Source organism: Odontesthes bonariensis, chromosome 2 (genome assembly GCF_027942865.1).
Source record: "Odontesthes bonariensis isolate fOdoBon6 chromosome 2, fOdoBon6.hap1, whole genome shotgun sequence".
NCBI classification, from domain to species: Eukaryota; Metazoa; Chordata; class Actinopteri; order Atheriniformes; family Atherinopsidae; genus Odontesthes; species Odontesthes bonariensis.
Genome location: NC_134507.1, coordinates 25,388,084 through 25,460,172, shown reverse-complemented (window position 1 = coordinate 25,460,172; position 72,089 = coordinate 25,388,084). Strand labels below are relative to the sequence as shown.

The 72,089-nt window shown below is 39.4% G+C and overlaps 1 protein-coding gene across 1 annotated transcript; it reads left to right on the top strand.

Moving 5' to 3' along the window:
- Nucleotides 1-41,287: 41,287 nt before the first annotated feature.
- cdh5 (cadherin 5) lies at nucleotides 41,288-71,839 on the top strand. The gene is made up of 15 exons (XM_075480550.1): nucleotides 41,288-42,132; nucleotides 49,582-49,809; nucleotides 50,111-50,390; nucleotides 50,858-50,974; nucleotides 51,090-51,257; nucleotides 51,583-51,764; nucleotides 54,651-54,755; nucleotides 54,991-55,133; nucleotides 55,237-55,370; nucleotides 56,331-56,440; nucleotides 56,777-56,879; nucleotides 60,759-60,889; nucleotides 61,039-61,153; nucleotides 65,489-65,621; nucleotides 66,676-71,839. Exons 2-15 carry the CDS (start codon nucleotides 49,582-49,584, stop codon nucleotides 67,058-67,060), a joined length of 2,334 nt encoding a protein of 777 aa, XP_075336665.1. The 5' UTR covers nucleotides 41,288-42,132; the 3' UTR covers nucleotides 67,061-71,839.
- The last annotated feature ends 250 nt before the right edge of the window (nucleotides 71,840-72,089 follow it).

The following is a 72,089-nucleotide window of genomic DNA, read 5'->3' as shown; positions in this document are numbered from 1 at the left end:
ACCCCCCCCTCCCCATTCCGTCAGTGCTTCATCCAAAACCGGTAGAACCGCATGCGCACACGGAGCAGGGAGCCGACAGAGGGGGGCGTAGGCAGAAAGCAGAGGCATCTGATTGGTTTTTGTAGGCGCTCCAATCCGAGATCAGCGTCCCGCTGATCTCGGATTGGTCAGCTTTTTCTCAGTCCTGCAGCTGCCACAGAGGTCTGATTATTTTCTTCCCTTTTTCTAAATACATCTTGTATAGATTTCTCTCAGGACAGACGGACCATTTCACCCAGTATTACAAAATGTGTTTCTGAACAGGATTACCAACCATGCCTTTAAAGCAGACTGCAAGAAAGTTAGAAAGAAAATGCCGTTCCTCTAATTAGACCGATATCCAACCTCCCTTTTTTGTCTAAAGTTCTTGATAAAATAGTTGCAGCTCAACTTTGCGATCATTTACACAGAAATAATCCGTTTCAACAGGTTCAGTCAGGATTCAGAGTGCGTCAGAGCACAGAAACAGCACTGGTGAAAGTTACAAACGATCGCCTCTCAGCCTCTGATAGCAGACTTGTGTCTGTGCTTGTCCTGTTGGATTTCAGTGCTGCATTTGATACAATTGATCACAGCATTGTATTACAGAGAATTCAACATGTTTTGTGTCTTATCAGCTGGTTGGACTACAAACATGTCTCAGACATAAAGACCATAAAGACTGGTTGACTCAGAATTTTCTTCTCCTAAATTCAGACAAAATTGAAGTTGTTGCCTTTGGACCTGAACGCTCCAGGAAGAAACTGTCTAGTTATATAGTTACTCTAGACGGCATTTACTTAGATTCTAGTACCACAGGGAGTTATTTCTGACTAGAATCTATCCTTTGAAACACATAAAAAAGGTTTCTAGGACTGCCTTCTTTCACCTTCATAATATTGACAAAACATCCTGTCTCAGAGTGATGCAGAAAACTGCTCCATGCATTTGTTGCCTCAGTATTGGACAACTGTAATTTTTTATAATTGGGCTATCTAAGATATTCTCTGGAAAGGCTTCAGCTGATCCAAAATGCTGCAGCCAGAGTTCTGATGAGAACTAACAGCAGAGATCTTATTTCTCCAGTTTTAGCTTCTCTTCATTGGCTCCCTGTTAAATTCAGAATAGAATTTAAGATTCTTCTCCTCACATATAAAGCTCTTAATGACCGAGCTCCATCAGATCTTAAATATCTCATCGTGCAATATTTTCCCAACAGAGCACAGCTCTCAGACTGCTGGTTTACTTGTGGTTCTCAGAGTTTCTAAAAGTAGAATGGGAGGCAGAGCCTTCAGTGATCAGGCCCCTCTCTGTGGAACCAGCTGCCAGTTTAGGTTCAGGAGGCAGACACCCTCTCCACCTTTAAGATCAGGCTTAAAACTTTCCCTATTTGACTAAGCTTATAGCTAGGGATGGCTCAGTTAGGGATGATCCTGAAACATCCCACAGTTATGTATTATACAGGCCTAGACTGCTGTGGGACCTCCCATGATGCACCTCTCCTCCCTCGGCTCTCTTTACTCTCCGTGTACATATGACATCATTGTTGTCATTAACTTGTGTTTCTCTTTCTCAGCAGGTATCCCTGGCCTGGTGTTACGGTGCTTGTTGTCCCCTCTTTCCTGCCCTCTGAACCCCAGCTGGTGGAGGCAGATCACCACTCTTCCTGGTCTGGTTCTGATGGAGGTTTCTTCCGATTAAAAGGGAGTTTTTTATTTCCACAGTCGCCTCGTGCACACTCAGGACAGGAGTTTGGTTTGAAGAGAAGTTTCGGTGCAATCTGTTGGTTTCCTTAGCTATAGGTTACTCTCTTTGTATTGGCTCTGTATGTCTTAATTGGACTAATTTGAAATGTAATGAATTGGATTTGATTGAATTAAGATTGTATTACAATCTAAAAACAATTTGTGAAATTTTGCCAGATGAAACTAACATTTCCATGGAACTGAAGGTCAGAGAATACAGTTCATGTCTGATGTACTGAGACATAAAGACGCTCCCCACACTGTCTCTTCATCCTTCATAGTACATGCTAATAAACATGCCTTTATTAGTTGTCAGACACTTACATTCAGGACATGTCTTACAGTTATTCTCAGTTTGGCACAAAGATTCACCACATTTTTTATTCTCACCCTGGTGGAGAAGGTGACATCTATGAAGAAGGAAGATTAAATGCTCTTTTCCTTCCCAAAAGGGTTTTCTCTCATGCAAAGGGCTCTCAGGTACATTCAGCATAGGTTCATGTTTATTTCTGAGATTTGGAATATGATGTACAAAGAGTTCATTTTAATTTTCTGTGTAAATATAAAGATTGTTGCAGATGCCAGCAATCAGTTCTCTGAATATAAATATGCATGTAGAAATTAGGGATAAAAAAAGACAAACATGTTGGATCTGAGCCCAGATTCTATGTTGGAGATCTTCCATCACAGCTAAAAAAAGGTTTTCATGCCAAAACACTCAGTTATTTGATGCTTTTCTGCCAATGTTTGGAAAAAAAAAAAAATCTGTTTTGTCAGTGACTTTAGTGATGATTTATGATAAACTTTGCGGTCAAGATGGCAATTGTTTTACTTGTTTCCGAGGGAAATCCTGGTACCGTTTACCGTCACTAAGACCCATTTCCATCTGTCTCTGTCTGGTTTACAGAACAATCAGTAACTAAGCTGCGGGGTTGTGTGTGTGTAAACTGAGACGAATTAAGTCTGTTTAGTCAAATCTTGGCAGAAAATATGTGTCTTTTGAGCATAATGAGTATACAGTTGACTGGAGGGGGAGAGGATTGTGCTGTAAGAGTGGATTTAAAACCGTCTTCATCATGATCGTATGTCACTGTTGGAAACCTGTCTAACCACTGTGAACAGATCCCCGTCTCCAGTTTCACTGACCAAGCAAACTACAAACCATTTGCTTCATCCTCTAAATAAATACTATTATATTCAAAGTATGCTGAACCCTTTTTATTTCTATTTTTCCAGTTGATTGTTAGCTCTGATCGCACACCACAATTTATTTGTGACTTTTGAGGATGATTGTGTTTCAGCCTGATATATTAGTCTGTTCTTTTCTAGTTAAAAAAAAAAAAAAACAGTTTAAACACGAGGAACAGTGTTGGAGTCAGAGATTTATTCCCTCTTTGAAAAAGGAGTTGATGTACCAACCTGATCTAATGAAAGAATGGGAAATACTAACATTGGTCTACGGTGCAAAATATTGTAGTTTTATAAATTAGATTCACTAATTGTACATTTACAAAGTTTTCACTGTTTTAATCGTTATACAGATACAACTTGAGTTTTGATTTGTGGACATTCTTCAGCAGCACTTCGACGTATTAATCTCCAGACCAGTTTCAATCGAATGATGTCCAGTTACCACATGTTCCTAATTGTTGCTTGGCCTCAAATGCTTACCTGGAGGAAGAAGGGCTGAGAGGAGCTAACCCACAGACCTTAATGACACTTCTGTCAGAACCACTCTCGTCAAAACCAAGGGAGTAACTTTGATTTTGACATTGGTGGGGACACAAAAGTGCTCCACGACAGTTTTTTTTTTTTTTTTGCATTACCAATCATAAGTTAATGGCATGCAGGTGCAATATGTTAACAAGCCATCCTAATGTTTAGGGAGTTGGTCTTTAAATCACAGGGTTGCAGGCTCAAATCCCACGATTAGGCTACCTTTGTTTACACCCCCATCCATGACTGGAGTGACCTTGAGCAAAACAACTAACCCAACATTGCTCCAGAGACTGTACCAATAATGTGTTCTTATAAGTCGCTTTGGATAAAAAAAAGTCAGCTAAGTGTTATGTAATGTAACTCATATAATGCAGGGTATCTTCACATTTTTTAATCAACAAATTTAATGACTTTTAAGACCTTTTTAAGACCTCTAAGAATAAAAACAGACACATAATGGCTCGGCGGCCAGCAATCGGATAAACCAATGAAGTGAATCAATCCTGTGAAAGAATGAAAACAAGTGAATGAAACCTGCACTCACCCATTATGAACTTAACTATGCCAGCCCCTCCATAATCTTGCCTCTGCTCAGCCAACTCCTTGACGTCGGGTATGGTTGGTAACGTTACTGCGGCTAGCATTAGCAACGAGGCTGCTAGGCTTGCTAAATCGGTAAGCATTAGGCTACTGAAGAAAGCTAGTCTTTTTAGCTACGTTATATTATCATCTTTCTTCTCGGCTATAAGTTAACCTTTGTTTACGGCCACTAGCCCTAACCTGATGCGCTAGCTGTCAAATCACCGGAAGTTTTCACCGGAAGTACTGGCGCACACACAAAAGTTCGAACGTCAACGGTCGCCATTTTGTGCACAGAGCGATAGACTCTCCAGACATATCTTTCTTTCATTTCGCCCAGATGAAATTTATTGCCACTCTTCGAAAATCGGCGAAATTTAAGACATTTTAAGACCTTAAAAAAAGTTTTTTTTATTTGAGACTTTTTAATACCTTTTAAGGATCCGCGGAGACCCTGAGTAGGGGGCTGAATATTGGTAGGGACGTGACCCTAGCGTCCCTACCCAAAATTACGCCCTTGGTCAAAACGAGACGAGAAACAGAGATGAATTTCAGAAGCTTCTTCTGAATGCATACAATTATGTTTGGCGGTAGGCTCTGTTCGGAGGAAGTTCCCGACTTTTCCATGAGCTCCATGGAAGCCAAGACAGGGAACAGCAGCATCCTCAGGTGGAGTGCCTTCCATTTGCTGTAAAGGCAACAAACCCCCTAGAACAGAGCAAGCAACAATGAACAACAGTATGACATTGTTTGGCAATGAGAAGTCGGTGGAGCAGGGGAGGTGGTGGGTGCAAGCTGAGAGCAAAAAAAGCAGTGACAGCAACCAAGTTTAAATGAAGTGCCCCAAATGCCAGCATCCAATTGCGAGCAGCAGCTGATTACCCATTGAGCGCAGCTGGTTGCGGAGCCATAAGGGTTGGGTTTGCGTCAGCCAATAGGCAAAGGGCGCGTTGACTACGTGGTCTGCCAGAACTAACGCGGTGCTACATTTAGTGACACTCTGAACACTGTCATGCGCTTGAAACCTGTACTGCACAATGTTTCCAACAGTCTTCATTCTTTTCTACTTTCCTTCCACTCACAATACTTTTCTACTCCTCTCTCACCCTCCAATGGTTGGGGTCAGGTACACTTTGAAAATACATGGATAGAGTTAGAATATACATACATGCTTAGACTGTAGGGAAAATCTAGAGTAAATGGTTACACTTTTTTTATGATCATGCATTGAGGTTCACGTTGTGTCGTGTGAACACTACCCAACAAGTTGGGGACAGTTGTAACACTACTAAGTTTTGAACATAGGCCCATCATATAAACCAATCTCATAAACCAATACTAGAGGGTTCCAGGTTCAACTCCCGGCCGAGGCCTTTCTGTGTGGAGTTTGCATGTTCTCCCCATGTATGCGTGGGTTCTCTCTGGGTACTCCGGCTTCCTCCCACCGTCCAAAAACATGCATGTTAGGTTCATTGGTGACTCTTAATTGTCCCTGGGAGTGAGTGTGAGCGTGGTTGTTTGTCTCGTTTGTCTCTGTGTGGCCCTGTGATGGACTGGCGACGTGTCCAGGCTGTACCCCGCCTCTCGCCCGATGACCGCTGGGATAGGCTCCAGCCCCCCTGCGACCCAACCGACGGATTCAGCGGGTGTAGAAAATGGATGGATGGATAATCCAATACTGTATTCACAATAAAACATAGAAAATATATAAAATGCTGTAAGTGAGACATTCTACTACTTCATGACAAATACGAGATAATCTTAAATTTGATGGCAGCAACATGTCTGAAACATTGGGACAGGTCCACGTTTACTACTGTGTAGCCAACCCTGTTTTTTTTACCACCAGTCTATAAACATCTGGGAATTGATGAGACCAGTTTAGCATTATCTTATTTAAATATGCAAGGCCCTCCTTGGAAAAGATGTCACCTGGATAGGAGCAGATGTTGGTCTAAACCCTGTATATACCTTTTAGCATCTATGGTGCCTTTCCAGATGTGAAAGTTGCCAGTTCCATAGGCATTAATTCACCTCCATACCATCAGATATGCAGGCTCTTGAACTGAGAGCTGATAATGAGCCAGATGGCTGCTGTAGCTCAACTCATGGGCCAATTGCAAAGTCGGTGGCTCGATTCCTGGCTCCCCCGAACACATTACATCGTCTCCTTGGGCAAGACACTGAACCCCACATTGACTCCCATGTATCCACTGGAGTGTGAATGTGTGTGACAGAGAAGATAGCACTGTGTAGCCTGCAACAATGTATAGATTAATGAGTGAGTATGTGTGAGAATGGGTAGATGGGAATTGTTGTATAATAGCTCTTTGACGGGTCAGCAACACCAGCAAAAGCGTTACAGTACAGCCCATTTACCATTTCTACACTCAGTCATGTTAATGACATGTTGCCTATTTATCTAATTAGCTGCAACATGTTTCTCTAGCTGGTTTGTTTTAGTACCAATTACTTCTCCAGCCTTTTTTTTGCCCCTGTTGCAACTTTTTTGAGTTGTGATAATGAGTTAAATGTCCCACTTTCAACATTTGATATGTTTTCTATGTTCTGTTGTGTTTAAAATATCCATTTATGAGATTTGTAAATCATTGCATCTTATTTTTATTGAAATTTTATAAAGCATCACAACTTTTTTTAAACTGGGGTTGTACGTCTGGTAACACCATGAAGCCGAATTGATTTGCTCCCCTTGAGTTAAAGAAAACGTGCCTGATTTTTCTTCTAAGCAACTTTGTGCAACTTCATGCAACTTTGAAAATGTAGTTTTTATTTCCTTGACAGTTACATGAAAACACAGCTATTGTAACAAAATGAGAACACCATGAAAAAGCGTTGTAGCTGCCGTGAGGTGTTATGAAACTGGAAGTATGAAAAAGAATCTATAGCTGGCAGCACTGTGCATCTGCTCACAACCAACTAACAAATTAAAACATGAGACCCCCGACAAGAATGGGCTGAAAACACCACATGGAGATAAGAGTGGTTTGAATAATAAGATATATATGTGCGATAGAGTTTATGATTTGTATGCCTTTTATCTTTCAGCCCAAACACTGCATATATGCAGCACTCCAGTCTGTGAGGTACAATAGGATTTTTTTAAGATTATTTCCAGATGAAGAATGTTGTGATGTCAAGAGACTGCCAGCAAGCAAAGAGTAACTTAATGCATTGGCTGATGTGAAAACACTAAACAGAAACTTAGATGTTCACTATAATGATTAACCTAACCCTGGAACTGGATTTTAATATTAAACAGCAGCAGATGGCGTCTTTTTAAGGGAAGAAAACAAGCCCTGATGTATCCTGCGAGGCTGACTGTATGCAGACTCCAACAATGTGAAGGCAAAAAGGGGAAACCACTTTTCTGGCAAAAATAGCATGAATAAAAACAATTCAGTATTCAACCTGGAGAGTAAGTACTGGGTGTTCTCAGCATGACATCTTCACACTCTGCTGTTTGTGTTTTTTGTAGTCGAGAGAAGAAGGAAAGGTTTCAATCAAGAAACACACGGCTCTGATGAAGGGGGCGAGTCATTCGAAGCCACATGTTTTACATGTTAGTTAATGTTGTTTAGCTGTAATTTGAGGTGTGTTTCATTTCCTGAAGCTGTCACTGTTTCTCCAGTGACCTCACTCTGAGTATGTGCATGCATGTGAGGCCCTCTGTGACCGAGGGGCTTAAGTGGCCTCAGAGACCCCAACACCGTGTAATCACACACATACACATATGTGTGCCGTGAAATTTAATGATCATGTGAAACACAAAAAAAATGTGCATGTGTTGCCCTATGTGCATGTGTGCGTAGACTAAACACTGACCTACATTGCTATTTTTACTGATTAGAGGTTGTTCATAATGAGCCCTATTACCATCAGACCTTAAACAACATGCAGACGCACACTTCAGCCTCTGACCACAGTACATGTTCTGGCCGAAGTGTGATTCTGTCTTTGCAGCTCAGTTAAAAAAAGTAAGAGGGTTTCTCTTTCCTACCTGCCAGCTTTCGTTCCGCCGCTCCCATTTTTATATAAACGACAGGAAAAGTGAAACATCTTGCAGTGCATCTGAGAGGTTCTTAGGAAATAATTCAGGGACAAACAATTCAAAAGGTCCTGTGCTTGTTGTGTTTGTTTCTGCTTGGAATCGAGCTTACATATTTGGCACATTCAAACAACTCCATGTGTGCATGAGTGGTATTTACTGGAAACATGAGAGCAGAAAGTGAAAGCATGTGATTGGGAGTAGAAGAATGTGTTTCTCCTGTACTTGTCATGTTCATGTTCTGGACATTGAGAGTCATGTGGGCCGCCGGCATCTGTTTTCTTTCTTATTTTCCTCTCTTTCATGTTCCATCTCCACTTTTTCTATACACGCTTTATTCAGGGACGTGCTTTGTATTTCTACGGGGTTTTTTTTGCCATTCGTGTGATCCTATTACAGTCAATGACAAGCAGAAAACTTTTTTCTGTGAAATATCCAGTGCAGCTCCACTAATTGTGTCACCTAAAAGAATAAATGTCACTTATTATCAAAGTAATACTAACAATTTCTCACTGATGTAATCAGATCCTTTCGTAATCAATCAAAAGAAGAAGAAACTAAAACTTTAAGTACAGGAGACATAGGATATAATGTGTTGTAAGCCCCGGGGGTGACTCTGACTTTCTCTGCATTCCGTGATTCCCCTCCCTCTCCACCTGAACAAATAAGCTGTTGCTGTCAGATAAAAAAACTTATGTATCCCCAAATGTAAACTGCGGAAGAGGTCAACCACATCTGGTGACAATGCATCAGAGTTCAAATAGGGACTTAAAATCATTAGCTTGTAAGCAACTTCTAAGTAATGTCTGAGCTCCAAACCAGAACATAAAGGACAAGCAGTTAAAGGCAGTTAAAAGAACCACAGCCAAGTGAGGGTGCTTGTTTCTGCCACTGAGATGCTCAATTTGTTATGTGACTGAAAGTAATACAGAGATGAACTTTTATGCGCTCAATTCACAACCTGCTTTAGGAATCTACATTTAGGATAATTGCTGGCAGGTCAAACAAGTGAAATATTATGCCAGTTACACTTATAAAGTGTACTTATAAGTACTTTTAAAACTATTATAGGAGAGATACCTCACAAGAGGGTTTGACCAATGTAAGTGGTGGAATATTCATGCAGGCTGATGAAGGATAATATATGTTGGAAGTGGAATAGAGATAGAACTTTATTGCATTATAAGCCCATTCAATAGTAGTAGAGGTCCTGAGTCTTTGGTGTGGTTTACTGGTTCTCTTGACTGCTGTTCTGCTGTGTTTGGTAGGGGACAGAGCCAAAGTGCCAAAGGTATCATTATGGTTGAGTTGATTATAAATGCTTCTGCTATTTGGGATTGTGTTTAGACTCAGATTTAATCTATAGACTGATGAGGATCTTGCCTGAGCTTCTTGAAAAGCCAAGTGGCTCACTTGCTGCTGGTGTCAATACTGACTGAATTTCTCACTTAAGTATGTATACTTTGTGTTTATTTATTAATTCTATGTTCCACATCTTTTTCTAAGTGCTGTTACTTATGAGTGTTGGGACCCTGAGGAGATTTTGCACTTTTTGACTTCTGACATAAATTATGCTACTTTGTCTTTTTGTTTTTTCAATTCTTATAACAAAATCAGGGCCAGTTATTCATCAAAACTTAACCACATCTGGTTTCATTAGCAGCCTGACATAAAATTACACATAGAGCTGGATGCAGTGCTGAGTAAATATACCCGTGGGCATATTGGGGAATGAGGGGCACCTGATGATCATGGGACTGTCAAATAGTGGGAAGTCATGGCAACCACTGCACTGCAGGGCTGTGAGGATGGAATAATAGTCCAGTAGAAAGCAAACATTCCCCAAAAATAGCTAAACTGTTATCATGACATCATAGAATCCTAATCTTAAATGCAAAACTGTATCTTAACTAAATCTTAACCCCCAAATATATGGCTAACCCTCTTACAAGCACCCACAAATTCACACTGCTTAATTATTGTGAAGTCTTTCTCTGTTGAAATGCAATGGCAGGCCATTACCCTGACCTGAACAAGACCTACAGTAAATTAATTAAGATAAAATATTGTAAGTAGTTCAAAGCAGCAAGGACAAGTCTAACTATCACTGTACAAATCTCCTCCCAATACATAACCTTAAGTCCTCATAAAGATGTAAAACAAGATAAAGAAGAAAAGCAGGTGAACTTTACCAGCTCGCTAAAGAAAATTCTTTTTTTTTGTATAAGACGTCAATTTGTCAGCTGGTTGCACATGCTCCATGACACATCATTAAAACGGACTCTCAACCAGAACTTGCAGCTAATTGAATTAATCAAGAATAGGCGCCTCTAACCATGGCAGAGTTAACGCTTTGCTCGAACAATTAATCTTTCAACCAGCAAATCAAACCCTTAACCCTGAAAGTCTTTACTTTCTGCAGATTTTAACCACCCAACTTTTAGAGTTCTTCTTGCCAATGCTTTGTGGCTAATTTAAGAAACTCAAACACACACACACACACACACACAAAGTGGGCAGTGGTGTAGAAAAACCCAAATTATGCTAACTATCCAGATCCTCCTAATGATGCTAATGTCATTATTTCTGTTGGAGATTAATAGGAGCTATTTCTGGCTCATTAATCCATATTGAGTGGGACTACAGATTAATTTGTGAATCACGCATCAGATACAACTCCTGCCGCCGGCCACTGGCTTAATCCCTCTGGGTGTGGGTATGTTTGTGTGTCCATCTCTTACTGCTCGAGTTCAGCAGAAATCCCCATCTCCAGCTTTCCATCATGCCTCACTGATGCTCTCCAGTGTCCTATTAGCCTTTAGCCCCAGATCCACAAACCCAGAGAGGCCAGGCTTCAGTCCTAAAATCCCATTCCTCAGCCTCTAGTGTGAGCTGCTTTGGCAAAAATAGTGAGGAGGTGAACTTGTCATCTGACTTTTGTTTGCTAAATCTGTGCTGTCCTTTGTGATCTCCTTGCTTTGGTGTCTCTGTTTTTTTGCAGTATCCTTCTGCTCAGAAGTAACAACAACTATTATTTTGTTTTTTTGTGTTTGTTTTACTCTTCAGCGGCAAAACGTATTTTTTTAATGATGCAGTAAATCCTCGAAATAAAGAAGCCAGCAAACATCCCTGAGACTGATTAGCTCCTAATTAGAGACTCATCATGGATTATTGTCTCAAATTCCAGCTGAATGTCTTGTTTTACACAAATGTTTTGCCTGGACTTAGTAATATAGTCCATAAATCACATAATTAAAGATATGACATCTTTAATTCTGTGATTACTTGGCTTTTTTTCATTTTTTATTTCCCTTTACACACAGTGAATTATGCAGATTTCTTTTTCACAATAAAAAGATTGCAAAGTTAAAGAGTCCAAAGTTCATACCAAAGACAGATGTTCTCTGCCACTGAGGACACCGTCTCTGCACTGTCTGTTATGCCTGTTTGTAATTTAGGCCCTTTGTCCGTTACTTACCGACATCACTATAGCTGGGAATCGATTCACTAGCAGGCAGATCTGAAAAATCTTTTGAAAAGCTACATAAAAGAATAGTGACTCAGACACATTTCCATTGACTGGTTTGAAGTGAATAATTGGCTGCCTTGTGTTGCCAGAGGGTGATGGTATAGACTACACTGCTAGTGATTGTAATTCAGTTTCCGAAAATGGACGAAGCACTTCTTCCGGAATTACTGTCATCTCTTGCAACATCTGCGATGATGTATCAATTAAAGGTTTTTACTGTTTGATAGTTCAGACCGGAAACAGCTGGTGAGTCTTGTCATTTTAGTTGTCTCCATTCCCCTTCTGCATATCACGTATCTTCGAAACAGACAGAAACCACCTCAAGCAAGGTGGTAAAAGTATTTGCAAATTAGTGGAAGTAGTTTATTTTAATTCACAATGTGACTTGTGGCTTGCCTTGAGGCTAATTTGGCATACTTCAAACAAAGACTGAACACCTCTCTTGTGCTCTGTTTTTTGAGCACTCACTGGGCCTGCCAGAAGGGGGTCCTTAAAAATACAGCTGCTGAAACAGAGTGAAGGGCGACAAGAATTAAAGGAGCGATGAACAAGTCTGGATCATGTGTTTGTTTTTGTTTTTTATTGAAAGCATGTAAACCTCTAATAGACCAAGTTTGTTTAACTGTTGTTTCAAGACATAGATGATGAGAATTAAAAAGACTTGAAAACTTGTACAGAAACAAATGTTGTTATTCAATTTGAAAGCCCTGTTTCAGCAAAAGCACCATCAATAAAATGACATACTTAATTACTATTAAACTACTTACTTATGCCAATTTATGCCAAATGACCAATTTTCACTTAATTTAGTGTTACTGTTTATGTTTATGCATTTGGCAGATGCTTTTATCCAAAGCGATTACAAATGAGGATACAACATTACAGCTAGCATCAAGCTAACAAGAAGCTACATTGAAGGAGCTGCTTGGATGCAAACACAAAATACATTTTATTTAACATAATTGTAAATCAATTCAGGCAGCGAGGGGATACAAAGGAGTAAGCAAGAGTGATCTAAGTCTTGTAAGTAAGGAGTGCACGTGAGGCTTTGTGTTCCTTTGTGCTGGGATGTCTGTAACAGCTACATCGGTGCTTGAAAACCAAGATGGATGCAGGATAAGGTTCATCATTTACAAATGATCTAAATAATAAAATGAAAAAATTGGGAATATGTTATGGAATAATTATTTGGGGGAAAAAAATCGCTCAGATATTGTGAAAAAGAAGAAAATTAGTATATTGAAGAATTGCTCAACTATATCTTGTTCAACATGTTACATACTATTCATGTTCAACTACAAAGGCAGCTGTGCACGGTATCTTTGGTCATAAATGAGCTACTGTAATAACGTGAGAATAATGATTGCTATATTTAGATCTAGTTAAGTGGATAGTCAACAAAAGTTGATTAGGTGTAGGCCAAGATTGTGGCTTGGTTAAAAAGTATTTTTTGAAGTAAAGGAAACATGGTTTGTTGATTTAGGTCAGAGTTGTGCGTGATGAAATGGACAAACCCCCACAACACTACCTATTTAAAGCACAGTTAATGTTATACTGTAAAATAAGCACTCAGTATAACACTTGCTGCAGGCTTAGACAAAAATTAAATCTGGATTTGTCCTTTAACCCTCAAATCTCTTCATTCTTATAGTTTTAGGAATCCCTTTTCATCATCTTTAGATGATGAAAAACATGGAGCAGGTATTACAATTCTTGCAGCACTTTATTATAATCCTATTCCTATGAGTGGGGAAGGGGGGTGTGGGGGGATTTTTGAAGAGACATTAGCACTGGATAAACCCTATAACAATCAATTTTCTGTTGCTTTCTGGATAATGCCTGTTATGCTACAATCACAGGAGCAGTAAAAGAGGATGGATTGGTTGAGGGGGACTGCAGACTCCAAATCCGGGGAGAGAAATAGAGACGCAAAGACAGAGAGGGATTTCCAGCCCCTTTCCAGAGAATCTGGGCGCTCCTAATAACAAGCTTAGACCACCACCCCAGCTCTCCTCCATCCAGTGGATAGGATAGCAAATCATCCAGCTGCGCTTTAAACACACACTCTGCTCAGATTAACACACACCCACACACTCCAGATGCTGTTGTCGCCTGGGATAAAGCCGATGTCAGACCCCCCACTGCATCCTGTGTTCATAACTGGACTTTCATGTGTTCTACCTGCAGGCTTTTCCTGACCTTTTCTTTGTGGTAGTGACTGAAGACGGTAGATTAAATGCAACACCAAACTTTTTGGAGCCTTTGGGGAGGCACTTTGTGATATAGATGAGGTAACAGGCCACGAGTATAGCCACTTCATGTTTAAGTTTTCTTTGAGGAACACTAATTAGGTGGGTGGTTTAGACTACTTCTGAGTAAAAGCCCTGAATCACCCCTAATTTCTTTAAATACTGACAGGAAAAATGGGAAATTGGTGTTATTGAAACATGTGCAAATATAAATGGACATACAGTATACAAGGGAAAAACAGAAAAACAGTTTAAAAGGCTTGAAGTCAATATATGGGCAACTTTATTCTCCAACACAGCCTGAACCCTCTCAGACGAGCTTCCTGTCCTTTCTTTAAGGAGTCTTCAGGAATAGTTCTCCAGGCTTCTTGAAGGACATCCCAAAGCTCTTCTTTGGATGTGGGCTGCCTTTTGTTCTGTTCTCTGCCAAGATGATCCCACACTGCTTCAGTAATGTTGAGGTCCGGGCTCTGGGGAGGATTCATCCCTCCATCAGACCTGCTGCCACTGATTTTCAGTCCACTTCTTGTGTCCTTTGGCACAGCTCAGCCTTTTCTCCCTGTTTTCCTTCCTGAAGAACAGCTTCTTGACAGCCACCCTTCCATGGAGCCCATTTCTGATGAGGCTTGGGCCAAAGAACAGCTGAAGGTCCAGAGGCATCTCTCAGCTCATGTGTCAGGTCTTTGCTGGATATTTTCCTCTTTCTGAAATACATCCATATCTGGTACTGGCCATCTGCTGTGGATATTCTTTAGGCTTACAAACTTTTATTCTTTTTCCCTTGAGTTTTCCTGGTTCCTCAAAAAATATTTAGGGACACACTGCACACCACGCTGAAACATGCCAAGTCTTCAGGTCGTAGCTCCTTTGAATCACCTTGTTGGTGAGAAAAAAGTATTTTATGTCTCCTCAAACCATTAGCTTTGGCACAATTTATAGATGAAATGGGAACAAACTATGTGTCTTTGTGACAGGCAGCAAGCAAAAAAAGTGTTTAAAGAAAAAAAATGTTTGATTGTTTTTTTTTAGCAAAGTTGTCTGGTATGTGTAGACACAACACTGGTTCATCCCATGAGCAGGTCCCTTTTCATGCTTGAATATTTCATAGGTCAGTGTTAGATTACTTAAACAAACAAAAAGCACATTCTTTTGAGTAAGAGGTAAGTACTGGACTGGAAATTGGTGAAAAAGCAGCCACTGTCCAAAGAAAAACTTTGAAAGACCTCCAGAAAGCCCGGAGAACTGTCGATCAAGACCAAATGAAATGATTACAAGAAAGTCTGGCTGCTTGGAAGCAAAATATAAAGAAATAAGGTGACTCAAGACTTTTGCTCAGTACTGTAACCTTCAATTCTATGCCAATTAAAAGAAGTAATGAGTATGTGTTTGGAGTTTGTCACAAAAACAGCCAATATGAATTATTAAAAAGCTGCCAAGTGTATAAAATTCGGTTTCAATATCATGAAAGTATGACAAGTGTTCTCACTGTAGTCTTTTCAACTGTGGCTGCTGACTGACACCTCAAACACCAGATCAACTGCAATGATGAGCAAAAAGAGCTGGTTTACATTAAATCAAACTCCTCACATGCAGCATGAAAATGGAAAATCAAAAACAAAAACTGGTAGAAAGCATGTTTGTCACTTTCCAGTTGAAGCCCAAGTTACCATCGATAATAACAGAAGCACAGAAGACAAAAATAGACTTGCCTTTAATTTAAAATCTGAAGTGTTATGATGGCTGCCTCACATGTCCTGCATTTATTTGGGTTGTGCAAATTCAGGGGAACACTAACCTCCTCTGTTGTAGTCATGTATGTTGTTGACATTCTCTAAATCCAGAAGTTTGATTACAAAACGAAGACACTTTTGGCTAATTGCCTCTTGCCTTATTGGAATATGCATCGCTGCCCCAATTTGGTGTTGCATGAAAAAACATGTTTTGCAGCCACAGTGGTCGACACCGAACAGCTTCGATAACAGGTGTGTGTATTGATACAACGATGAGCCGTTACCTTATTGACAGCTGCTGTTGAACAAAGACAGAAGCAGCTCAGTGCCTCATTGATGTGTCGCTACACACATCAAGCCAGTGTCACCCATTCTGCTGCCGTTAATAGCCTTGCTTCCTCCCGGCTTACAGGGGTATCAACAGCTGATCAACTTCAATCTCTCCTGTTCCACCTTTATGCTTTTAAACATGATACAATCATCAGTCCTGGCTCGAAAAGGCATATGTTAAAGAGGCTGAGGAGAGGGGCGGAGTGGAGTCAAGTAGGTCACTTCACGCCTTAGAAATAATCCGCTTAAAAAGAGGTGCACATTGATGGAAGAAAAAGGAGTCTCTGCAGTGTCTCTGTGTTATTTTGATCAAAGCACGTCACACACATTTCTTTGAGGCGACAGGAAATTCCGTCAGCTTGAGAAAAAAGGGCATAATTTGTCTCTTTTAAGAGCAGAACTACTCATAATAAAAGCCTGGACCCTTGTTTACAATTCTGTTGTGCCCTCTATATAAAAGTGAAAAGAATTATGTCAATGCAACAAGAACTTTGTTTAAATATTTCAAAAGAAATACATTAAAGAGATGACTGAAGTTGCAATGGAAATATTAATACTGCATTAATTAATGAATGAAAATGTTCTAACTTATGTAAATGAGAAGCTTTTTGTGTGAACTGTGAGTGAAAATTCAAACTTCTTCCACTTTTTAAAATAAACACATTCTTATAAAGATTCAACATTTGATCTTATCTCCGTGAATCCAGCAAATCATGACAAGCACGTTTATGAGGCAACTTTTCACCTCAAGCCTCCATCTGGACGCAAGATTTGGACACAGATTGTGGTGAGCCTGCTCTGGCAGCATCATGGCCGGTGTGTACTGTTGTTGGAGCAGACCTCTGCTGCTCGTGATGTGACTCTCGGGTTGCTGCGCTGCTTTCTAAACACACAGATGTTGTGAGGAGGCGGGCAGGATTGCTTTTTCTTCCTAAAACTTTGCTGATTTCTGTTAAACTGTTTGCAACATGGGACATTTCTTTGGTTTTTAGTTTTCATTTCATGAGATAATAGGCCTTTTGTGCATAAAGATTCTGACAACTTTCCTCTTCATTTTAATTTCAGATTAAACTTACTCACTACTTTACAGACCAGAAATTCAAAAAGCTGACTGAACTGGCTTTGGATGTTTTAACTTCTCTTTTTAGATTGTTATATTTAGCTACATGTTTTTACATCAAGATCCCGAGGGGATTCTCAAGATTGCATAGATGCAAAGCCTCTATAAAGTAACATGTACTGACTAGGGATAGAGAGAAAAGAAGATAGAGGTGAGGATTTGTGTAAAAGGGAAGGGAGAGAAAGAGGATTTGGGTTAGGCTTGAAAGCTGTATCACTCCTCTTAGCTTTGTTATTTCAATTCCTCTCTGTTTTGGTACAGAAAATCCACAAAATGCATCCTCAGTACTGAATGAACCTGCTAACATTTAATCTATAAACAGTAGAGCAGAGTCTGATAGGGATACCGACATTTTTTTTTTTTAATCTTATGATCACAAGATTTATGCTCATTGTTTTCACAAGAGTGCACAGCAGTATGCACCAAAGACGTCACTGCAAAACATTGATGAGCTTTAGTGTTGTTTTGGATTTTTGCCCTTGTTAGCAGACTATTTGTGCTCACATCAGTATGATCCATCAAAGCCGAAGGTTGGGGATTGCTGGACAGCACAAAATTCATGAGGGAAGATTATGTCAGGAGAGCAAAAGAGGACTCTCATGCAGACAAAGGAGGCAGTCAGGTGAAGTGACAGATTACTTTGATAAGAGAAGTTTGCCAGAACAAAAGCTGCCGGACAGAACTGGTTAGATAATACTCATCCAGGGGGAGGTAGGAAAAATAAAACATGGAGGTGAAAACAGCCAATGAAAGAAGATAAAACGCCACAAAAATAAATAAATAAATAAAATTAAACTAAACTAAAACCATGACACATCACATCTTCTGTTTTGGACTTCATTTCGAAATGGCTCCTGTGTCCACTTTCTTTGGTTGCTCCTTACCTGTTTTCACATGTCTTTGCTCTATGTATTAATGCTGGATTCATTAACAAATGGATTTTTTAACTTCCAACAATGGGAGAATCAGAAAGTAGAAAATACCACCAGAAATCATATTTCCTGGAGGGACACATGAGGTAAGGTTAGTCAGACCTGATTTTCACACTGTAAGTCATTGCTCAGGGTCATCAACACCAGGAGAGGAAGACCGTATATTGGCAAATGTGTCAGTTTGCAACACAGTACCCCCTGCAAAAAGAATCATTTGTACTGTCAGATTTGCAAAGATAACACACTGCACAAAAAAAACTGAATATCCTGCATGAAACTTTAAACCAACAATCATACAGTTCCTAGATGATCTCTTTGTAGATCAACCAACCTGTCATATGTCAGTCAACAAAGTGTGATATGACTAAACAAAGCTATTTGGATGGCAACCTGGAAATCTACAATTCAGTGCCATCACTGATGATTAACCATGCATCCTGGTCAGCTTTGGTAAATATCTTGAGACTCAGGCCCTTACAATCACTGACCAAGTTGGTAACCTCGGAGTGTTGATAGAGTCAGATCTGACTTTCAGCAGCCACATCAAAGCTGTCACCAAGGCAGCTTTTTACCACCTCAGAAACATCAACAGAATTAAAGGTTTCCTCTCCCAAAAAGACCAGGAGAAACTCATCCATGCATTCATCTCCAGTAGACTCGATTACTGTAATGCTCTTTTAACTGGACTTCCCAAAAAGAGCATTAAACATCTGCAGCTCATCCAGAACGCTGCTGCTAGAGTTTTAACCCGGACTAAGAGATCTGAACACATCACAGCAGTTTTAAAATCTTTACTCTGGCTTCCAGTCAGTCACAGAATAGATTTTAAAAGCATGCTGATGGTTTACAAATCCCAGAACGGTTTAGGCCCAAAATACATCTGTGATATGTTCAGAGAATATAAACCCAGCAGAGCTCTTAGATCCAAGGACTCAGGTCAGCTGGTCCAGTCCAGAGTCCAGACTAAACATGGAGAAGCAGCATTTAGCTGTTATGCTGCAAACAAGTGGAACAAACTGCCAGTGGAGATTAAACTTTCACCAAATGGAGACATTTTTAAATCCAGGTTAAAAACATTTCTTTTCTCATGTGTCTATGCATGAAATCTGCTCGATATCTTTGGACTTATCTACACTGTTGCTTGTTCCACGACAGGTGCACGGTATATTTTACCGTTGCTTGTTTTTAATTAATTTTAATTATTTTATTTGTTTCTCTTTATATTCTTTAATGTATTTTTAATGCTTCTTCCACTCCCCGCTGCAATGCTTTTATTTTATGTGAAGCACTTTGAATTGTTTTGTACATGAAATGTGCTATACAAATAAATTTTACTTTGGCATCCTGAGTCTCCAAACACTGTAGACATGCCAGTTCATCTCCTTTTCAAAACTCCAAATGCAAACAATAAATTTCAAACTATAATACTGGCAAAGGCTACTAGACCAGGCTTCTATCAAGAACATTACTAATATGCAAAAAATGTAAATATGTACAGGGATTTCCAAGAATACATATTTTCTCAAGTTTAAGTGACAGGAAATGTTTTAGGGGATCCAAACGTAGACAAAGTTCCAGGGGCATGAAGGTGAAGTAAAATGAACCAAAAACACTTAATTTTATTTGCCAAAAGGATCTGGCACTGAACAAACAAAGCCCAGAGCTATACATACTGAGGGAAATAATGAGAAACAAGACACACATGAGGGAACCAGCAAACCAGCATACTGTACATGGGGTTGGGTGGGGACAGGAAGATAATAGAGAAGCAGGAAGTAAACAGATGACAAAAAGGAAACTAGAATACAGAACATAGAAAACCAAAAGACCACTCGAAAGCAAAGAAATAGTGCTGGAAATTATTCTGAAAAAATACACACATTCCACCATTATAGTGGAACAGTTGGATAGGTGATCAAAAGCATGTAGCAGATTTGAAATGTGAAAAGTAGATGGTTCTTTACAGATTAATTTGCTACTTCAAACATCAGAGCTGCCATTTTGAATACCCACAATCCATATCACAATCTTGTTCTACATATTACACCAGTTAGAAACTCAAGTCAGTCAAATTATCATCATATGAAGCCTATACTTTGACGGATATGCAGAGATAGATATATACTGTACATATATATACAAAATTGTATCATCTATGTTTACATTTTGTTTGATTTCTTCTTCTTTTTTCTTTATTCAGCAGATTGTGTGCGTTTGGGTCCTTCCAGCTTGAATTTCTGCACATTTTCCTCACTTTTAAGGAATTTTTTGGGCTGGCTGTTTATCATGAAATACTGTTATATTTTTGCACTTGAAATCCAATGAAATGATTCATTCTTCCATTGTGAATCAACAGCAGCAACCGGCAGGAAGGTAAACGTGGCGACACGGCAGCTTAACAAAGTTACGTGAACAGCAATGAATGGCTGTCGGCAGAGGAATTCTTCTACTGTGCCGGGTCACACCGACTTCCTCCAATTGAAACAGTAGCTGCATGCAACACACACACACACATGTACGCAGCAGTAGGAAACCCTGTGACCTCTGTCTTCCTGTTGAGTTGATGGAAACTTCTGACCACTCCACAGCTGGACAACAGTCACTTTAGCTCCACTGGAAAAACTCTACAACAATGCAGCCGCACTTGTTCAACAACATCGTGTTAGAAATATATCATATATATGTCACATTCTATTGATTTTTCTCCTCTGGCATTTAATAGAAATTTCCAAATCTAAACTGTCAGTTTACCATGAAATTTACTGATCATTTTGTTGATCTTAGCAAACTTGTTTTTAATCAGAACAGACGAGACTTTTAGAGGGAAATCGCTATCATCAGCATGTGGTTTATGTTGTCCAAAATGTTTTGCGGGTATTGAGTTTGTGAGTGACGAGCAGTTAATTAAAATTTAACCTCTGGTTGCACAGTGTACACCTTCAAAGATAAACACGCAAGGAGACGATGAGGACACAAAACCATGCATGTGTCCGTAAACATACTTTTCACACACCCACAGCCAAATTAGAGGAATACTGAAAGGGTTGGAGGAAAAAAAAAATCACTAGAGGAAGGGCTGGAGAGAGCTGATTGAGGATTATCTAGATGAGATTAAGACTTTTTCCTCACTGTCTCTGTCACACACACACACAGACACACACACAACTCAATCACACTTATTTTCCAGATGTGAGCAGGGCGGAAATCCTTTTATGGAAATATCGTTTGATGTAAGCGTCAGTTTCCTGAATGGCAGTATAATGTCACGTGTTAAGGAACGCTGTCCAGCTGACCAATGTTTGATGGTAAACGCCTTCATTCCGGTCACTGTTTGTGTTCCAAACTGTTAACTTTGTGAGTAATTTCCTTTTGTACAAAGTGCAACAACGATGTGACCTCACTTCTTGGATCAGAGTGTAATTATATCAAGTGACGATTTCAGCTGAGCGTTCTCGCTGTTGGCCGCACATCAGTTAATCTGTTGCAGACTTTGATAGCAGACCTACAAAGAATTACACAGAATCTGCAGTTCCCAGGAAGTAACGGTTGAGGATAGAAATTACAATGTCTTTTATCAAAATCCTCAACTTATCTTAAAGCAAATGTGAAGATTTAATGGGAAGTTTTACCATTAAACTATAGAACATAGTTCCACGATATACTTCAGACAGAAGGTGGAATTAATCTCATAATTGTTTCTAATTTAACCCCAAAACAATAACACTGGATCTATGACTTCCAAACCAATGCTAGCATGCCTTTTGGGGGAAAAAAACATCTAGCTAAGGACACTTTCTTATAAGGAGGAGGTTGGGAATGCACCTCCAATCTAATGGTGCACAACATATATTTTAACACCCAAAACTGCCTCATAATACTCAGAACGGTCACCAGAAAGAAGCGTATTCATATTTTCTTCAATAGAAAAGCACTGACCGAGTGCAAATGGCAGTAAGAGCACAATGTTCACCAGTAATATTCTACAATATTAATAGTAATATACTCCACCTACTGTCCTGGCGGTGAATTGCCACGCAGCACACGCAAGCGCCGGCAAAGCTAAATGAAGCATAAACGTCTCGAGCCATTAAAGGGGAACTCCGGGGCATTTGAAGCGCAATCCCATTGCTAGAGGTTGTCAAATACTGACAGTAGGACACAGACCGGTGCAAATCGGTGCTCCCTGTGCGGCGATTGCGCTGTTTGCGCAGCCTGTCATGCTAGCCAAATACGTGGTGGCTAAGGGGCAAGTGCTAAACCTTCCACGTAAAACATCAACCTGCAGAAACGTCACACCACTTTATAAACCATCCGACAATAAAGTCACAAGCCTTACCATCAAAACCATATGCATGGTTCTCACATTACTGGCATGGGGACGTTACAAAACAACTTTATAAACAGCATGTCACTTACCGGTTGTCGGTATGCTCGCGCATGTGAAAGCCCAAAAGAGTCGATGGACGATAATCCAATATACAAAACAATTATCTTCTCTAGAAAAACTGCGTTCAAGTATTTAAAACATTACAACAATATTACTGGGCATGTATTGTTGTAATGTTTTAAATACTTGAACGCTGTTTTTCTGGAGAAGATAATTGCTTTGTATTTGGAGTATCGTCCATTGACTCTTTTGGGCTTTCACATGCGCGAGCATACCGACAACCGGTAAGTGACATGCTGTTTATAAAGTTGTTTTGTAACGTCCCCATGCCAGTAATGTGAGAACCATGCATATGGTTTTGATGGTAAGGCTTGTGACTTTATTGTCGGATGGTTTATAAAGTGGTGTGACATTTCTGCTGTGTGCAAGTTGTTGTTTTACGTGGAAGGTTTAGCCCTTGCCCCTAGCCACCACGTATTTGGCTAGCATGACAGGCTGCGCAAACAGCGCAATCGCCGAACAGGGAGCGCCGATTTGCACCAGTCTGTGTCCTACTGCCAGTATTTGACAACCTCTAGCAATGGGATTGCGCTTCAAATGCCCCGGAGTTCCCCTTTAACACAAGCGCAAGACGCAAGCGCAAGGGCAGTTAAAAGAAGTACAACTCAGCCTTTAGTGTTATTTCAGGCTATTTTTACCTTTGTTTTCAGTCACTTTTTGATAAGGTTTGGGCAGCAAACCCATCTGGTCATGGTTAAAGCTGCAGTCGGCAAGTTTTCAAAATTACGAGTCTAAAGTCGGAAAATTCGAACTGACACAACTTTCAGGTCCCTCCCCCAACCTCTAACAAGCTCCGAATCGCCCCCCAAACCCCTCCCCCTCTGTGGACGAGGTTGTGCACGTGAGTTCACACCAGTGTGCGCGCACACAAGCTGGGGCAGACTCACGCTCAGCAGCGTGTGCACAAGCTGTGATTGACAGGTAGGATTCCTCCACCCTAACTTGATTGGTTAAAAACAGCCGGGAGCGCTCGATTTTTGCAAGCATGATTACAGGCTTCAGAGGGAGCTACAGATTTCGTTATTTTTCCTAAACAGCCTATTTAATATTCTACTTCCAGAATCCCATGACAGTTCAAGCTAATATGACTAAAAAAAAGTTGCAGACTGCCGCTTTAAGAAAATATAAAGTATAGTTTGAGCAACCTCCCATTACCTTAAAAACTGCAACAGAACTTGATGTTTGCCCTGCTCTAAATGAGATAATCTAATACTTCGGCAGAAGTGTCATAACCACCCTTCTTGAGAGAGACTCGTCACCCGGGTAACTGAGGACGGTGGTTTGACAGAAAGATGTGAAAAAAGAAAATTTATGTACAAGCTACAGTTCAACGGAGGAGAGGCTTCTCGCCTTCTGTGGCACCGGCACATAATTCAAAGACATTACGTGCCTCCACCATGTCGTGTTGTGTCAAGAAGTTGTGTTTATTACTCAGATTTCTGAAGGAATAAACAGAACACCAGCACTCACTGATACAGAGTCAACTGTTTTCTTGTGGGATAAGAAGCTGTGCCATTTCTTTTGATCATGAAACTTTTGATATGACTGTGCACCCGGCAGATTATTTAAGCTCATGAACTGTGCACGCTGCTAACTTCTACTGTAGGAATGTTGGTGAGACCAGCCTCTAACTGGAAGTGCTTAAAGTGGCTGCAGAAAAAAAAATGCTTGTTTCAGTGCTTTCTTTTTCTGTTGATGTATGTTCTTTCCTCTTTGGGAACAATTTATAAAAGATGCTGGTGCTAAGAAAAAAAAAAGCTCTATAGACACTCAACTCAAAGGTCACCATAATTGTCACTATGATCTGTGCTTGGGTTAGAACTTGACAATGACTCGAGGAAAATATTCATGCCAGAAGGTAAATCCATGTCATTGACTGGACCTGAAGATGCTTGTTGTTTTCTCTGAAAAAACAAGTTGTCAGACAGAATTTGACTCATTTAAGAATGGCAGGAATTACCGCTCTATAAACAGCCCCCTTTTTACAGTTTAACATACGCTGCTTTCTGTTCATGAAGATTCATTGCTGGAAAGGCCTGTCAGTTACTGCCTGCTAGTACAACTGCTTTCACATAGGAGGCTCTTTAGGCTATGCTCACTGCTTGTTTAGAAGCAAAGTACAGCACCCATCGCTTCCCGTGGGAAAACAGGCTCTCTATACACTTGACTAGACTTTACTCTTAATTTACGTTGTGCTTTTGTGGCCTCCTGGTTGGGTTTAGGCAATGACAGTGCGTGGTGAGGATTAGAAAACAATCATGGTTAGGGCTGACAATACCACAACACATTACAGCTGCACTTAAGTCACATCTTGGCTGTGTTTAAGTCATTTTGATGCAATCTGTTGGTTTCCTTAACTTAGCAACTTTTTTAAGATTGCAATTTATGAATTGGATTTTGATTGGAAACTTCATAGTGCAGATTAGAAATCAAGACTAAGGTTACAAAACAATAGCCGCTTTCGGACTGTGGGAACCTTTGGCAGTTCTAATAACCTTTTTATCTGCGGGGCCGTTTTCTCCCGTGTTCGGACATACAGGAACTCGGGGCTATCTCCCTTAGTTCTTATAACTATTTAGCTCCTTCTCCGAGGTCGGGTCTTTTCATGGTTCTATAGAACGACGGAGGTGTGTGGTGGTCGGTAGCTACGCCCCATGTCATGCTATCACGGCTGAAATGTTTCCTCATACCACACAGACAGAACCGGCGGGTGTTTAATAAGTTAAACTTACACGTTGTCTCCTTTGTCTGCAGCGCTCTGCTCTCCTTTCTTCCTTCATGAATTGAAAAAGTATCTCCTGACTCTGTGTGCTCTTCCAGCCTCGATATTAGACGCCTGATGTGATCGTCCATGATTAATATCACCATCATGCAGACCATGAACACGGTGGCCTCCCCGCTCTCCATATTAGCGTCTTTGTGTTTTTTTTTCTACTTTTACCGGTTTTGTTTTGTTTTGTTTTGTTGTTGAATGTGGCGCTAACGGCTAACGTAACACGTCACTGACGCAGACGGCTGCGCGTGGCGCAAAGTCCCGACTTGGTCCCGACTCATGTGCGAATGCAGACTGAAACAGTTCCGCTGGGGAAGGACAGTTATCAGAACGAAATTTGAGTAGGACAGTTCTGATAACTGCGTTCTTATAACTACTCTGTCCGAAAGCGGCTATTGATGGTAGGGACTAAAAAAATGTATTTTCTTCTATACCAATGCTAAAGGGCACCATTATGATGTTCACATACATTAGGGACAGAGAAATTATTCTCATGCACACACTTGCAAAGAATTTATATGCAACATCCCCATTAAAATCCAGAGATAACAACCCACAAATTGCCCTTATGACCAATAGTGGCTGCATATTCTTGAAATATAAGCAATGAGAGATGTAAAATTTACCTTTATTGTTATTGCAGGTACAATAAAAATTTGATGGAACAGACTCCAAGATGCAAAATGTCTAAACAAATGAAATACAAGAATATTAGAAGTACAAGAAGTGGTGCAAAATACACAGATATTACAAGGAATAGTACTAAATATGCAGATATGAACAAGGATATATGATATGAAGAGGTATTAAAAAAAGTAGACGATAACAAATGGATATTAACCAATGACACTATAAATTACATTTCCCTTTTACACTAATGAAAGGAAAAAGAGAATGGAGAAGGACTGTAATTGAAGGTTGTTATCACCTGCATTAACAAATGACCTATGAGGTCATTTTTGGGAGAAGGGAAGTCTCAGCTAAAGAGATTAAATTACTCTGACATGATGGTTTATCTGTATTATGGAGTGAAATGGAAATGTGTGACATTTTAAAACTCTACACCCAAATCCCAAAGGCCATTTTGGGGTAGTGAGTATACCTGCGCATACATTTGGCAGTGCGTACGCTTGTTTCTGCACAGAGTGGTTAGTTGCAGCCACAGGGAGATCAGTGAGTCTCCATATTTGCATGTAATGTTCCAACCATTCTTGTCTGCCTCCTCTCTGCTTTGTGCATGTTTGTTGATTTGGGTGCATCAAACACTTCAAGAGATATTTCTTTGCATTTTGCAAACAAAAGACATCCATTTTTTTCTGTTGTTTTTCCTTTTTTTTTTCTTTTTTTTTTTAGAGCTCCCTTTTCTCTGATTGTTTTGACATGGATTTGGTCCTGGTGCCATGTTAGGATGAGCTTGTGTGTGCGCTTGCATATCATTGTGTGTTTGTCAGGAGGCAACAAGGGCAGCAAGAGCAGAGTGGGGTTTCATGATGAAATTCAGTGGCAATTTGGACTCGCCAATCATTGAATAATGCAGGAAAAAAGAGGCAAAGGAGAAAAGGAGAGAGGTGAAACGACACAAATAGGTTAGATAGTTAACAAATGGATGGAAGCTTAAAGGAAACCAGAAAGGGGTAAAGACTAAGTAAAGAGAAAGACAGTTAATTGCTTCATCGCAGTTAACTGAGACATGAAAGCGTCGCCTCAGTCTGTTTATAATACAAAATATGTTTTGTTTGTTTGTGTCTCCGATTGCACTGTTGCATCTCTTGCAAGCATTTTGTGTGTCTGTCAGTCTGTGTAATTACTCTCATTCCTTTCCACACAACAGCAATAGCTGCAGGTTTTGCCAAGTTGACATTCAAGCGTTAATGATAAACAACTCAGTCAGATTTGTTTGGCTTGCTTGGTGCTCTGTGTGCTTCTAGGGAGGGCATTTGAATCACACAGAGGTGGAAAACACCAATAATGGATAGAAAACCAAGTGCAGGCACAAGGGAGGCAGTTCCTAAAGTCTGGCACGAGTTAGCACCGTTTGGTAAGGAGTGATGAGAGATTGCATCATCAGAGAGAAGGAGAGAGGAAGATCACCTACTGGAAACATCAAAACATTTTAACCTTGATGCTCTCTGTATCACAGCTGGATGACTGGATGTCTAAGAAAATCACACAGTCTGCTGACCTTGAAAACCAAATCACATCTATGTTACATTTTTATCTCTGAACACATTTAGTAGATGTGTAAATCCAGAGTGATCAGCAGAAAATGGTTCCTAGACAGATGGAAAAATAATATTCCATTATTGAAGAAGAATAAAAGAATAAGAATATCACAATAAAGCAGAAAATTAGGAGAGCACACACAAAGCATCATGAATATAGAAGGAGGACAGAGCATTTATTATGCTTCAAATATAGGATGGATGTAAATAAAATAGCTCAAGAAAAATATTTCTTGTCTCTGTAAATATTAAATGGCGAACAGATGTAGAATTCCTCCAAAGATGCTCTGTTTTTCAAACCAAAATGCAGAGGGAATAACAAAAGGAAGCATGCACAGCATGGTTATCTCTCCCTTTCTGCCCCGGGCAGTTTCAACTGAACACATTCTCTTTGGCATTGTGAGCTCATTTGAATTCAGTCATTTGAAAAGATAAAGTCTTTCTCTGTTACTTTTTTCCCATTATAAAAGGAAACTCGTTCTTTTCACCTTGTTTGCCAAGCGCAACCAAAAATTCAAACAAGGGAGAACAAAACACATGCCAGTTTCACGCTTCTGCATTTTAATGCTTTATGCAGCATCGTGAGTTGGTTTTCTGTTGCCTCATTTTAGGAGCCGAACATCACTTTGTTTGCCTGTAAACAAAGGTTTGAGCTGAGCTGCTCATAAGTGTGATATAAAGGAGAAAATGTTGAAATATTAACACAGTGATTAACACAAACACACTGACAGAAATATGGTAGCTTTGATGAAGGTGAAAGGTGTCTCACTCTGTAATTACTCATGATATGAGCTCTGACCTATGCTCTATGGCAAAAATCTGAATTGAAACACCCAGAGAAAAAACATAGAGTTCAAGACTGTTGCAGCAATACAAGCCAATAACAGCTTAGTCCTGCTCTATTAACCTCTTTCTTAGGCATCTGTGTGTCGAGAAGTTTGCACGAGTGTCAGTTTTTTTGTGTTTGAAGGAGCATCTGTGTACATTTGTGTCTGCCTGCCTGTATCTGATTTAATGCTAATCTGTCTGTCCCGCTCTCCTTCTGTCTTATGAGTGTGAATACTGTATGAGTGAGCCTCTTCAATCCTGCTGTTTTCCACAGTTTGATGCGAATGAGGAGTGACTGTGATAAAAGCACTAACATTTTCAAACCCATAAACACTAATCGGGATGTTGTCGGGGAGGAGAGTCTTTCGGCTGCACACTGCATTATTTAGCATCCACTAGTTAGCTACCCCAATGAAGCACACACAAACACAAGCGCACACACTTGCTCATGCGCTTTTTCACACTTATTGATATATGACGTACTGAAATTAGAACTGGGTAAAACATAAAAAAACTGCACAATGTGTCTGCAACAAGAAAAATACGCGCACATACGGATTTCTATTCACAGTCTGCAAAGGCCTACATTTAGTCTCAGATCTCAGATATGCACATAGAAACACCCTCCGACCAGTTGTCATTGATTCAACCTCTGATAGGTTATGGCCACAGAGCAGAGGGAGTGATGAAAGATGGCAGCAACAAGAGACAGACAGGTTTGAAATACAAGGAGAGATGGGGGAGTGAAACGAGACCAGGCAGAAGGGCGGAGAGTCTCTTAGGAAGATATTTGTAGGTCATTATCTCTGGATTTTAATGGGGGTGTTGCATATAAATTCCTTGTAAGTGTGTGCATGTGTGTATGAGAATGATTTCTCTGTCCCTAAATGCCTCCTTACCCTTCTCTCTGCCCTTCCCTCATCTGTTTTACAGATCGGCCTCTTTAAAAATCAAAGCTTGACACAGAATTTACCTTAAAAAAAAAAAAAAAAACAGAAAATTGTCTTTTTTTGGCAAAAACTGAGAATGATAATACCAGAAGCCCGGTGGATTGACTCTTTGTGGAAAACTTTGCTAAATAAAAGGCTACGGACAAATGCCGCGATGGTCTTCTTATTTTTAGCCATTTTGTAATGTTTTGCTATGTCTGTTGCTCGATGTTATGTTTTGTAAAGTTGTTTAGTTTTTGATAACAAACCACATCAGCCCATTTAAACAGAGATTACAGAAGTGATTCAGCAAAAGTTACATAACACATGTTCGCACATGCACTGCAGCGCTCAAATTTTCCAGACATGTCCCAGAGGGACTGCATACAAGATGTGTGCAAATGTCCACATAATCATCTCCGACTTCTTGCTGAAATTACCTGGCCAGCTAAAAAGTAAGAAGTCTGCAAAATGACTGTGAGTCCATGTATGGGTAATGCAGGCAGGGCTCCTGAGAATGACGGGCAAGCAAGTGTTTAGGCCGATAAAAGTTCCTGTTTCGTGACCCTCTCTGTTGACCTGTATTTTCTTTCATTTTCTCTTTGACATTATGGATATATCCAAGGAGATACAACGTTGATATTGAGACAAAAAAAGTAAGGATGCCTTATCCACCACTCTTAATATGCTGTAAATGAAACACTGCTACTTCCACGGTGCGCTATTTCCATCATGACCTGCTTCCTGTGCACTCTTTGGAGTATTTTCAGCTGTGACAATGCAAGTCCAGCAGAGAATCTGCTGCTGTAAACTGAATTTACAAAGAGCAACTTGGGATAAAATCTGCATCTAATTCTCCAGTGTTCATGTGTGTTGCTTTTGTTCCTTGAGGACGATACAAAAAAAGGACACAGTAATCCTAATAAACAATGGCACAGTTAGACATTTTAACTAAACAAAGCTGGACCTGTGCTCCTGTTTCTTTCCTTCTTACAAATTACTACTCTACTAGGAACACATAGTTTTTGGAAGCTCAGGATTTTCTTAATTTCCATGATATTATCAAGAAAACAATAAACTAAATTATTATATTAAAAAAAAAAAGAGAAGAAAAATATTTGGATACACTAATACATACTTCCCTCTTTCCCTTTCCTAAAAATACTGGTTTATATTTTCATTATTTAACAACTTGGGGCGAACACAAAGAGCTAAAAACTCAGCCGAGATACATTGCTACCTCATACAGGCAAATAAAAACAATGTAGCCTCTTCACACATCCAGGCGGGAAGCAGCCACATTACCATTGATTCGCCATCTGGTAAAGGTCCAATATTTACACCACTGCTGGCTCTGGTTTGAACTTCCCTGGATCCCGAGGGAAATCACTTCCACATGCATCCTGGGAAATATGTAGAACTTTATCTGTTAAATGCTTCACTATGTTAACATTAAAGAGTCAGTCTCCATATGATAAAGCAGCTTTAAGTTACACGCCCAGACATCCAATGTAAAGATGTCACGTTTTGGCAACAAATTTTTTAGGGCTTTCGAACGTGTAATCCTTAATCTTTGTTTTAGTTGTATTGCATTTCATTGCTCTGGTCCTGTACATGTTTTTCTTTCTGTGAAGCTTACTGCTGCACTTAAATTCAATGATGCAACCATTAATAGGCTACATAACAGGGAACAACACGAAACAAAAGATAAGAAGATCATACAATTTAAGAGGAACACTAAATTATATTCTTCTAACATTCAAATGTATCTTTGCCTCCTCAGCCACCTTTTTATTGCCTTCCACCCCAATCTTCTCTTTCTCTCTATCCATGTCACCCTTGGGCGGTATTTCACATTACTATGAACATCAGTCACAGGGGCGCTGGATATATGCACCTCATACCTCTTTTAAGGCACTTGCACATTTATTAGCACACATGTAAACACGGGGGATGTTGAAATCGGTCATGCATGATGACAGATCCTAATAGCTGTTACTTGTCTACAGACATGTGGAAAACTCAGACAAGTACAGTAAAGGACTGTATATGCCAGTGTACACACACGTTAGTGCACACAGATCGTGGCGGCATGTAGGAGTATATGAATGCCCACACAGAACCAAAGAGCTCATCCAGAGTCGAGTAATGTTGACAGCGACCCTGCTATTTTTAAAGGGCACACTTCACAAGATATCATCTCCTCATCATTTGTCCTCGGGGATCTTTGTCTATTTACACAACACACACACATAAAATGGTGGACACACATGAAAGCTAGTTGGCTGCAGTCACACCAACGTACTCACATATGAGCACAGTAGGGGTTAAAATCCTAACAAAGATCTCTCTGGATCTGTGTCATAACAACTTAAGCTTGGCAAAAAAACTGAAACGATGTTTTTTTTTAACAAAAGTCATGCGAGAGTTTGTGTTTTCTTTGTTAATCATGGATCGGTTTTCACCCCGTTTTCAAAACAGATGTTACGAATTTGTCAAACCTTCTAATTCACAGAACATAGAATAGAATAGAGAATCAATTCTGGGTGTAATTTATAGTTGAGTTAAGTTTATGTATACAGCACATTTAAAACAATAGGTGCTCTTTAATAAAAAATAGTACCTAAAATGATAGTTAAGGGAGTACAAGTACTGAATACATTTGTAGGGTATGTAATGCTGGATAAGGAGGCAACAAAAGAGATATTAAACTTTATCTAAATGGTGTGACCCACATGGAGTTTTGTGGAGTCCCAGAATTGGCCTGAAAAGAATCCAGAACTGCTGACAAGCTCATAGATACAGCCGATTGTTGAGTATAGCTTAACAATTCTGATATTCAGAGAAAGACACAGCTAATTTGTGCATGTGCAACCCAGTCTGACCTGTTATAAACTGTTAAGATGAAGATGACACTCATAGTTTGCCTGGGGCAGCCGGGAAGAATAGCTAAACTCCTCCGTTTGACTCATTTCAAGGTTTAAATACCCAGTAAAACTAGAGATCAGTTCTATTTGCGGATGTAAGTTGCCGATGGAAGATGATAGCAACACAGAAAGATGAGAAAACAATACCTGGGACTTACTGGAAGCTGCATCTTGTCTCTCTGTGCTGCCATTTTTCTATTTTCGTGTTTCTAACAGAGAAAATGATGCTGTTTGTCAGGCTAACTTTCATGTCTCTTAATGCATTCCCTGTAACGACTCTGTGCGTGTTACTTCAGTTATTACCTTGTTACGTGGGAATTATTTGATGTTTTTTAAAAAAAAATGAAATTAAAAAGAAGGTTATTTGTGGCCTTAGAAGTAATAAATAGAACCAATGTCATGACAGAAAGTGTTTTAGCTACACAGGTCCACAGCACAGAATGTTGCAGGTTCATGATAAAGACTCAACAATTGTTCATTCACAATGCTTTCATTACTCATTTCCCACAGGTACAGCCTACATCTCACATTCTAACGTTCACGCTTGACTATACTGATTCGACTACAAATGCTCAGTATGAGGTAGAAGGTCGAAGGTTTCAGGGATAGTTTATGCTTGCATGGAGGTATCTATCGGTGTTGGTTTCATCCAGTGCAGAGTAAAGGATTTAGGGGATGTTTTTTCCACAAAGAAAAACAGTAGTATACTCCAGCACTGGCCCTGAGATGACGCTACGCGTTGGTCAACTTCTGATTAACTGTAAGTTAGCTCAAGCCCGGAGAGGAAGAAAACCAAGCACCAAAAATTGTCCAAAAATTGTACTAGACAGTGAAAGTATTTTGACACTTTGTTTTGCTCCATCACAGAACAGTTCATTGTTCTCTTTGACATCCAAGTAGGCCAAAGCTAAAATACTAACAAAGTCATCAACACAGGCAAGAGCAGCATTCCTCAGACTGTTCCACAAAGTTCTGACACTGACCCCATGTTTCAGCAAAACACCTAAAACATGTGGCCGTGCGTTTCAGAGGTCACAGAACCGTGCCTTGAGCATTAGGAAAGCTAGTTTGAGACCAATCCAACAACATTTTCCACAGTTCTTTACCCCTTTTTTTTTTCTTACTTTGCTCTCATTCATGAATGGGTAGTAGTCAAATATATGTGGTTGTGTCCAGAAAAAAAATACTTGGAAGGGTTAACACATTTAACTAGACGTAGGTTGCAGTTCCAGCCATGTCATGTGGATGCTTCCTGACACAAAATAACAGGCAAGGAATACACTGCAATCTCATCATTTTTAATCCACTATTGTGACAGTGACAGACAGAACTACATTTTGGAGATGTGGATGAACGTATTCATTAAATGCTTTATGTGGAGGCTGGGTTCAGTATATTACATGTCCATGATATATGTCCGGACTGAGGGGCTGAAAGGCATACTAATCCTGTACACTTGTGTGAACGACAGGTAAGTTTGGGGTAATTATTTTCTTTTCTCTTGAGTTTTTACCAAAACACAAGAAAGCAAACGAGGTCAGTGTTTGCATTCTTTTTTCTGTTAGTTTCTTACACCTTTAAATGAGAGCATCGATGCTGCGAATGTTGGTTTGATGATTATTGTGCTGGCCATCATTTGTCTCTGCCATGACAAAGTCACAACATTTGCTGCCAGTATCCAAAAACAATAGATTACTCCTTTATTAGTTTAGAAATCTGCCAAAAATATGTGCATACAAGAGTATGTTAAGAAGTAGTACATGCATGAAATATGCAAAAATAAAGATTAAATTATATATATATATATATACATACACACACCCTTAAAAATAAGTTCAATAAGTACAACTGTACAATCAGCAGATATTGCACCTTGTCTCATCTTAACATGATATAAATTGACTGATGATTGTTGGACACTCAACTCAGATGATCCTCTGCCACCACCGGAACTTGGAAAGAGGAGCAGCTGATGCTATCTTGGCATCTTTTGTATAATGTGTCACACCATTTGGTATTTAGTGGCAATCAGAGCATGTGTTTGCAATTTAGGCCACTCAAACCATGCAAGCTAAGCAAGGAATACAGGCTTCATATGATGGGTCTACTAATCAAGGTCATGATATTGGATATTTCAGTTCAACTGCTCAAGTGTCCGTGTTGAATTTGATTTATAATCCCTGTATGTTAGACCCAAACTCAAAACAGCTGTGAAGAATGAGGTAACACTAAGGATATGCAGCATTTTAGTAGGAAATACCTGTGTCCCCTGTTACAACAAAACAGTGGTGAAGCCTTTAAATTGTCGTGTCGGGGTGGGGTGGTAAGGACACGGATGCGGACTCAGAGGTGGAAAAAGCAAACTTGATTTATTCACAAAAACAAAAGTTAAACAAAAGGCACGGCTGAGCCGGATGACAAAACTTTAACTGTGAAATCAAAAACATTAACAGGACTATGACATAAACAAACAACTAAGCATGGTATGGATAAATACTTAACCGAATACGTCATGGCATGAGGGGTGAAAATCAGGTAAGGTAGGTAACAAGGTAAAGATCTGACAAACTGAAAGGGGAAACCTGGAAAATAGATACTGAACAGGGTGATTGATAAATGAGAGCAGCTGAGAAACGATGGACAGGTGAAGTGCATGAAACTAATGACCAGAACATGGGGACTGAGGGAAAAACAATGGCAAAACTAAAACATGGCAAAACTTAACTAAGCATGGACTTAAAAACTAAGACATGATTAACATATAATAAAACACCAAACTAAAAACATGGAGAGAAATCCCATGGGCGTGACATAAATAGCTAAAATTTACATATTGCTTCTCAAACATCCTTTTTGTGGTGGCTAGACAGTTAACAATTATCTTGTATAGTATCTAATGAATCATGACTTCAAATACACACCAAATGTATTTGGTGTTCAGTTTGTGTGGTAAAAAGCATTTAATCATTGCTCTTTGTGCGCCTCATGCATGAGGTGGGCATACAGTATTTTAGGGAAAAACAGCAGAATTTGGAAGTGTAATCTTCAACTAGTGAGAACATTTATAAACCCATTGACAAACTAGCTCAATAAAATAATAGGCCTAATCCTTGGATTCTTGAAGTTGAAACAAATTATTTATACATGTATCTTTTTAATGACAAAATATTTCCTACCACCCTTTCGAACATGAAATTAAACATTTCGAATTTTCTTTCGGTAACTTTATGATTCAGGCTCCCTTATCAATTGATATAATGTGCTATCAGCACATGTTAGCAAGGCTTTGGATCAGAAATTATTCACAAAGGATACATTTTGGTGCCTTCTCGCTCAACTCATTTTGTAATTCCATCTTATTGCCATGCTTTTGTCATGAGACATTTCTTGTACTCCACTTCCCCTGTCGATTTTCAGTTTCTTGCTTGCATGCTCCATTCACAACTGCAAATACTGAACTTTATGATGCAAACACCGGCCAAACAGCAGCAAGAAAGACTCATTTCAGCCCCGAGACTAGTAATCATTCTCTTCTGGTTATAAGAAAGTGGTGTTTTGGAGAAATGTGAAATAATGTTATACTATAATGCAGTTTTTTTTGTCTTTCTTGCTGTTTGTTCCTCTTTTTAATGCTCATGCTGTCAGGGATGTGGAATAAAATTAGTTATGTTGAAAGACAGCTCAATGTAGAAGGTTGAAAAAAATGTAACGCAGGCCCGAGGAGATGAGTCAACCTTTACATGTCAAAACCAAAAGTATACTTCAAGAGAGGCCCTTCACCAAATTTGACACAAAAAGCTGCCTTCTGAATTGATAAGTGATATCAGGGATACATTTAGTTTTCTTATTGAATATCGAATCCATGTTATCATCTTTGATTGTTTGATTGGCTGCAACAGGCACAGTGTGGCTTTGGATATATTCGGATGGAGGCATTGAGGCTTTGAATTTGCAAAAAATCTGCAGAACAAGATTGATGCATTTCACCGACCCGTGTGATCTCATGTCAGATCAGAAAACTCTTATGTTAGTCCTCAGCACAATAAGTTTTAAATTCACAAAAAAGCCTGAAAAGAATGCACAATTTCTACCTTTCCCTTTGTCACTTCTTAACTGCAATGTACAGTGCACAGTAAAAATGAGTACACCCCTGTTGAAAAGTAACATTTTGAACAATATTTTAATACACACTCAAGTTATTCCCAAAACGTGCATAGAGTAAGTTTAATACAACATCTGTTCAGCTTACAACAGAAAAGAAAGGTCAATAATATAACTTAAATGACATATTTGTCCATTTTTGTGAAATTATGCTGGTGCAAAAGTGAGTACACCCCTATGTTAAACTCCCTGAGAATGGGCCGTGTTGGCCCGAAATGTCATGAAATGAAAAGGCATTAAAAGGGAGGTCATCGTTGTGCGTTTCATCCTTGCCTTACATTGAAATTTTACATTTTGAGTCTGCACCCGGCTAAAAGAGACGTGTGTGAGATTTGACTGAAAGCCTATGGAGAGTATCATGATCTGCTTCAGTAGTCACAGTACATGTTGACAAGCATGTTTCTTTTGGTGAAATTCAGCTTCCTACTGTTGATGGCATCCATACAGCCCCAAACCATGTCACTCCTACTACTATGCTTGACTTTAAGCATGGGGCACTTTTCTTTGTACAAATCACTTTTTACCACCACACATGCTTGACACCATCGAAAGCAAATTTGTTTATCATTGTCTCATCAGAGACAAACAAACTAAGGATATGGATTGCTGGAACCATGTCCTGTGATCTGATGACACCAAGGGGTGTACTCATTTTCACTGTGCACTGTAGCTCTTGTGTCATGTACAGATGTGGACTATATTTTCTACAGTCCTTTCAGTTTCATTCTTACTGTACACGGTTTGGTTTGCATGTTACAAAACACATGGTCAGACATGTCACAATTTTTAACCTTAGATGGTGAAACTACCATGTTTTGTACATGTGGACAAAAGTACATAGTACACATTTTCTGGTGAGACTGAGCTGGTATGACAGATGGCAGCTAAGTGTCCTTCCCGCTGTGCAGGGCTGATGTCACCAGTCCCATTTAAAAGGATAAAATACTCTAATTACCCCGAAAAATCTTGTTATCAGAATCATAAAAAGTAATGCAATCTCAGTCGGATTGTGGTAGTTACAGGTATGCTGAACTGGTGAGCTGTAGGTCTCAGAGCACTGAGGGTAAATGGCAAAGCTTGTTTTAGTTGGTGTATATACCCATGTTTTTTTAAAAAAAAGTAATTTAAACTCAGTACTTTTGGTGTAAAAATGTTTTAACAGAGCCTTTTAACCCTGTGACCCACATTTCGGTACAGTTCTACTGATAATTTCTTTGATGTCATATTGCCTGCTCTCTGAAAATGTTTTCAGCTCAAGCATTGTAGGTGTGAATGATAAAAGGGAACTCTCTAGGCAGATACTCTATTTTAAAAGATCCAGGATGTTAAACATTTTCCCATAACGCCTTCTTCACTCTCAGTTCTCCGGTCCTTGATGTCAAGCTCATGTGGTCTTCTTCCAGTCAAACCACGAGTGGGGGAACATCACCCATTTCCTTACATGTCTCGATTTGGAACGCAGATGCAATTTTTAGTGCCAATTTTTCCGGAAAGTAGGACGAGAGCACAAGGGTTTATTAAAAAGAGACAGACAGGGAGACCCAGAGGGGTACAGAGAAAGACACGTGTAAACAAAAGTGTTTCCATCAGACATCTGACATTTTGTTTGCTGAAGAGACAACCATCAATCCTGTACATGTCGCACTAGGAAAGCAGACAGCCAACACAAGGACAAACTTTATGTTCCCTGTTGTTCCAATCTCGCCACATTGTCAGTACATGAGGGTTTCTGCTCACCCACAGATTGGATACAGATGGATACAGGCGATTTATAGGCACAGCTTTTAAGAGTTAGCAATCATCATTTCACTTTACAAATAACTTGAAGTAAAAATCATATATAAATCACATCATATGAATGATCAAATGAGTGACAGATTTAAAAATGAGGAAGACTTTCTGTCAGTGTCCTTCAGGCTTTTCTTTCCCTCTGGTGGGCAACTGACATCCTTGAGTCTCTTATCTGTCTGAAATGGCAGTTTTACACACTCTCACACTCATTTTCAGACAAAGAAGACGAGGAGAGTGAGAAAGATTTTCCCCAATGTTTGCCATTGCTTCTTTGTCAGGAACAAGAAGACATTTACAGTGTGGTTCACCAAAGACACAAAGTAAAAAAAAGAGGGAAATAAAGAGATTCAATGGAGCAGAAGAGAAGGAGTCCTTATGAAGGCACAGGCACACGAGGCGTGATGTTTTCCTAACGGTGCGAGACCTCTTAGGCAGGACTTGTTAATTATCCTGGCGTCAGTAATTTTATCCTCAATGCTTATGATGGAGAAGTAAAGTGCTTAAATGCGACATTCAGGTTGCAAAGCAAATTACCAGGAATGTGCGTTTGAATGTATTTGATTGGCCAGAGCAATTCTGGGTGCTGCTTAAGCCTTGATTAAATGTTATAGCCGACCAACCCTGCTTTTCTATTCTGCTGGGGCTGTTTGCATTGGCATCATCCCACCATTGTGTTTCACGCTGCGGTAATGTCAATCTTAACAGGGAGAAACCAACAGCAGGATGGAAAGGCAGTCATGTTCGTGCATGTGCATCCTCGTGCGCAGCAAAAACAAACTACTCAACAGGCCAGAGCTGAAAATGCCACATTGATTTTTTTTTCTTTTCTTTCCTTCTGTTTTTTAAATGTCAATCAGAGATATTTTTAAAGAAGTGATTGACAAGCCTTTTATCTTAGAGCCCGGAGGACCTTTCAGTGAAAAAATGGGTCGTTAAAATATACCTCTTTTTGACCAACGCAACACCAGGTATTACGTCTGAGCCGGTGCCAGTTCATAGCTCTCAGTGTCACGTTGCTTTTCCACAAACTGAAGAGAAATTTAAGAGGTAAGTCTTGTTTTCAGCTCCTACAAATTTACTCGTCTGCCGAGAACCTCAATGTCAGGTGACGTTTGCCTCTTTTCCAGTATATTTATTTTGTTATTTGACTCGATTTCTCCACGGTTCTGTGTTTTATTATAGACATTCTGTGTAGAAAAAAAAAAATACTGTTGCAAACGGTTTACGTCTTTGAATGCTGCCCTAGAACAGTGATTCTGGAGAGGCCCATATACATGTGCCCTTTGTGACTGTGTTCATAAACAGCAGTAGAAATGGTGCATATAAACAGCGCATCATATTTTAATATTGTCAACCTGTGTTTATAAAAAGCCCCAAACCACCAAACATGGAACATCATTCTATTCACGCAGATGGACACTTTTTCCTCACGACACCCAAGGCGGTTTTTAAAGGGAAGTTTTTTTTCAGCTGCAGGTCTCTTTTGTGCAGGCAGCATATATGTGCATTTTGGTGTGAGTTATCCAGTAACCCAGAAAAAGATGATTTTCTAACATGTGGCTGAGAGAGTCTATTTTAAATCAAGCCATGATATTTTCTGTGCCCTAACCAATCATTTTTTTTCATACCTAAACCAAGGATAATAATTGATAAATAGGCCAGAATCACGAGAAAATGTGTTATAGGTACATTTGTCCACATGTCCAAAAGGTAATGATGTGGCAGTGTATCCTTAGGGTGTTGTTTTTCTGTTCCCTTCACATGACATGAAGGGAATTGTGGTGCAATAATATTAGAATATCTTAGATTTTTGTACTTATCAAACATTTACAACTAACATTTGCATTCATCCATTTTCTATACCCACTTAATCCACTTCAGGGTCACGGGGGGGGGGGGGCTATACCGGTTGCTATCATGCAAGAGCCAGGGCCCCGGGTATGTCGCCAGTCCATCACAGGGTCACATAGAGACAAACAATCATTCACACTTCTTCACACTCCTAGAGACAATTTAGAATCAACCACTTAACCTAACATGCATGTTTTTGGATGGTGGGAGGAAGCCAGAATACCCAGAGGGAACCCACGCATGCACAGGGAGAACATGCAAACCCCACACAGAAAGGGATTTAAACCAGGAACCCCCTTGCTGTGAGGTGAAAGTGCTAACCACCACACCACCGTACAGCCCGTGTGCATTCATATTCACCCTAACCATTAACTTTTAGTTCCTAAAGCTAACCTCATAAATGCTCAACCACAGTGGGTGAGTAGTGGAATAATTGGGAAGGTAGGAAATCGCAAGGACTGTTGAAATCCTGCAGGACAAACCTTTTGCATGAATGCTTGTGGATTAGTGCCCTCCATCATCCCATCCCACTCCCACGCCCTCTAATATAAGTGGATTTTGTTTTTAGTCCAGTAAAAAGTTAGCGCCACTTTGGAACCAGTTTTCCTCGTGTAGAGCTGGTCCCTTAATGCCAAGGGACCTTGATTTGGACATTTAACATGTCTCCGAACTGGAATCGCCTCAAAAAGGAGCAACAGAGACAAGGCATACACACACCTACAATAAAGCAGATTTAAAGTTAATGTTGATGTATGTTGTTTGGCAAAACTGCCCCACTTACAAGGTATTATGAGAATAAGCCATACTAGAGTGGAACTGAAACTGCAAATAACATGAGAATCAGCACACAGAGAAAAGACCATGAAGGGAGGAGGGAGAGTTGGGAGTTACAAAGAAAGAATGGACTGCTGTTGCCACAGGAGAGTTTTCATGTAGAAACACACAGCAGCCTTTCCTGTCCAATTCACTAAATACAAACAACCCCCCCCCCCTAAAAGGAGAGGAGAGGGGCTGAGATAGGTTTTGTGTGTCCGTGCGTGTGTGGCAAGGCGTCTCACTCATCTCATTTACTGGCTTAGACAAGATCCGTTTGTCAGACACACTCACACACACGCTTTAACGCCAAAGTCAGCTCTCTGAAATATTTACTAGCCTCATGTGGGGAAATCTCAGAGGATAATCCCCAATAACCTGTTTAACTTAATCTTTATCTCGCACACACGAATAATAATTCCCCCCCTCCACTCTCCCTCTCTCCGAGACTGACTGAGAAGTAACGCCTCTTTCACTTTATTCTCCATCACCCTCCCCTCTCCTCACACACTCTCTCCATCTGCTTCATGAGTATGAGCTGGCTGCGTTCTCTGCCTCTCTGTGCGTCTTTCAGCTGCTCTGATAAACGCACTCCTGCTCTGCTTCTCTGCTGCTTTTTAATTCCTCTTTCCAACACTCCCATACCTATCCACACAGCCGTCACGTTCGGCCCACCCGCCCAGAACAGACAAAGACTAATAACAGAAAGAGGAAGTGGGCAGGGAACTCTGTGAGAGAGGACTGTGGTCGCACAGCTGTGGCGCAGCATTTCTGGGTTCTGGTTGGGAAAACCACATCAGAGACAGGAGGGAGGCAAACGTAAGAGAGGCTGAAAACCTGTTGGATTCACAGCTGAGGAAAAAGCTCAACAACCTGAGGAGGGAGTCAAGGCGATTAAGACATTTTGGGGTCAGAACTCCTCTTTTGGAGTGACTGGATTTTTTTGCTTGCGTGAGTGAAACAACACAGAGGAAGAGACTTTTGAAATTTTCCCATTTTTTTATTGAAAAAAAAAATTGGAGAGCCTCTCAGTTTGTCTTTGGAAATCCATCTTTGGGATACATTCTCATTCAAGAGGCATCCACATATTTTTCATCATAACAGACTTTCTTATCTGGTTGACAGCACTGAAGCCCAAGAAAAAAAAAATCAAAGACAACAGCACCTTCTACTCTGGGAAAAAAGGACAGTTTTCCACAAACGGGGATAGTGGAATCAGCAGGCGGTTTTAGTTTCTGTTGAGCTCCGATAAGCAGTTTACCACAAGCTGAACTCCAGTTTGAGTGAACAAGTGCACACCTTTAGGGATTTGGGCTTCTCTTACATCAGAGCAGAGATCTCACCAACACTTCTGCCTTGCTTTCTTCATTTTGGTAAGTTTTTAATTAATTGATTTTTTTTTTTATCTTAGTTAGAAAAGAAAATTGTGTTTTATATGTGTGCATGTACCTGTGCATGCTGGTGTCAGAGTGCATTCAGAGCTTTCCTGTTCAGCAAATGGGACTATGAATATACATTTCCCTCTGATTGAAAAGCTGTGTACCGCAACGCTGCCAAAAAATGCTACAGAGAGCCCTTGAAAACACTCCAGGCTACTTTCCCATTCACTCCAGGGTGAAAGTCTAATGAATACTGGTAAAAGTGTCTCGAAGAGGATACAGAAATAACTTGAAATGATGGTGATAACCCTTTTAAGGGCAGGCTGTCGGCCCCTGTCACTGCTCACATATGTTAGGCCAATGATCTTGGACAGCTTGGTGTAGATTTGAATGCTGTAATTGAGCACATCCCCCCTTCCCCAGAGGGCGGACTGTCATTCCTGGAGACAGACGGCTGTGACCATTAAGACGATACAGGATAATATGTAGACATAGCAGGACATTTTTTCTACCAAATCTATCAGGAGGTCTTCAAGGGTTTATTTTGAGTTCTCGATTGAAAAGAATGTTTCATCGCAGCCATCGAGTTAAAGTTGGTTTGGCTATAAAGTATTGATGATGTACATATAATATTTAAAAGTAGAGAAGATCTTGTCAGTTGAGTGCTGTCATTTTGTCAGGTGAAGACTTCGCTGATATGCATATATAATGCATGAGAGACCTAATTCATCAACCCCTTGTGGCATGAATAAAAGGCAAAAGAAAATAACACCTCCCAGTAAGATTTTAATACCTTTATATTTATAAGCGTAAGATCTGGAAACCCTATTTGGAGGGTTATGATTCAGTTTGTTGCGTATTTGTCCCGAGTTTCATGATACTGAAGTTAGTGGGTGTGTTATTTTGTCCTGTGAATATGGTAATTGTTACCCTATAATGGTGGATTTCCTCTGGAAGTCTGGACCAAAGAGCCAGAGTGATAGAAGTGATTTGATTTGGTTGTCACATCAAAAGCCGTTGATGCAACTAAAGCAGTGGTCTAATTCCTGAAGAGGGAACTATCAGGGAAAATCCTTTGGGTGCCATCTGGGAGACTTCACCCTTCCTCACACACACACACACACACACACACACACACACACACACACATGATTACACACACAAACACAAGATTCATGATTAGAACCATCCATTCATTCAGATATATGCCAGTGAGGTTGACAAGCTGTACAGCTGTGGTGATGTTAGTTCAGCTGAAGTCACTGATTACGGCTGAAAGACCCATTTCAGGTTTTATTCTGAGCGACTGACCTGTACTCCCCATTTTACACGGTGTACAATACTTAATCTTGTATTAGAATGTTTTTTTTTTTTTTTACTGATCTACAGGTAGTTTTTAATAATTCTTTTTTTACATCCAGTAACTGGGACATGATTCAATGATGATATTAAATCATAAGAAAGGTGGAAAGATAATACAAACAAAATGAAGGATTAGTATGACACAGTCGCACTTCAGTTCAGGGGAATTTATGGCTTTGAAATGCTGGAAATGGATCCGACTAGACACATTTTATGTATCTAATTATCAACTAGATTTGATTTGCAGCACTTCTGCTTATGGTGTTGATAAGAGCTGAAGCTTCCAACAAAAGTATGAATTTATTCATGACTTATTATTTAGATTAATTTACATCTTCACTCTATGAGGCTTTATGGTGGTTGACTTTGCCCTCAGCTAGGACTGTCAGGGCTTACATATGCTCTAAGACAACACACAAGCCTTTAATTTTTTTTTCTCAATATTTTTCAGAATAATTTTAATCATTCAACACCATTTGTAACCGTATTAAAACCTGATTTATCTGATATGACTCATTAGCACCATTAGTGAGGATACTGCTTCTGTGTGTGCCTGTGACTAAAGGCAGAGTGACTTACTGACAGACAGACTGTCAACAGCTGCTCTGTGATTAAAACTGTTTAAAATTCATCAACATGCATTAGAAATGTCGAGCAGGAAATCTTTGCAAATTTGAACATTCACATCTTAATTCAGTTTTATCCAAATAGTTCCAAATCTCAACAAATGCCACATTAAGTCATTTCAAAGATTCAGACAAATTCAAGCCAATTACTATCCAAATAACTGCAATACAATCATAATCAAATCAATTCCAATAAAAGCCAATTTAAAAAAAGCAATTGAACACACACCCCTGATTTAAACATACTAAAATGAGACTGAAACAAGAAAACAAGTCTCAGAGACGGGCAGAATCTCCTTTAATGATTCAAGGAGCTGATTTATTCATAAGGAGAGACATTTTTAAGCATTATTAGGGAAATAAATATTAAAACAAATTAAATTTTAAGATGGGATGACATTATAGCAGAAGAATCACCTGCAGTAATTTAAACTGGTTCATTTTCTGCAAATGTCAAAGCAGTCTATTATATCCCACCATGCTCTGATGTGTCCACATGTTATGGGACAAATCTACCTCAGTTTCAAATGAGCTCTTTTCATATTCATGACAGTGAATATTAGTCTCATCAGCATCCTCAATAAATAAGCTCCTCAGAGCTGCCTATCTTTTCCACTGTGAGTAAAACGCTGTAGAGTTTTTGTTTTTTTTCTGTAAAATGACTCACATAATTTAAAGATGCATCAGTCAATGTCTGAAATGGAAATAAATATGTCTTCCATCTTTATTCCTTTTCACACCAACTGTTAAGGGGAAGATTTACAAACTGGCAGTGAGCCATAGGCTTTATTTGAATGACTGATGAAAAACAGAGGTGTGGTGGTTTTCTTTCCATCTTGTCTGGACACAGTTTTATTATTTTGATGAAGGTCTTCAACTCTCCAGCCAGTTAGAGATTGAATCACTTCTTTCTCAACCACCAGAAGTCAAGATGTGACAAATGACAGATGAAAGGAAAGACAGATTTTGTCCCTCCTCAGATGACATCAGGGAAAGACTAAATCAAATTTTATTTCCATCTTTAAAACACAGAAATGACAACAAGAGTTAAACGTTAACTTCAGATGCCCTTCAGCGACCTGCAGGATTATGAAGTCTTGTTCGTTTCTCTGCTTTAGCCTTTGGTTGACTGAAACTGGGTCAGACCTGTCTGTCAGTCACAAAACATCCCAGAGAATGACAACTGTATCTCTACCTCTGCCTGTTTTTGCACCTCTGTCACAGCCGCGCACTCTCTCTTGCCTGGGGACAGTGTACAGATGCAATTACAGATATTCCTGGATGTTATTTATTCTGCACACATCTAAAAGATGCCTTTGATAAACAATGCTGTAAATAACTTTGTATAATCCTCCAGTGAGATTTGCATGCCTGACACCTGCAGTTTGAAAATCAATCATTATATTGGACTGTAAAGAACATCCTAAAACCAACACTCTTGATGTTCATGATTCCCTGTTTTCAGTGGGCTGGAGTTCAGATTTTGTTAAACTGAAAGTTTACCCTTTGCACCAACTTACCAAATCTGCTTTGAAGACAAGGCGGAGAGTTTGAGGTGGTGCTCAAGAAGAGAGGTGAGAATGTAAAGGAAAAGGGAGAAGAGGGAATGATTGACAGGAAACAGAAATTGTTTGAGTGAAAGACAAGTCGTAGCTTTCACCTTGAGAGATTCAAAAAGCCAGATGTGGAAAAATTAAAGGGGAAAAACAAAGAAGAAGCTGGAAAACCATATCAGAATGAAAAAGAAAAAAGTTAAAAACCAGTCGAGACAGGAAAAACCAAAGTCAAAAATAAGAGAAGGGGCCAATTGTGGCATAAGCAAAAGCTGCATGAGACACTTCAGGACACAAACTGGGGGAGACATGCAGTCAGCAACAGGAGTGAATACCAGGAAGGGCGCGTCAGCTCTATAATGACCATAAATTAACGGAACCAATGGCATTTCCCCGAAGGTATTGTGTTTACACTTCCTGGTGCTGATAAAGGAGGAGGAGTGGACACTTACTCTTAAAGGAGGAAATGCCCTTGTAGGGAAAATGTCTTTGAAAAAGGCATCTATTTGAAACTTAGTCAAAGGATATTGTTATATATGTGAAAGAGGTTAAATGTGATGGTGAGGAAATGTCCAAAGGTCCAGTGTGTCTAACACACTTCTAATTTTAATGACATTTGTCAATCTGGAAATGACACAACACATATTAAACTTAATTATAGATCAGATGTATTAACAACTATGTAACTCAACCAAACAGAAGATGTACTGCAACAGACAGAAAACCAATCAAAGTGTCTGTTTTACTAATTTAACAGTTACATAACCAACTATTTCATGTCACGCTGCACGTGATGGAGGGTTTTATTTGATGGACTGATGCTGCTGTTAGCTTCTAATCAACTGCTTCTTGTCTTTTTACTCCAGTGAAAGCAAGATGCCCGAAATGATTTAAATAATGATTTAAAAACCTTTCTCATTTTGCTGAAAATATGATTTCCCTTTCAAAGCTCAGAGGAGACAGCAACAGTTGCAGCTCAGTGGTGAAGGACTCTTCTCTGTGGAGACACAGTCTGATTGCTTTGTTTGATCAGAACAAACATACTGATGCAAGCCATACTGTTCAACATCAGTTTAACATGTCTTGGCACGTCATCATGTTTATTGCATTCAGTCAGGACAAAGATGATTCGCACTCAATCCCACAGCTAATGCACAGCTTAAATTCCCCAGACGTTTTTAACAGCTGGAAAACATATCATACCAAGTGCAACTGGATTTTAAGATTTTTTTAATCCTAAACATAATGCTTTGCACATTTTTACCTCCATCTCTTCCATTTGTTTTGCTTTTCTTAAAGAAAATTGATGCTAGTGTTGCACTGATCTGCAAGTCTATCTGCCTTTAAAATAGAGTGACAGAGTGATGCAAAATATTCCTTTATGAGAACAAAGCATGAGCAGGTTAGCAGCAAGTGAGACTAGGGTGTAACAAGGTAATATTCTCATGGGTATTTAGTTTAAATTCAGGTGTGGTCTGATTCAGATTTTTACCTGTATGTATGCACAGATATACAGAATGTACAGTCAGTTCTTTTTCAAAACTGCTCACACTTTATATTTAAAGTTCACATTAATTGCAATAAACAATGACAAGCACCTTTATCTAATTAACTGAATCCTGAAAGGAATCTAAACAAGAGAACACATCGTGAAAAAACAAAGCAAAACAAAAGGATGTCAAGCAAAGGCCAAAAAACACAGCTGAGTCTTTGTGTGAGCTGATATCTGGGGAGCTGTGTGAAGAGGTCAAGGGAGGTCAGCAAAATATGAGATTAGACCATTAGAGAGAGAAGAACTGTGCCAGTATAATCCCCTCATCATAATCTCTCTTTCTCCCTCCCTGCTACTAATGGCTGGAAGACAATAAGATGCACTAATCTGTCTCCTGGGATGGCACAGAACTGCGCTGAGATATCTACTGGAGTGCAGAGCACATAGGCTAAAGTGTTTTGAAGATTATTTCCCTGGCATTTCTGCTTTATTAGATAGAGCCCTGTGGGGGGAGACATGAACGATGGGGGAGACAGAGACAGACAGAGAGGGTGAGACAGTAGGAAAGACTGGGAGGAAAAACATTTCACTGACTGCTGGTGTTTGTACAATTTTATTTAGTTTAAATTATGCTAAATGGCTTGCAGGCATAAAAAAGTGATGCAACACACGGAAACATTTTCGAACTTGTAATCAGTCAAAAACCATGCATCAAATGGGGTGCCAGTTTGGTTTTAGTTTAAGTAATATCACCAAATCCCAAATTCAATCTCATGCGCAGGACAGACTGTTCAAGTCATGACGGTGAAGCCAAATGAAATCCATCAGTGGTACATGATGTTATACATCACTTAAATAGTGGGAAACTTACATCTTTTAATTAATTGGACACTTAATAAAGTTGGAGTTGAGCTGACTTGCAAGTGTTCCAGTATTGTACAATTTTAATGTAGATACAGGCAAGTGACATTGTTTGGATTTTAAATCACAGTGGTTCAGACCCAGGTATAAAAGAATATATAGATATATTTGGATAGTTTTAATTTAAAAGAGAGTAGAGTGATTAATCCATGGGTCAAAAAGTATTTGACACTGAAACCCACAATGTTCTCGATATGTCAATCAGTGTGTAATTGTAGAAAAAAACTGACTTTTTTCTTTAACAATTTGTGAAGCTGCCTTAAAGTGCTAGTAAATAACATTTAGAGTGATCATTTTGCAGAAAATGATATATGATGTATAATATATTTGCAGAAAAATACAATATTCAGAAGTTCATTATCATTCATGTAGAATAACAGAATACTAATAATTGCATTGTTGTAATTACATTAATTACCTCATCCTTGTTCCTTGTTCATATTTTTTTTTTTTTTTTTAAATGTAAGTCTCTCGTTCTGATGCACACAACAGAAAATCTTAAGATGGATTTTTGTTTTCTGATTATCTGCTGAGTACAATGTCTCCTGCCTCAGAGGCAATCATTTACAGCTGATGGATTCCCAGTTTATGCCATGTGTTGCTCATTTGTTTGGGCCAGTGCAGCGCAGTCTGCCAGATGATGCTGCACTGTGTCTGTTAGAATAATTTTGAGGTATAATTAAGTTAATAACATACTGGTCGGATCACACAAATTAAATACATGTGATATAATGAAATCATAATTTTCCCAATGGTGTCAAAACCCATGAAGGCTATATTTTTAATCTAGTGCTAATATATGTCAGAGCGCATTAAATAATGTACCAAATAGATCCATCCTTTCAGCCAAGAACAACTATAAAGGCCTCCCTGTGTTATTTATATCCAAACTCTTTCTCTTAATCCTTAATTAGTTTTGATGAATTAAATTGGGGAAAGAAATAGTCATCACAAATTCAAAATGTCAAAAAAGTCCCTCTTTGAAAAGAGCCTTTCTAATAAAGACAGACATCTGAAGTGGTTTTAATGGCATCCCCTCTATAGGTCTCTGTCAGTCTCTGACTCTCGCTGCTCCAATGGGTCAAGACCTAAAATGGGTCACAGGCCTATGTTTAATGGATCCCCATATGACCACGGTACTGATACGCTTTCAGTGCAGGTCCCATGATGAGAGGCTAAATGTTTCATTTGGGTCCCTGGCTGCAAAGGTTTAAGAGCCCTGGTCCTAAATGATAGCTAGACCGCGAGCTCAGTGGCAGAGTGTAAGGGGACACTGAGTCCTTGGCCTTCACTCTAATTTTCACCCAGGCCCAGTGAAGGAGTCTGTCCACAGCTGATAAGTGGTTTTAATGTGAGCTCCACTCTTCCTTTCTGCTCCCTCTCTTATTTCCTTTCCCTCCATTTTCTTCTTTCGATTCCTTCCTCGTGCCTTTCTCCTCTCTTCGTTTGGTTCGCTTCTTCCTCTCTTTTTCCCCTCCTCGTGTCTTAGATGATGGCGTGGCTCCAGGTGGGGATGACAGGACATATGACCGTATTGGCATTGTCCTTTTTTCTCGCCGTTGGACTTCCAGAGGCGGCGGCGGCGGAGAAAGACTCAGTGAACATCGTGAAGAAAGAGTCCCATCCGGTGCTGCTCAGACAGAAGAGAGAATGGATCTGGAACAGTCTTTTTGTGGAGGAGGAAAAACCGGCACCGATCCCCTTCAAGATAGGACATGTAGGTGGACGTCTGTATTCGACCTCACAGTCAGAGGCTTTTGCTTCTTGGGCCTAACTGCTCGTGTTGAGTGACTAATCGGCTGTTTTAAAAGATGGAAAGAATGTATTTTTTGTCACATCTTTTCAGTTTGACGCAGCAGCATGTCAAGAATCGAGGTCATTAACTTGTAACTTAAATTTTGCCAGAGTACTCTGTTTATTTGTAGAAATTATCTTGAAGGTTGTTGATTTGAGTCCTCAACTCAGGTGGGAGAATGTTTAAGAGTGTTGAACAGTGCTGATTTCTTTTTTTTCCACAGCTTAAGTCAAGTAAGAACGTGCCAGTGAGGAGCTTTAAAATAGAAGGTGAAGGAGCAAACAGCATCTTCACTGTGGATCCCAAAGGAGATCTATTCGTCACTAGAACTCTGGACAGAGAAAAGAAGGCCTTTTACAATTTGACCGCTAAGATGTTTGATGGGAACAACAAGTTGATTGAGGACTCTGGAGAGTTTGTTGTCCAGGTGACGGATATCAACGACAACATCCCCGTTTTTCCCCAATCATACAATGGATCCATAATGGAAAGGTCCGACATAGGTATGTCAGTTCACTGTCAAAGGACATTTTTGAAAAAGCTGTAGATTGATTTTGAAAACAAATTCTGAAAGTCAAATGTAGGTATATTCAAACATCACTTGAGGGCTTAAATGAGAATAAATGTGCTCTAACAAATAGAATCAGTCATATTCATTGTAAGTACATGTGCTGTAAGTATCTACTGTAGATTAAAAATAGACTTTGAAAAGGTACGGAAAACCAAAACACACTGCTCACACCTGTCATAATCATTAGTGCATCCCTTTGTGAAATTAAGCACATTAGTGACTCAAATAACTTTGTTTTAGCACCTAATCATATTGCATTAATCAGCCAAATGATGTTCAATGCAAAAAAAAAAAAAGTACCTCATTTGATTTTAATTCGGCAAAATAAGATGAACACTCTATGTTCATGTTGATGTCTGTTGATGCAAATTATCGTCTACAATAATCTCCCTCATCCAGGAACTAAGGTAGTTGATGTGAGGGCAACTGATGCAGATGACCCCACCACTGTTAATGGAGAGCTCATTTATTCCTTGGTCCAAGGCACTTCAGCCTTTGAAATCAAGAACACCACAGGTAAGCTGCCAGCAACGGCATCCATCAAATTAATTAGTACGTCCAGGCTCATTTTTTACTTGAGCATGAATCAGAGCTGACCGCAAAGATAACACCTTCCCCTTTTTCTCTGCAGGTGAGATCCGGTGCAAGATAAACACTCTGGACCGGGAAACCACGAGTCAGTATGTGGTGGTGGTTAAAGTTCAAGACATGAGAGGAATGCCCTCTGGCAGCACAGCCACCACCTCTGTCACCATCACTATCCAAGACACCAACGACAATCTGCCTTCTTTTACCAAAAGTAAGAAAGAGTGTAATATGAAAATAGATTGCCATGATGCGTTATCGTTATATTATGTTACTAGATTCAAGATATATTCAAGATAGTTTTATTTGTCACATACACAATCATACACAGTACAATGTGAAGTGAAATTCATCATTGTCCTGCTACCAATAAAAAGATAATCAAAATTAAATACGAATAAAAATGAATAAAAAATATTAAATAAGAATAAAAACAATTACTATTCATCAAACACGAGGAAGTTCCAATATGTCAACAGATTTGTCGTAGCCTTTTCAGATATATGGCATTATGTATGATGTGTGATTTCTATCCACAGGGACATATGAAATGACCGTTCCGGAGAACCACAAGCTGAACAAGAATATCACCACTCTGAAGTTGGAGGACAGGGATGAGCTTCAGAACAAAAACCCCTCGTTTGACATTCCAAGTGACCACAGAAATATATTTTATGTTGAACTCAACGAGAACAAGGATGGAAACCTCATGCTCAAACAGGTAAGAGGCTTGTGTGGGAGTAAGTAACTGGATACCTTTTAAAGCAACTTTGTTTCTGGCTTAAATGGGACGTGGTGTTGTGTTTTGCTTATAACCTGTAATTAAGTCGTTACAATAGATGTTTTCACTTTGGCACTTTCAGAGCTCAGCTTTTGAATCATGTCCCTCCTCATGAGCTTGTTGTCTAATTTGTGTCTATTTCTAATAGTATTAAAGCCACAGTCTTTCCAATAACATCTGGCAACATCGTGCGTATTTTGGATGAGAATCACTAGAGTAGAAAGAAAAATATCACATGGATTTCTTACTTTTATATTTACTCCAAAAATAAATCAAAGTGTTTAGAATGTGTAACATCCTCACTCTCCAACGTTCAAACCCCAGAAGTAATGAGAAGCTCCAACTCTTGCCCAAAAAGCATGACATGAGTGCAAAAATACACCAAAAACCAAGAGTTGAGCATTTATAATGATAGGGACTGTGCCATGACAGGATTTCCATAAATTCTAAAATACTAATATATTCATATTTCCATGGTGTTTTTAAAAAAAAAATCATGCCTTCTTATTTATTGTGCCAGCATATAGCCAGTAATTACATTTTAAAATTCAAACCTGCAACATCAAATATGATATGTTTTCGCAGGGTGACAGTGATTTTCAGCGCTGTGTTGCTGTTGAAACCCCCTCCTTCTGCTTGGGAAAGATATATATGCTTGCAGGAATTCTAGCAGGTTTACTTCTCTGGATAGTGCTTTCCAGATAAAGTATTTAGGACATCAGAGAGCTGAAAATGTATTTTAATGAAATGAGCTCAGTAATAACTTGCACCCATGCTGGCCTGGAATCGAATCGCACCACCGTCTTCTCCCTGCTCAACTCTCCCATCAGCTCTGCAGCCCTTCTCATCTTTCTCACTGGCTGTGTTTACACATACAGAATAAGCCGGCTATCGGCCATGCTGCGGTTAAGGTCTTATTCTTGCTAAGCTGTTTACAAATGCCTTTGATACCCTGCAACTGAGTATTCTTGTTACCATGAATAATCCAGTTAACAGAATACTGCTGTCTACCTGTGGTTTCCCATTCACAGATGAAAAACATGCAACCGAACAGTACTCTGTTTCAGTGGGAAGAAAACCATGGTCCCAACAGGAATTTGACAGCAGACGTTGCTTGCTGCCATGTATTTAGCAACAGAAAACTAAAGTTCTTATTGTGTTTGTGCAGATATTCAAAAAAGAAGGAACAACAGCATTTACTTGCTGATTTATTTTCCTAACTTTTATTTTTAAATCATTTTAAAAATATCTCAGTCTTATCTCATGTAAAACTGAAAAAAAATCACAAACTCAAAAGTTTTTTTTGTTTTTTTTTTATCCGTACCATGCAGAATTAATTAAAAATGAATGGATTTCAGTTGGATGTTTCTTTGATGCCTGTTTCAAACTTAGTTTTTTTTTCATTGAGTGGGATGTAACAAACCCTATGAGGCAGAGAACATGCAGCTTCAGAGCGTTCATTGGAAGCCAAGCTGTGTGTTTTGATTCTGGGATTCATGGAATATTGCTTTAGCAAAATGAAGTATTTACAGTTCCTGAAGCCAACAGAGTTGTTATATCATGTCCTCAAAGAAAATAAAAAGTGAATAAAACTGAAATGAACTTCTGAAAATGAAAGAAGTCTCTTCTGTCAAAGTGCAGCAAATGTACATCTCCATCATTATTTGTTAGTCTTTACATGTTTGTGCTATTATCGGAATAAGTAAACGTGTATCCACCACAAGACGGGGAATATTTTTCTGCTAATTGAGTTTTCTTTGGCATTGTTTATGTGTTTTTGCCTGATAAGTTCAACACATTACATTAAGCCCCACCACCTTATTCTGTAATGCTAGCTTATCAACAAGCAACACCGACCCCCATGAGCAGATCCCAAGGGGGTAGGGTGATAGACACCTGATTGGCAAGCACGAGACTTGTGTTTGAGTTCAACCTTGGCGCTGCTGTTTTTCACCTCCTTATTTTTGTCTCATTTTGACTTCATTTTCTCTACCAAAACCACCAGACACCTGAACAGTTTCTTCCCCCAGGCTATCACCCTCCTAAACAAACCGTCCCAGTCACCCCCCACCATTAGCACTCTCCCCCATCTCCTTTGCACATCCACATAAATATCCACTTCTTGTCTGCAATATTTATTCCGGTCATCTCATTCTGTACATTTCCCACCTCAGTTGTATATATTTTTTTCAAAGTTACAACTTCTTTTTTACTTGTTTCTGCTAAGTTAACTTTCCTTTAATGTTCTGTGGCTCTGTTACACCAGGTCACATTCCTGTGTACGTTGTACATTTGGCGAATAAAGAGATTCTGATTCTCTACTACACTTCACTTCAAAAGTACTGGCCCTGGTTAAACTTAGGCAATAAAACAAAATATTGACATCATATTTAGTTTTACATACGCAATAAATAGCATGACGTCATTTCCCCGAAAACTAAAAAAAAAAAAGAAGAAAAAAAATCAATAGTTTACACTTTTTGACGAATTCACCATTTCCTTTGAGACAGTGTAAATCCTGCGGATGAGCTTAGTCAGAGCCTTTTTACACCTGAAATCATTAGTTGTCCTGGGTTAACAGATAGAGGTGCAAATGCAATATGTCCTGACTGTACAAAACAAGACATGCTCGTATGTACACTCTTGAGGATGAATCCCAATATGGAGCACCTCAACTTCAAAGGGAAATGAGGTCAGGAGACTTTTAGGTGTTAGAAATCATAGCTGTATCCCATCATAGTCAATGAAGAGGAGAACCCAGTTGGGGGGGGGGGGGGAATAAATGAGCACTGACTGAGTTCCCTCCTCTCTTTCTGATCTTACCAGGCTTTGGATTATGAGACCAAGAGCAGCTACTCTTTTGCTGTCAATGTACGAGAAAACCTGCGTGTTCCTGCAGAAAACTTGTACAGTGCAGTCACCACAGCACAGGTAAATATCACACGTGGCAGCAGCAGTCTTTAATGCGTCCCCAAAGAACGTTATCACCTCGCTTTTTAATCAATTTTCCATTAGCTGCAGCATATGCACAAGAAAAAAAATCATTGTTAAGAAATGTACCACCTTTTCTGCTTCAGTGGTCAAGAAGTAGTTCGCTCTGATTTCAGTTAGTTTGTAGGTCGAAGTTATGCTGCTCAAACTGCTACAATTATTCAAACATTTCCAGGTAATCATCAGGGTGTTGGATGTAGATGAGCCCCCTGTTTTCAGCCAGCCCATCTACACCTTCACTGTGTTGGAAGAACAGATTGTGAACAATTTCGGAAGAATCACAGCCAGAGATCCTGACAGAGCAAACAAGACCATACGGTATGATTCTGTACACATTCCCCAAAAATGTCTAATATCCTTGCTGCTGTGATCCTGACGTGCAGCGTGGTCGTCTGGCTGAACTCTTGCTTTTGCTCTTTAGGTACTCCATCTTAGACAAGGACAGTCCTTTCACAATCCATGCATTCACGGGTCAGTTGTCCACCCTGGAGAAGCTGGACAGAGAGCTGGAGGCAACACATGTGTTTCAAGTTAAGGCACAGGAGGAGCCAAGTGGTATGTCACACACTCACACAAGGACTGAGTGGCTTTATTAATCCTGCTTCCTTCAAACAATAGATCCTCAGATAAGAAAAATGAAACCCATGTGTTCTCTCTAACAATGATAATGTGCACGCTCAGAGGGAGTGATACCAGAAAGGCCAAAAAAAGACATGTTGCTCTGTTGTGTTCTGAGCAGCTCTTTTCTGGATTTATATAAGGATGGGAGTGTAACACATTAACAGGGATTTTTTACAGATTGAACACATCGCTATAACACCTGGTCGACCCACACGGGAAGGAGAGAGTAAGCACGAAAATCACATTAGTAGGTCCCTTTGTTCCCTTGCTGCTTCCAAGCCAAACACTGTATTTTTAGACCGGCAACGAACGAAATCCAAAGATCTATTTTAGTGGCTTGTCACGATGTGTAAGAAGCACAATTGTCCTCTGAGCTTGATGGGGTCCTCGACATACACTACTTGTACTGTACTAAAGATAGTTTCAAAATCTCAGCATAAGAGACAGCAAAGAGACTCGCGTATTTATCAAAAGCTGGATATTAAAAAGAAGCGTTGGAGATGAAAAATGAATGTAAAAGATGCCTTACTGTGACAAAAAAAAATAACAGCTCACAAATAGAAATCTTTTCAGTCACTTGACCTTAATCAGATCCATCAGGGATTATAAACTGCATAATCACTGCCAGATCTGCACATTAAGGTTAAAGACAAGCCAGCTGTGTGTACTGCTCACAACTCTCAGTTCTGAGAGTTAGATGCTTCATTTGTGGTTTTGAGTGAGCAACCAGAATGAGAAAAATGCTGATTAATAAATTCTTTAAATTGAAATAGTTTCTCGGGATAGCATACCTGTGTCCAACAAGCTCTGTTTTAACCCGATCATTTCGTTTTCCTCCATTCGCCCAACACAGAACACTAAATTTAATCATGTGCTTTTATCTGTTTTCTGTAGGTTTGGAGTCACTGGTGAAAGTTAACATCATTGTTCAGGATGTCAATGACAACCAGCCTGAATTCACTGCAGATGAAATCTTCGTATGTGAGAATGACCCCACCCATACAGTAAGAAAAACACTTTTATGGAACTTTTTAAAAACTTCTTTATCTTGATTCGTCACATTTATCATCGGCCCTGCCCTCTTGGTAGATCTCAGTCACTTAATGAAGTGATGTTGTTTTATTGTTTTGTCTTGATGTTGTTTTCCTAAGTATTTTCTTTTTTATTAAATGAGAGCAATGCAATAACAAAGTTAAATGTTAAATTCTGTCATTTAAAAGCGATTAATAAGATTAACGCTATATGTAAACAAACAATGCAAACTACCACACCTAAACGGGCCTCTTGCACTCCCGTGCCCATGAAAACTTTGTCTCAGTTAATCTTTTGTCTTTCTTCAGGTAATAGGAACCTTGAGAGGAACAGACAAAGATGACCGACCAGCCACATTCACCTTCAGCCTGGCTAGTCAGAATTCCAATTTCTCCATCAAAGACTATGGCAGTAAGTCATTTTGTGCTCTGAGCATACATTTAACTTCCTTTTCTTGCCTTTTCTGAATGATGAGAGGAGCTTGCACAGTCCTGGGCACTTGTTGCTATGCAACAACTGAAGCTCCATTTGAGGCACAGGGCTCTGATGCTGAAATTTGACATTATTTTAACTTCTCAAAGCAGGCTTTGGTTCTGCAAGCCACTTAGGAAGACTGTCGGGGACCATAATGTCTTGAATACCCAACAGCAAGTATAGAAATTAATTAAAGCAAGTGGGTCAGTGGACTGTAGATAATGCTTTGGGCCTAGCGGACAATTTTAAAGCAACGTGTCGTGCACAGTGCTGCTTCCAGAGCAATTTACAATAGAATGATGGAAAAAAAGAAAATCCATTAAAATCCTTATATTTGTTCTCTTTATATACCTTCATGGTTTTTCTTCAATATATATATATACATATACAATATATTATGTTATAAAGTTTACTTTAGTTCTGTTATGAAAACAGTTATCCCTGGAAGAAGCTGGAACATTTATCTTGGAGTTAAAGAAAATAAAGGATCTTATGTAGATTAATCTGATTTGTCTGGACCAAATGGACAACAGGCTGGTATTTGGCCAAAAAATACATTTTGGGGTGTGTTTTTACTGTTTGAAATCCTCTGATGTGGTGTGAAAAACATACAGAAAACAGTATGATTTGTAGTTAAATATCTAAGTCAACAGAATTGTATTCCACATTCACTATTTGGGACTACAACTCCATCATCTCGAATAAAAAGCTGTCTTTTAGCTTATTCTAAATTCAAGAAACTATCCACTGCGAAGAGATTTGAGAGAATAAGTATGTAGAAATAAACGTACAATTTAAGAATTGTCAGCTTGAATACACAGATGTAACACAGAAGATGATGAAAAGCTCGGCAGAGAAATGTCCTTTGATCCAGACCTTGATACATGGTCAGTGGTTGGTGCTCAGTTACGTCAGATTTTCAAAGCTTATTTGGTTTGTTCAGCACAGAATGCAAAATGGCAAGTGAAACAGTTTTCATCATTTTTGATCATCACATGTCATTTTAATACAAGAAAGCCAGCGGAAAAGTGTTTCCAACCGCTGTAGTCAAATATTAAAAGTCTGAATGGATGAAAGCCTCAGGTAGTCAGATGAAAGATTTAGGTGAAGTGTTAATGTTTAATTTTGAAACTTGAACTATGCTGAAAGGTAGATAAACAGAGAAAAAAAGGCATGAACTTCCCTCATCCATTTCCACTCTGCTTACGCCTGGAGGGGTTGACATGTTAAACTGATGGAGGAAAGGAAGAAGACGATGGAGGAGAGCAAAAGGAAAGAGAGACGAAGCAAATATAGGAGAGAAGATGAAAGAAGGCAAGAGGGAGAGATCAGGAGGGAGGGAGATGGGTTTCAAAGTTAAACCATTAAAAGTGGAGAGGTTGTACAAGGATATAGACTAAAACGAAGGATAAACAATAGAGTACAAAGAGGTAGGAACAAGAATAAAGAAAAAAGGAAGGGATGAATCTTAGGAGGAGGAGAAAGAAAAATGGAAATCCAAAAACAAATCAGTGAATGATAAAGACTTCAAGATAGAATATGTGATGGAAAAAATGAAGAGGGAGAAAATACCAAAAGAAAGAAGAAATAAGACCAAGACACGGAAGACGATTCAGCTGTAAAGCAAAGACAGGAGAAGAGATAATGGTAAGAAGAAAGAATGACATCATAAATGTCAAATGTTTTAAATGAGAGGTTAAAAAAGGGGGGATGAGGATTAAAAGAGGAAGAATGTGGAGAGAAGAGAAGGATAGCTGTTTGATAACTGCTGGTTGTCAGTTTGAACTTGTGTGCTCTTGAAAAATCCTCCAGCTACTCACAACACTTAATATACAAACTCACACACACACACACACACACACACACACACACACACACACACACACACACACACACACACACACACAACAAGATCTAGAAAGTGAAGGCTTTTAAAAAATTTACAGACTTCCAGCTTTTTAAAGATGGCAAAAAGCAGCCATCATCAGAGGAACCACACTGACACACACCCACTCCAAGAGTCAATGTAACTGCACAATAAAGTGACAGGACTTAGTGCTCCAAGCGGCTTTATCAGGCTCTCTGCGTTTAAATCCGACAGACTGAAAGAGGGCAGGTGGGACCAAAAACAAGGATAAAATGAGAGAAAAAGAGTAATGAGACGGAGAAAAGCAAAAGAAATCCAGACAGGACAGTGAGAAATTTCCAGAAATCCTGAGAGACAACAAAGAGAAGAAATCAAACAAAGAAAGAGCGGGAGATGAGACAGAGAAGTGGGATGAGATGAAGGCAGACAGATGCTGTTTTCATCTTTTATTCAGTCAGTTAAGGCTTCATCTGTACTCGTGTCCTCCCATCAGAAGACTATATGAAAGATGGACGCAGCCTCAGAGGCTGACGAGTGAAGATGTTGCTGGAGTGCCTTAAACTTGTATTCTATCTGGTCAGCAGGAAGTGAGTGCTTTGCTGAAGAAGTCCCCAAAGATTTCAGGATTATTTTTAACATCCAAACAGTTCGAGTGACTCTTTGAAGATAATTATCCTCTGGAGAGCTCCAACAAAAGCCACAAACCTGTGAGGGGCTTTTTGTTTGTTTCGGATCAGCACGTTCAGTAGAACCGCAAGCGCTGTTATAGCTTTTTAGTTAAAAAAAGAAGTCCCCAGTCTTTCTTCGTAATGACAAAAATAAAGGATCTTATGTAGATTAATCTGATTTGTCTGGACCAAATGGACAACAGGCTGGTATTTGGCCAAAAAAATACATTTTGGGGTGTGTTTTTACGGTTTGAAATCCTCTAATGTGGTGTGAAAAACATACAGAAAACAGTATGATTTGTAGTTAAATATATAAGTCAACAGAATTGTATTCCACATTCACTATTTTTAACATCCAAACAGTTCTAGTGACTCTTTGAGGATAATTGTCCTCTGGAGAGCTCAAATAAAAGCAACAAACCTGTGAGGGGCTTTTTGTTTGTTTCAGATCTGCTGTATAGCAGGGTGATATTCAAGTCAAAAGAATGTTCTGCTTTCCTCATCATCCAGTAGAAGGTAGAAGATCTCTGACTTGTGCTTAAAGTCTGATCTTAAGTCAGAATGTTGGCAGAAGTCAGCTTGTTTTTATTCAAACTTGCCCTTAAAAGTGGAGCTACCGTTTCTTTGTGTGAGAGCAGACGGGTCTTTCCTGTCATTGTGCTCTCTGAAATTCCTCCACACGTGAAATGTTTGTGGAAAACGGCTCTCCCGATCATCTCAACAGGAAACGTCTGCCTGCCAGGAATTTGACTGATGGCTGTATTGTTGGTCAGGCCTGTAGAAAAGACATCACTTTATGTTCCACAACATGCCATTAGTTAATTTCATCATGGCTGCTTATTACCCGCACTACCCACAAACTGTCCACAAACTGCATGAATATTCTTCAACTGGCATTTCTACTATGAAGGAGAGAAAATCATGTTGTTATCGGAGCATTTGAAACAGTTTCAGCTCCTTATGCGCAAGAATCCACATTTACAGGTTTTCAAATGTTCTTTTTGTAATGTTCCATTTTCTATCATCTTCAATGATTGAAATCCAAATAGCTCCAAAGTGACCGATTAACACAAATGTTCAATCTACTTTTAGGTTACTACTCTCTCCTCACTGTCGTATCTCATATGCTGTCTCATCTGTTCGGCGTGGTCTGTGTAAATACACATTAGAGGCTGAGCAGCTGAATGTTGGACCCCCTTCAAAAAAGAGGCAAATGTGTAAGGACAGTTGGCTGTGTTTTATGTGTCCTAACTGTGTGTATTAATGTGCTTCCCTGTGCAGACAACACAGCAGCCATAGTGGTGAAACAGGGCCCGTTCAGCCTGGATGACCCCAAGGATTACAGCGTGGATGTGCGCATCAGCGATGGAGGACAGCCCATCCAGATCAGCGTCACCAAATTGGCAATCAAGGTCTGTGTGTGTTTTTGTGTGTGAAAAAGTAAACTGCTTGAGATTTGTTCAGCTGGCGTCTTGTGTTTAGTCAGAAATGATTTTTAACGCAGTTATCCAACAGTAAATGTACTGATGGCTTAATTTCTGTTTTGTACCACCTATTGTAGTCGTGCCGGTGTGATGCGAGGCGGATTCCTACACACTGCAAAGCTGGGGCTCGGAGGATGGGAGTCAGTGTTCACGCCCTTATAGCCATACTGCTTTGCATTCTGACCATACTGGGTGAGTTCATTTTTTCATGTGTGTTTTTTTTTTGCTGCCTATTTTTCTTCCTTCTTGTATAGTTTCCATCTCTCTGCGCATTACTTTAGCAAATGTTCATTGTCGGGCTTTTCATCAAGGTGAAGATCATCTTTTCTCTTGCTCATCCTTGAAGTTACCAAAGAAACAAACTTTCTTTTCCAAGGCCACATTTATATCCTTAAGAGTGGCTTTACGGGGATTTCCACCTGTTTCCAGTTCTGTAAAACCTTTTTAAAAGTGTTAGAATGTGTTATTGCATATGTGGAAAAGCCTTTTGTGGTTCCGGAGGGAGCTGCACAAAATCTGATGAATTCCCCTAAGTGATGACACCTGAAAATGAAAAAAATCTGGAGGTGTAGAAGTAGATAGAGGTGGGATTAACACCTGTGTGGTCTGTTCCTCGTCACTGCTTGAAGCTCCATTACCTGCTACTAACAAAAAAAAACTGAATCTGCGTCAGAACTGTCAGGGGTCAAGTTGTTTTGCAGATAGTGTAGGTTTTTTTCTACAATAATAATAAGAAAAAAAAGATTAGTTCTGGGTTTTGAAGCATTATTTTTCCTGTCATATCTGCTTTGTGAACTTGATAATCTTATAGCAGTGCAATGAAAGACTGTGACTGTCGCATAAGCAGCCTGTCTGTGCATTTCACTGTTGTAATCGGCTGTAGAAATGTGAAATGCTTTCATGCTACATAGAAAGGAAAATCGGACACAATCAAGTTTGAATGCTGTAAAATTGCAAAAACTTTATTGTAGGTTTGCTGTGTTTACACAACATAAATGCTCTCTTTCCAGTCTCTGAATACTTGCCTTCACATTAGACAGTTTAAAGCAAGCATTTACAACCATTACCGTGTTCAGTGACAGGACACTGTTATCATAAAACATGTTTCTATCATTGAAGACAGTTGGAGAGCAATTCTATTGTTTTCTATTATTATATTACTATTATCAATAGTAATATTAAAAAATATACTATTTTCATATTCATAAGATTTTCTTTTTAAAAAGAAAAAAAGACTCGGCAAGCTCACTTTATTTTTTATTTTTTGGAACAGGATGTGTTGAATTGTAATTAAGCCTGAATCACAATCAAGCCAAGATGAAATGACTGCCTCATTTCCTGTTCAGGATTTACATATCAATGGTTAATCAAACAACACACAACATACATTCACATGCATATATGATGAAAGCCGTGCATCTGTGACATGTCTGCAGACTGAATATTTTTTTCTTACAGAGATGGTAGATGTGTGTCTTGTTTACAAACTGCTGCTGTTTGTCTTGGGGAGGGATTCACAAAGGTAGAATCAACAATAGATGCCAAAATCTGGTGCTCAGCGATTGGAACATGTGCTCAGATTCATTTTCCTTGCGTTGCAATGAATAAGATTTGTGTTTTTTTGGGGAACTTCTTCCCTCCTCATGCTGTTGGTTTTATAAATAATGCAGCGGCGGATGTGGAAATAATGCCCGTGGTCGTGAGCTCAATATTCTCTTTGATACCTTCGCCCCCTGCTCCCTTTTTTCTGGGGAAAAAGAGACACTTGTCATGTTGGATCAGAGGCACACTGGAGATAGTAGGCCAAACATGAGGAATCTGGTAAGAAAAGCAGTGAAGTTGAGAGGAAAAGAGTGGAGGAAGTTAATGATGAGGAGGAACGAGTCAGAGAGACATGTTGAATAAAATGTTGATCTTAGCTACAGGATGTGGAGAGGGGTGAAACCAGCAGAGTACAGGCAAGTGAGATGGAGATTTGATGTGGAATGAGAACAAATGAGTGACAGAGAGACAGAAAGAGGTTAAAGGAGGAAAGGAAAATGGTGGGAAAAGCAGAAGAAGAATAGCAGTGGTAATGAGGGGAGTTTATCAGCTCTTTAGGTGCCGTCTGCTTATCAAACACCACCAAACACTCAACCTATTAACTATTAATACACTCCTTCACTATCGTGCCTTTTCCCTTTCATTTTTTCCTTCATCTCCCTCTTCCTCTCCCTCTTTCCCTCTGGGTCTCTCTGTCTCTTTCTTTGCCTAACACCCTTCCCCATTCTATCTCTCTTTCTCTTTATCAAACACCCCCAAAGCAGGCTAGATTAACTATTTAATGCACTTGTCATTATCTGTCAGGGCCCAAAGCAATTTACCATGCTCCCCATTCACAGACATATTTTCTCACATGAAGTCAGGTTTGACACAAGGAAAGAAATTTTTCTCAGTCATCTCCAACAAAGACAGGGCTTCGTCTTTATTCTCTTGTCCCTCTAAGTCTGATATCTCCAGAGCTTATTAAACTGCAGAGCATGTGTTGTAAAAGATTAATCTGTTGGTTTCCCATGCAAACTTAAATTAGTCCCGCTCCCCCTAAACTAAAAGGCATGGCTAATGCTGCCAGTCCGCTGAGGGAGGAAGAGGTTCATATCTGGACCCATGCTTGGGACCTAATCTAATGTCAAGTGTACCCTTCTTCTCTTCCTTCTCTTCTGACCTCACTTCTGATTTCCTTACCCCAAAAGTCTCCCATTTCTTCCACTTCCTCCTCCCCTCAGCAGCTGCTTGCCTTGTTTGTTCCCCCTATCCTTTTGTTTTCTTCTCTTCCTCTTTCCTGCTTCCTTAGCCTTATCCACACTGAAATGAAGAGTGTCGGCAAGAAAAACTTTGCTGAGTTTCTCGGGAAACATTTTTTGTCCTGTGAAGTTGAACCTGGTTTATGACAACATCTCATAGGGTGTTCAAGTCCATAGTTACATGAACATGTTTATATATTCCCAATATGTATTGATAGATAGTGAAAATGACTAACTGTTTGCAGAAATAGCAACAAGATGTACAGATTTGGTGGTTGAGGCACAGGTGGCAACACAGATTGACTCAGCGGATGTTGACTGCTTGGAGACATCCACCCAAGAGAATTGGGATTGTTTTACAAGCAAACCAGTGGACTTTCCCCCCTGTACAAGAATGATAAAGCCGTACAGCTAGATCGGATTCCAAGATTACTAAAGTTTGGGAATAGATCTGACAGTGCAAGACTTGTAGCATGTCCCGTGAGGTGGTATTATCCTTTGAGTTTCATTTTGCGTTTGTTGAACAGTTAAAGTTTCCAGTCTCTACAGTAATAGTCACCAAAGATTTAGTCACAAATACTGGGCTGACGTGTGACTGGAGCATGATGAATGATTAGTTTGTTGCAGTCAAACAGTTTGATGTTGACCTATCCTGCTCCCCATTCTCAATAAGATTCATTTTGTCCATTAAGACGTGAATCGAGATTGTTTTTACACATTGTGGGACAAAAATGTAAAGTTTACAGGCTTTGTCCCTCATCATTCCAAGTGGTTTTGAATCGTTTCTATTTCATTCAGCACAAATTCTATCATAAATGAACAAGGAAATCAATCTAATATTTTTTTTTTGGACTTCAAAGCATCTATTAATTCCTTTGGGGTTTTCATATATACTTATATATGTGCAAAAAGGAAAATCTATATGTAGCCTCTTTCTGCTTTGGTTAAGATTGTCAGATTCAGACTTCAGACTTCTCCTACCTCAGTAGGAGATGGGATGCAGGCTGTGGCCTCTTCTGACCCAACCATTGAACCTTTTTGGCTCGTGAACATCATTCTGCTTCCATCTTTGTTCCTGAAAGGATTTTAAAGCACTATGCCACTTTTACACAAACAAACTTTGGTTGTAAACTTTTTTTTTTACGCAGACATTTTGTGTTTTAAGACTCCTATTGTTCCCCATCCTTTTTTCCTCTTACTTCCTTTCCTCTGTTTCACCTCTCTTCACCCCGTTTCTTGCTTTTTAGTTGTTTGTTTCTTCATCAGTCTCACACTCATTTCCACTTCCCTCCTCATGTTTGCCAAATCTTTCTTCCTGTTTCTTGTGCTCTGCCCTGTTGTCTCTGTTTCTACAGAGTTTATCTCTGCTCAGTAAATTCATTTTCTAGACTGAGGTGGATAGTTTAAAATCCCATTATCCTAGCACAGGCCATTTTTTATAGTTTTGATTCTCTTTCCTGGCCATTCTGTTTTGGTTTTCTAATCATTTCTCATGATTTTTAATTCTTTGATGGTCCAAGGATATGTGCAGTTACAGTAACAGTCTGTCTGGGCTTTTCACCAGTATGGTGATTGTTAAAGGCAGTCCGCAATGCTCATTTCAATCTTGGATAATCTTTTACACTTTTGTTCAAGAATGAAAATCTTTGTTTTAAGTTCTTCAAATAAATGTGCTTTTGAAGAAGAAATCTGTAAATCCTGAGGATTAATGTATTCCATCTCTCCTCTTCTGTGCTCTTCATAGTCATCGTCATCCTTTTTGTGATGAGGAAACGCTACCAGAAGGATTCTCTCGCCAACATGAAGAACAGCGGAGAGATTCACGAGCAGCTGGTCACATACGATGAGGAGGGAGGAGGAGAGATGGACACTAATGGGTATGTGGACGAAGCCGCGTGAAGTTTCTTTTTGTTTTTTTCTTCCATTTTCTTTTTTTTATTAAAATAAAAAGAACAGAGGGATGTAACAGAAATGTACATGGCATGTTGGGACATCAACATCAAATAAAATATTAAATAAAATAAACAGGAGACCGAGCAACCTTTTCCTTAGACAGTAGAGCTGTGCATCAGATTATGAGAAAAACTGAAACAAAACAAATAAATCCCAAGAGTTAAAGAAAGAAATAAATAAAAACAAAAAGACAAAACACCACCACAAAAACCAAATCTATCATTTTGTTAACTCCACGAAATCCGGATTAATATTATTATTAACACATTATTTAGCACTTCTTTGATAGCAAATCGTCCACTCTGACAGGTTTCGCAAGATTTGTCTCAATTTCTCATTCCTACAAAGTCCAGTTTATCACATAAAAAACATTCATTTGAATCTAAACTTAAACATAGTAGATAATCCTGCTCACTCTTCATATTAACTGCACTATGCTGTATTCTGTTAAAAGACTGATGACTAGATGAAGTAGTGAACATTCACAAAGTGCAGAAATACTGAAAATACACTAAAAAGGATGTTGATATTTCTCATTTCATGCTATTTTATTAGCAATACCAAGGGCCCTTTGAATGACATTTATCAAATTTGTCTGGCATCCACAACACCACAACACGAAAACACGAGAAAGTGCAGCCCTCCGCTCATAAAATTCTGATTGGCTTTTCTTATCAGCCCTTTTAGTGATGACTGATGAATTTGTTTAGAATGAATATTGGTTTTTAACAAGTGGCCGTGGCAAAAGAAAGCAGATAAACTCCCTCATATGTTGTCCAGTGTTGTCAAAGTTAAGTTTTTGCAGATTAAAAATGAATCAGAATCTTTGAGTGGTGCACTATTAGTTGTAACGACCGCAAGTTAATAAAAGTTGTTTGTAATTCTGGAAAGAAATCCACTTTGCTCATGGTCTAGTGATTCCCCTCTTTGGTGAGGAGCTCCCAACATATTAACTCAAAGTATTTATCTCTCTTCCAGCTACGATGTCTCAATCCTCACTTCTGCTTGCCATGACGGCTCCCTGCTCCGCCACCCAGACCACCACCCACACCCTTCTCTGTATGCCATGGTCCAGAAAGCCCCCCACCACACTCAACCCACCGCATGTAAGGGTGACATGGCGGCGATGATCGAGGTGAAAAAAGATGAAGCTGATCACGACAGAGACGGATACCCGTACGACACTCTCCACATCTACGGCTATGAAGGACCTGAGTCTTTGGCTGGAAGTCTCAGCTCTCTGGAAAGTTCTTCCACCGGTTCAAACTTGGATTATGACTTCCTCAACGAATGGGGGCCAAGGTTTAGGGCCCTGGCTGAGCTGTATGGTGTAGATGGATCTGACTACTACCATCAGTACTGATAGTGTAAACAGTGTGGATCAGAGGTCAAAAAGAGCCATAAATATACACTCACACGTTGGCCAAAAGCATGCAGGTAATTAACATATACATAAATACGGTTCACCCAAACAGCCGTGTTCTTCAGAGACTTCTTCAGCCCTTCAAACCCCAATCGAGAGGCTTGATTTTTTTTTTCCTCGTAGCAACAGCTAGCTTCAGTTATCATGTGTTATTCAGTGGATCCATTAATGTGTTGTGCCTGTTGTCTGTTCAGTCCCAGTCAGTGAATAAGAGATCCAGGTTGCTTCAGCAAGCTGAATCAAGGATTTTTAAAAGTGTTTTTATTTCTATTGATACTGCTTATTTCCAGTAAGGTTCTGGAAAGATTTTTTTTAAAGCAAGACACGGACACGACACCATCAGACGAAGTGACCAACTGCCAAGACGACTGATTGCTGGTGACGGCATGAGAAAGACATCGTGAGGATGCATTTGAATCCTACTGTAGTTATGTGAGTTGTACAGAATAAGCCTTTTACTTTACCTGCAGAGGACAAACAGGTGAAACTCTACTGCAGGCCTTAGCCAATCAGAGTTTATGTTGATGGGTTAATCAGGCCACTGCTGGCCAGAGAGATATTCCAGTTTCTTCAGTTTATCTGTTTATGTCTCAGCTCTCACTCGCAGAGTTTCATTCTCTTCAAAACCTTATATCTTGACCCAATGTTATATATTACAGACTCTCAATGTGCAGGCGAGCTAATTGCTGGCTATTACTAGAATCTTAATATTCATGATTACAGTCCTGCTGGGGATGCAAAGCGCTGCATATGAAAGTTTTTTTTAACCTAGTTTTTTTTCTGTCTTTTTCTACCGTTTCTTTTGGCATTGATGGCATTTATTTGATTTCTTTTTACTTCAAAGTGTCTGAAGTTTGTAAATCGTGGATAGAAATCCTCAATGGGTATATTGTGCTGAGAGGCCACTTGAGTTACAGCTCCAAGGTTTTTGAGGCATTTGATCCCAGCAAGATGCTGCTGTGCTTTATTAATCTGAAATACTAAAAAGGATTAGGCTGTTCAGCTTGAGAAAGCCTGCAGCGTGATGTCCAGCAGGTTATTTAGTGTCATGTTGATATTTTTTCATTTTTTGGATCTCCTGCTTAAATCTCCCTAAATGCAAGTCTCAACACAGCATCAGCTGTTTGACCAGCAGTCAACAGAATGCTCAGATAAAGAAGCATTTGAGGTCCTGAGATTTACCACCATTTCCTTTTTAAAGATGGAAACTTCACAGGAAGCCTGTATCCTGAAACCAGCCATCCGATATGACTGAGGAGTCGTTTTTCATGCGAGGCATTTTGTGCATTTTTATCTCCTGCTCTGGAGAGAGAAAAGACAATAGACCGTTAGAAAGGAAATGGCTCTGCTGCTGCTCAGACCGAATAACAGAGTGTTCCCAGGTTTGATTTGACAGAAGCCATCATCACAGTTATTGTTGTGATGAAAGAGGAATCCTCAGAGGCTACTCAAACAAAAGTAATTCAGACTACTCAGGAAGCACAGAGTTGTGAAAGCAGCCATTTGGGCTGGCACAATGGTTCAGATGTGACTTGAATAACTTTAACCTCTCATCCTTTTTGGCTTCTGTCAGGTCGTAACACCTCTGATAAAAAAAAACCCAAAACCTTTGACAATCTTCAGATGTTTACCCAGCAGAACCATGAACACAGGCTCGCTGACTGTGGGCTTTGCATTTCTAAACTGATGTGAGAGCCCATTGTTGTTCGACTTTTCTCCACGGTTTTGGAATGTCTTGTTTGCTTACTTTTCATCTGAAATTTAACAAGCGGCTGTGGCGTAAAAAAAGAGACAGTCTTTGCAATTCAAGAAAATCTTGAGTATTTGTTTTCTGTTTGGCTAAAACATGTGTGAATACACACAGGAGTTATAGGATGGCAACTCATCAAATGAATATTTCCTTTTAGAAATAAACAGACAAAAGAACAAATACTCATCTTTGATAGACTGGAAGATATTTAGAATCTTTCCATTACAAATTATTCAAGCATTTAATCAAAAGCACTGTCAAAACAGTTTTTTTTGTTTGACTCAGTTACAGCTTAATGCCGGTTAAATGGACCAGTGTTGTGAGTTTTGAGTTGACTAGTTGGAACAGCTCTTTAGTCTGGTGTACTGAATGTCCTCTGTGAATACTCTCGCTGTTGCTCTTCATTAGCTCGTGAGGTAATCAGGAACAACTGCTCCCCATGGACTGCCTGGCCCTGGTCCTGGCCCTACAGAGCACCTGGCCAAAAACAATTTATCACTCTCGAGCCTTTAAATAATAACTGCAGACCTTTTTGGCTTATTGTGTGAGTGAATGCCCTGGTAATGAGTTATGGCTTCTGGAGTTAAAATGTGATTCATAAAGGTCCATACAGGTAAAAGGTCACTAACTGTCTGTAACGACAACATATAAATCAGATTGTCAAGTGGCGCCCATTAATACAGCGCTGTGAACCCCACTAAAGATACAGCCACACAATAATGTGTCATTAGGATGGTTCCCTTGGTTTTAAAAATAAACATTCCAGTTTATAACATTTTAGTTTATTTATTCTGCTGTTTATTCGGTTTTGTTTGGACTTGGACTCGTGTCTTTAAAAGTCAGGCTTGTTTGGAATGTCATTGGATAAACGGTGGATACAATAGCTGGATGTATCCAGCTGAAAGCTGCAAGTTACTCACTCTCAGTCTTGCTCTCCTTGTTTGCCTCCCCGCATCTCCTCCACACTGCCGCCCTCTTTGTCCTTTAATCAGCTAAACCAAACACTGGACTTAACTTCCTGTCCATCTGGGGCTGTGCCCGCCCCTTCCTGTCCATGTTATCTCTCTGGTGAGCTAACACATTGTGCTCACTTCCTGTCAGCGCAGCTTGGGAAATGGCCTTGGGGGAGGAAGAGGGAACCCAACGAGGAGAAACACGGGATGAGGTTGAGGGTTAACATGAGAGAAAGATGAAGAGAAATCAGGTAGAGCAGTGACGAGTTTCCCATCTGAGCAGAAACACTTCAGAGCAAAAGGTGTGTGTGATGAAACACCGAGACAGCTCACAGAAAGTGGTGTTAACATCCTTTCACGTTGGCATCTCTATGAAGCAATAAAATATTTTTTAGAAGCCAAGAGTCGGATCTTGAAATTTGTACTACATGTGTCCAAGTAACAGCAGAAAAAGTCAGTAATGTAAGATTTAAAATACTTTGTTTTGCCTCTTTTTGTTGTGCTGGTAATTAAATTCAAGTTTATATATATATAAAAATAACAACTAAAATTTAGAAAAATACTTGAGAATGTTGTTCCAAAAAAAAAAAAAAAAAAAAAAAAACAGCTGCAGAAATTTAGAAAATATAAACCATTTTAGAACCTTTTTAGAAGATTTTTTACTTTTTTCCTCCAAGCCAATTATTGAACAAACAATAATTAGGGTCAGATAATGGACACCATCCTTGAGAGGTGAGCTTCAATTTTACTTCATTGTACAGAGAAATAGAAACTTTCTCTTATTTCATGCTCATTTCATGCCTCTAAAGGTGACAGTATTGAAGCTTTTTTTGTGTGTACATGATCATCATCGTGTAATTGCAGCTGTTATCTTCAAAATTGTGGATGTTAACAAAAGAAAAACCAGACCAGCAGACAGAGGTGCTCCATTATCTGAATTTCCTGATAGCAATAAGTGTTGAGGGAAGAATTTTCTAGAAATTTCACTAAACAATTTTATCCTGCAGTGTTTTTTCTTTAGGTCTGTTCTAAAAGTATATATTAAAATTTGAAACATGCATCTTCATGACAGAGAAATATATCAGTAGAACACATTAAACACAAAAACACAAAACAATAATAGTCATCAGACAATATTTAATGTTTCCAAAAGTGTCCTGTTGGTGTTGATCTCATGAATGTGTGCTGTGTGTGTTCTTTTATTAACGGTCCACGGAGACTCATAAGATGTAAACAGGGACTGTATTCTACATCATATTTGAATAATCTCAAAACACACAATGTTTAGGAGAGGCTGAACAATGTCATGCATGTTGAAATATTAGCGGCTGTGAGAGTATTTATTCAAAATGATTCAGCTTGGATTCAGACAGTTAAAATAATTCTCTCAGGGTGGGATCCAGGCAAATAGGGTTGTTTGCATTTATAGCAGCGAGCAAAGAAAATAAAAAAAAACTCCATCAAATTCAGGATATCTGTTTAAAAATTAAGTGATCTGAGTGTTTTCATCTGTGTTTTCCATGTCTGAGTGACAGATTTGTTTAAAAATTGAGTCAACTGTCTATCGGTAAGAAATGTGCCTCATGGTGATTTTTCTTTTTTTGCTTTAAATTACTGTATTTAACATGTTAAACTTGACATTTCTTTTTACAACTGCTATAATTAAGGAACAAAGGAGAATTTTCAACAACTGAAAGAAAATAACGTTGGATGAATGAATGTGACTTTCTGCTTGCGTGTCCACTTGTGTTTGTGACTGTGCCCGTGTACATACACACAAATAAGTGTTAAACCAGTAAGAAAAAACAACCACACATATACATTTTTTCTCTCCTGTAAATACAGTAGGGGTCTGCAAATGAGCAACACGTGCCTTTATTCTTGAAAAACAAAATGTAATTCATTTTTTGATGGTGAACACAATGTTTTCTACATTGTTTTTATGGTGTATAGCAGCTACTTTTTATTAACTGACATTTTTGTAAGTGTAAAATCAAAATAAACACTCCAATATGTCTTTGTTGTTCTGTTATTTGAGTCCTCCATCTGAAATGGCCACCTAGGTAATCTGTTAATACCTCTAAATACTGCTAATAAAGGTGTTCCATTAAGTGGGGATGAACGACTGTGATTGATTCCACATCAGAATAGACATCATGTTCAAGTAATTTGATTTAGAAACCACAAAGTCCTTATTAGGAGGAAGGAGGGGTGAGTGGAGCAGTTAAGAGCTGTGCTTTCATTCAGAGGCCTTTTTGTAACTCGA

What these genes read in the sequence shown, in the direction of transcription:
- cdh5 (XM_075480550.1), top strand. Translation starts at nt 49,582, where the DNA reads ATGATGGCGTGGCTCCAGGTGGGGATGACAGGACATATGACCGTATTG. An exon ending in AGAGCAAACAAGACCATACG is followed by an intron (nt 55,134 to 55,236) that starts GTATGATTCTGT and finishes TTTGCTCTTTAG; the next exon opens with GTACTCCATCTTAGACAAGG. An exon ending in AGAATGACCCCACCCATACA is followed by an intron (nt 56,441 to 56,776) that starts GTAAGAAAAACA and finishes GTCTTTCTTCAG; the next exon opens with GTAATAGGAACCTTGAGAGG.